Source organism: Triticum aestivum, chromosome 2B, assembly GCF_018294505.1.
Source record: "Triticum aestivum cultivar Chinese Spring chromosome 2B, IWGSC CS RefSeq v2.1, whole genome shotgun sequence".
NCBI classification, from domain to species: Eukaryota; Viridiplantae; Streptophyta; class Magnoliopsida; order Poales; family Poaceae; genus Triticum; species Triticum aestivum.
Window position 1 is genome coordinate 502,325,602 of NC_057798.1, and position 61,628 is coordinate 502,387,229.

Below are 61,628 nucleotides of genomic sequence, written 5' to 3' on the forward strand. Positions count from 1 at the left end.
TCATTGTTGGAGGAATCAAAGTGAATCTGGAGCACATATCTGAGCTTATCTCCTCTGGGGGAAACCAGGACAACCCCAGCACCGGAACCATTCAACATCTTAGAACCATCGAAAAACATGGTCCAATGCTCCGAGTGAACTTCAGTCGGCTGCTGTTGTTCAATCCACTCGGCGAGGAAATCTGCTATCGCCTGGGACTTAATGGCTTTCTTTGCCTCAAACTTGATATCAAGGGGAAGAAGTTCAATCGCCCATTTGGCCACTCGACCAGTTGCATCTCTGTTGTGCAAAATCTCTGATAGTGGAGCGTCGCTGACGACTGTGATTGAATGGTCAGAGAAATAATGAGCAACCTTCTTTGTGGTCATGTATATTCCATACACAAGCTTCTGATAATGAGGATATCTCTGCTTGGATGGAGTCAAGACTTCAGACAAATAATACACTGGGCGCTGAACTTTGAGAGCTTTTCCTTCTTCTTCCCGCTCGACCGTTAGCACAGTACTGACGACTTGTCCTGTGGCTGCGATGTAGAGCAACAGAGGCTCTTTGCTGATTGGAGCAGCAAGCACCGGCTGGGTGGAGAGCAGAGCTTTTAGCTCGGCAAACGCTGCATCAGCTTCTGGAGTCCACTCGAACTTGTCAGCCTTTTTCATCAGTCGGTAAAGAGGCAGTGCCTTTTCACCGAGTCGTGAGATGAATCGACTTAATGCGGCCAAGCATCCAGTAAGCTTCTGGACATCGTGCACTCGCACAGGGCGTTTCATTCGGAGAATAGTGCCAATCTTTTCTGGGTTGGCGTCGATTCCCCGTTCGGAAACGAGAAAACCGAGTAACTTGCCACCAGGAACTCCAAATGTGCACTTTGATGGATTGAGCTTGATATCATACCTTCTGAGGTTGGCAAATGTTTCAGCAAGGTCAGCGAGCAGGTCGGAACCTTTTCGTGACTTGACAACAATATCATCCATATAAGCTTCCACATTCCGACTGATTTGAGTGAGTAGACACTTCTGGATCATTCGCATAAATGTGGCTCCGGCATTCTTGAGACCGAATGGCATGGTGATATAGCAGAAGCACCCGAATGGAGTGATGAAAGCTGTTTTTACTTCATCGGGCCCATACAGACGGATCTGGTGGTACCCGGAGTAAGCATCTAAAAAAGACAACCTCTCGCATCCCGCGGTCGAGTCAACAATTTGATCTATGCGAGGGAGAGGAAAGTGATCTTTCGGGCAGGCCCGGTTGATGTGCTTGAAATCAATGCACATTCGGAGCGATTTGTCCTTCTTAGGAACCATGACGACATTAGCGAGCCACTCGGAGTGGAATATCTCTCGGATAAATCCTGCCGCCAACAGTCGAGCCACTTCTTCACCGATGGCCTTTCTCTTCTGGACGGCGGACCGCCGAAGATGTTCTTTGACTGGTTTTGCAGACTTGTCGACTCTTAGGCGATGCTCAGCCAGTCCCCTGGGAACACCTGGCATGTCAGCGGGCTTCCATGCAAAAATGTCCCAGTTCTCACGGAGGAACTGGATGAGCGCTTCTTCCTATTTTGGGTCGAGTGTTGTGGAGATGCGGGTCGGAGCTGCTTCAGGGTCGGTCGGGTGAATGTGAACAGGCTTTGTCTCACCGGACGACTGGAATGCAGATTCTGTGGCGGGCTTCTTGGATCGCAGCAAGTCACTCGGATCTGCGCTTTGCTTGTATTCTTCGAACTCGACCGCTGTCACTTGGGAATCGGCAATTTTGGAGCCCTTCTGAAAGCACTCTTCTGCCTTTTTCCTATCACCGGTGACAGTGATCACACCTTTGGGACCGGGCATCTTCAATTTGAGGTACACGTAACATGGTCGAGCCATGAACCGTGCATAGGCTGGCCTCCCCAAAATGGCATGATATGCACTTTGAAAATCCACGACCTCAAACGTCAACTTTTCTTTGCGAAAATGCTTTGAATCGCCAAACACTACGTCCAAAGCTATCTGGCCGAGTGACTCGGCCTTCTTCCCTGGTATAACTCCATGGAAGCTCATGTTACTAGTGCTCAGTCGGGACATCGGAATGCCCATACCTTTCAACGTGTCTGCATATAACAGATTCAGCCCACTTCCACCGTCCATCAGCACCTTTGTCAGTCGAGTGCCTTCGACAACTGGATCGACCACCAAAGCTTGCCTCCCAGGGGTGGCAATATGAGTCGGGTGATCAGATTGGTCGAATGTGATGGGCGTTTGAGACCACTTCAGATAACTTGCCTTTGCTGGGGCAACCATGTTAACCTCTCGGTTAATCACTTTCAGTCGACTTCTGCTTTCCACATCTGCGAAGATCATCAGAGTGGAGTTGATATGCGGGTATCCTCCCTCACTGTCCTCTTTGTCTTCGGCTTTGTCTGACTCCTTCTCCTTGTCCTTAGACTGTTTTCCCTGAAACTGCTGGATCAGGAGTCGACATTGGCGAGTGGTGTGCTTTGGGTAAATGATATTCCCCTCTTCATCTTTCTTCGTGTGGATGTGGCACGGCATATCCATCACGTCGTTCCCTTCTTTATCCTTCACCTTCTTGGGGTTCCAGGATCCTTTTGGTTTCCCCTTAGACTTTCCTTGAGTCACGGCCAGAGCCTCCCCAGGAGCTGCCGGTTCAGCCTTCCGCTTCTGTTTCCGACTGGTGTTTCCTTTTTCCGACTGACTCGGCTTGTGCTTGCCGCTTCGGAGTCGGTCTTCTTCTTCGCCGTTGGCGTACTTGGTAGCAATCTCCATCATCCGACTCAAGGTCATGTCACCGGTTCGACCAAATTTCAAACTCAGTTCTCTGTTCTTGACACCATCTTTGAAAGGCGCATACTGCCTGATGGTCAGAGACATTTTCCACAGTGTGGTGCAAAGTGATCCACCTCTGAATATACTCTCTGAGAGTCTCATTGGTTTTCTGCACGCAGACTTGCAACTCTGTCAATCCCGCTGGTCGCTTGCAAGTCCCTTCAAACGTTCTGACAAACACTCGGGACAGATCTTCCCAAGTGTAAATGCTGCTAGGAGGTAATTGAGTCAACCATGCCCTGGCAGAACCTTCCAACATGAGGGGCAAATGCTTCATGGCCACCTCGTCGTTCCCACCACCGATCTGAACTGCCACTCGGTAGTCTTCAAGCCAAGTTTCAGGCTTGGACTCACCAGTGAACTTGCTGACTCCTGTTGCCAGCCTGAAATTGGGGGGGATAACTGCGGCTCTGATAGCTCTGCTGAAACATTCAGGACCAGAAACATGTACTCGACTGCTCGTGGGCGCATCTCTGTCGAGTGCGCCTCGATGGGCTCTGTTCCGGTCGACCAACCCTTGCACGATAATGGATCGCGCGTCGAAGCCTGGCTCTCTATGGTCAACTGGAACCCTACGCCCTGTACTGTACTGACGCCTATCATCTGGCCGCCGAGGAGCGTAAGACCCACCCCTCGGAGGGGAATAGGGCACTCGACGCCTATCATCTCGGTCGAGTCTGTCGCCATATTGATCTCGCCGATTCTCACGCCCTTCGCGCCGCGGAGGCGATCTGGGGCTGTGAGCCGACTGAACCGTATTCACAGTGACAGATCGACTGTGAATTCTGTTGCGCGACTGAGACACGGCCGAATTCTGATCTCCTGCTGCCCGGAGCAGATCCCTGATCTGCAGCAAACCTCTGCCAGCCTCTGACTGCGAAGGCTGAATGGACTCTGCTATACGGGTCGCAGCTGCTAAATTCTGAATTGGGGTTCGATATACCTGAGTCGGCGGGAAGAGTTGACGTCGACTGGTGTCGGGAACTCGTTGCCGCGCGCGCTCGTCGAGTGCTCGCTGAAGGTTCTCCAGTCGAGTGCGCTCGGCCAAGTTGGCCAGACGCGCCTCCTCCAAGGCACGAGCCTCGGGGGTTTCTCCCGCGATGGGAATACGCAGGGGATCCTCGTTCCTGCGGCGAAGCTCTTCTCTTTGCAGAGAGTCGAGTGGCTCGGGCTGGTACTCTTCGTAGCCTCGAGCAGGGTCTCCGCCGTCGCCTGCTCCACCACCGCGGGCGAAGCCAGGAGGGCTGTGGGGCCCGTCGACCATCAAGATTTCCGCCGCTGGATCACTGCTTCCGCACTCGGATGCAGTCTCTCCGGAGCCAGTCGACTGATCGAACAAGCCGTAGAGAGATTCGTTGGGCTCGATTGCCGCAACTTGTGTAGTGGTCGACTGGCGAGCCATCGCGTGACTCACCCATCGCTGAAGCCTCGACCGGCCCGAGCGCTTGCGCTGGCGGGAGACCGGGAGGGTGGAAGACGGAGGAGCCGACCGGTACTGGGTCGATGGCTGCCGCAGCAGAACGCCGCGGACACATGCGCGAAAATGCGTCGCACCGCGGACGGGGAGCGCATCCACGTCGAGTGGAGCCTCCTGGAGCCATGCGGAGTCGTCGGCGATGAAGGTGAGTGCGCCGAGACGGATCTCTTGGCCCTCGACCAAAACTCCAGCAGACACCATGATGAAAATACTCGGAAGAATCGCAACTTCTCCGAAAAATCGCTAAAACACCTGCCCCACGGTGGGCGCCAACTGTCGTGGTTCTAAGCCTGACAGTAGAGTGGGGGGTAGGTATGGAGAGGCAAGGTCCTAGCTACGGAGAGGTTGTAAGCACAAAGGATGTACGAGTTCAGGCCCTTCTCGGAAGAAGTAACAGCCCTACGTCTCGGAGCCCGGAGGCGGTCGAGTGGATTATGAATGTATGGATTACAAGGTGCCGAACCCCTCTGCCTGTGGAGGAGGGTGGCTTATATAGAGTGCGCCAGGACCCCAGCCAGCCCACGTAGGAGAGGGTTTAAGGTGAGTTAAGTCTGGGGCGTTACTGGTAACGCCCCACATAAAGTGCCTTTACTATCATAAAGTCTACTTAATTACAGGCCGTTGCGGTGCAGAGTGCCTCTTGACCTCCTGATGGTCGAGTGAGTCTTTGTGGTCGAGTCCTTCGGGCCAGTCGAGTGAATCCTCGTTGGTCGACTGGAAGGCGACCTTTTCTAGGGATGTCCTAGGGTAAGTTACTTGGAACAGGTCCATGACCCTACCCTAGGTACACAACCCCATCATCGGCCTCCACGATCACAGGTAATCATGACCCGTTTTGCATGTAGGGACTAGTCACGTCGGACGGTTGCCGATGCGTCATGGGGAAGCGGATACGCCCATGTCCAATCAACCGCCACACGGCGTCCAAGGCTGCAGGCTGTTGGGGCCTGCGGCGCTTCGCACTTGCCCCTTCGCTTCTCTGCTAAGCCAAGTCCGGGCGCGCCTTGGGCCCGGGGGCTACTATCGGTGTTCTGGGAACGGGGGTCCCCAGACTTGCCTGCCTGCAGCCTGCGGCGTGGCTCAAGCAGTGGCCCAGTGCGGCCCACCTTCATCAGCTCAAGCTCAAGACCCTCACGAGGGGCCAAGCCTCGCGGGGCGGACGACAGGAAGCTTCCTCAGGAGCAGCCTCATCGGGCTGGCTCGCGAGGAGGCAGAGAGATCAAGGCAGGGGTACCTCGCGAGGTACCGTGACGCAAGCCATGACGATCGAGGCCAGGCGGGCACCAGGCAGACGCCGGCCTATGCAGTGTCCTTGTTTCCCCTTTGGTGCAAAGGGAGCAAGCACATGCCAAGGCATTAGGCAAAGGCTACCGTTTCGGTGCAACAAGACCAAGACCAGCAGAGCGGCAGGATGGAGGTCACCGTGGAGCCCAAGGCGGCGTCATCGTTAGAGTCTTTGGTAGTCGAAGACCAACTTTAGTCAGGATAAGTGTACTAGATGTTCCCCTTCAAAATGGCCAATTGTTGGCGCCCTTCCCGCTCAATATTTGGGAAGAGGACCAGAGCCTCTCTCTATATATATAGTACTATCCACCATAGTATAGAGGCATCTGGAATCGACCCCTCCAAAGGGACAACACCACCACAAGAACATCCCTCGCGAGGTTGGTCTTCCCTTGTACTGTTCATCATCAGCCCCTGAGGCAATCCACCACACCACAAACTAGAGTAGGGTATTACACCACAACAGTGGCCCGAACTAGTATAAACCTTGTGTCCCTTGTGTTGTTCATCGTGTAGCCTAGATTCCTTGCGAGGCTTCGAGATGTGAGCCGGTAGGGGAGAGATCTTCGTGTGCACCCCAGAGTTTGAACCTCAAGGGTCTGTCGGAACCCGAAATCTGACATTCGCTGGCTCTTCGAGGAAGATCCTGAACAGTGTCAGCTGGGAGGCATAAGACGGCCATCAAGCCATCCGGCGTAGATCCGACAGTACCAAAATAAAATAAAATCGTGTGACCCCAATTTAGTTTTCAGTCAACAGACGTGTGACCACTCTCGTACCTTACTGTTGATCTCTTAGTGTATTTCTTCATATCAAAGATATGTTTCATTCTTAAAATTATGCATTTTTTGCATCTTCAGCCACACCGTCTTCCTTCTCACCGCAGCTACTCCAACAAGGGAAGCATACACCAGAAGGGAGCTATAGTCTCCACTCAACAGTTCCCTGCATTGAATGCGTGTGCCCGACATGGACAACCACAACAATTGCAGGGCCATCGACAAGTCAGCACATGATGCTCACTCCTATGGATGGCGGCCAGATAGGTTGTACCCTCATCTTACTTGTGTGCAACATTTATGGCTTTGCTATTCATCTAAGCATGGAAAATAGATTATCACATTTCACTGTATATTCATGCTGATCTCTTATGGGTCTTGTTCAGGAGTTAACGTTGTTCCATAGTTCAGATAAGATACTTGTTCTTTAGGTAGCGTTGTTCCATAGTTATCATCCATTAGCCAATGCTATCCCACAGGCTGGTGATTATAGTATTATACCACTTCTAGTATTACCTATGTTGTTCTTTAATACTTTTGTGTGCCATCTAGTTAATCTCGAGTACAAACGATACATATTCTGTAGCTTTCATCTGTGTTCTCCCTTTAGTTTTTGAGACATGTTGTTGTAGTTAACCCCAGTCCTACTATTTATGTCATCTCCTACACGCACTCATTACATAAATCTAAGTACTAGTTGTCTTCCATGCATGTCAGATATAATTGCACACACTGATATATCCACAAGAACCTCACGGAGCAATGTAACGGCCAACAAACTTGACGTCAATGATACCCAATATGATGGAATATGTAAAGGCAGTTCTTTAGAAGACTTGCAGAAAGATGATGAATCCTATTCAACCCACAAGGTTCTTGCTCTAACTTGGCCCGTGATATGGGTACAACATGCACATAATGTCTTGGAGTGCATCTACTATGTTGCAATGCTATGTGCTTAGCCTGCTGATCATGCATGTAAATATGTCATGCCTTCTTGTTTTTCAGTACCTATCCCATTCATGATAATATGTTTTCAAATTCAAGTATTGTCGTTCTACTCTATCACAATGCCATTTGCTTAGTCTGGACATCATGCTTCTGAATATCTTATGCATTGTTATTCATCAGTATGTACTTCATATGTCTACCATACCATGTTTTTTTTACATTGAAGTGATGTTCCAGTGGTCTGTTGCAATGCCATCTTAGTTTCCAAATCATACACACATATGTTGCCTTAGTGTTTTTCTGTATGTATTCCTCTATCATACAATTTTACATTCAACTAGTGTTTTTTTACTCTGTTGTCCTGTCGTATCCCTAGCTCTTACATCATACTCCCTTCGTCCGGATTACATGTCGTAGAAATGGATAAAAATGGATGTATCTAGAACTGAAATACCCTAGACCCATCCATTTATTTTTGGATGGAGGGAATACATGTCAATATGTCATGCCTTTCTATTCTTCAGTACCTATTCCATCTCTCTGTTGTAGCATGTTTTATAATTGAAGCACCATTCTTCTATATAAGACATGCAAGGGGAAGACGACTATGTTAGAATCTGAAGGGTTACAAACAAGGTCTTTACAAAAGATCCAAGCGCCAGGAGATAGTAAACCAACTCCAGTGTTTATAGATACTGCTCCAGCACAGAGAAACCCAACTCCTACTGATAATAAGCAGATTGCAGTGGCCAAAGAACTAGTCCGCTCCAGTCCAGCAAAAATATGTCAACTCCATTCTAAGAAGCGTGTGTGTATCCTCGCGTCATGAAATTTTATAGCATTTTGATCATATTTTCTACATGTTTCTTACTCATCTCTCTTTTAGAAAATAAGCTTAAAGGATAGAAGACTTTATATACTGGGATCATATTCGAGGAAAGTATCTTGCGGTAATTCTTTGTGCTCCAATACTGATGTAAGTACATGTTGTATATCACTATATTTTTACATCAGCATGCATTTTGTTAATCGGCGTGAATCCAACCTTTATCTGATCTAAATTTAGTTGTAGCAAAATGTATAATTAAAGGCAACACTGTTGATTTTTGTAAGGAAAACTGCCTAGTAATTTTGCATACTGAGTTGCATGAGTGTACTATCTCATATCATGCACATTACTAAATTGTAGTGTTGTTCTGGTTGCCCATTCATTCATTGTGTCAATGTTTCTTTCGTATTACCTTACCTAGCTGATGATAGCGGTGCCATATTGTGTTAATTTGGTGTAGGCTGGTGTGGTCTGGTTGCCCAAACGTTCATTGTGTCAATGTTGCTTTCCTATTATCTGACCTGGCCAATGATAGCAATGTTAGTGTGTTAATTTGGTGCAGGCTGCTGAAGATAAGAAGACAAACTCTGAAAACAACAAGGAAACCCCATTGTTTCTTTTCAATAAATTTAGGCCAGGTAATATGGCAATAACTCTTGATTAATTTATTCGGTTCCCCTCCTAATTTATGTTATGATGCAGTGGTCGAGACACTCTCCACTATCAATAATACAAGCCTGCCAAACTTGTCATCTGAATCTGTTCAGTTTCCTCTACCTCGAATGCAACGGAAAAAATGTATATTTGTGAACCAATTACTGGTTGAAGAAATGATGAAAATCATGGAGGAATCATAGGTGCACATTCTTGTGCAACAACAACTGATCAATGTTTTCAGAGACAATGTAGCAAAGAAGGAAGAACTTGCTCACATGCTTATGGGCGTCATCCATGCTAAGGTTGCAGATTGTAAGGTTGTAGATCATTAGGTTCTGTTCATTTATTTGCACTGGCATCAATCTTTGATTGCCCAGTGGATGTAATTTCCTGTAATATAAGCTGGATGTGCAACGTTTTTCCATGTATGGCGTATGTTTGCTTAGCGCGCTTGCATTCCAGCTAACTGGTCGCTAGGAAGCTAAAAAAGCAGTGAAATTATTAGTTAGCACGAACAGTCATGGGCCCTATATGAAGGAAGAAGCCCACTGCCCTTAATGGGCTTCCCTAATGGGCTCGCAGGGGCCAAAATTCTCATAGGGCCTTTGATTGATCGGTTTTGCTCCTGTCCATAATTGCTCGTCGTAATGGGCTCAAATTATCTAATTGGGCCCACAAGCATGTTCGAACTTTAGTGGGCCCATTAAGTTAATGGGCTGTAACCAGGCCGAAAGCTCTATTGGGTCGCTGTAATTGTAACGAGCTGACAGTTAATGCTCGGCCCTATTACCTCCCGGGTCGTTAACAGGTCGACATTGAAGCGGGCAACAGGTGGGCCCATTTGATTTCACGGGCCGTTAACATGCTGATACTAAGGTCGGGCTACATATGGCCCAACTATACTGTGGGCCTTTAGCAGGCCAAAAGAGACAACGAGCTCGTACTGGACCATGAAGAGCATGGGCCGCTAAGAGGCCAAAAGTCAGATCGTACTGTATATGGCCCAACTGTGTTGTGGGCCTTTAGCAGGCCGAAAGAGAAACCGGGCTGGTATTGGACCATGAAGAGTATGGGCCATTAAAAGGCCAAAACTCAGGTCCGACTGCAAATGGCCCAACTCATTTATGGGCCGTTAACAGGCTGAAAGACACACCAGGCCGGAAATTGGCCCAACAACTAAATGGGTCACTAAAAGGCCGAAAGACATACATCCTGAAAATTGGCCCATCCCTTGAATGGGTCGTTAACATGCTGAAACCACATCGGGCCTATATTGAGCCCAAATATATAGCGAGCTATTAACGGGCTCGAACTGACGATGGGTGATACATCCATTTTGCATCATGCTTTTATGACAATATTTATTGCATTATGGGCTGCTATTTCACGTTATGTCACAATACTTATGGCTATTCTCTCTTATTTTACAAGGTTTATATGAAGAGGGAGAATGCCGGCAGCTGGAATTCTGGGCTGGAAAAGGAGCAAATATTGGAGGCCTATTCTACACAACCCAAAAGTCCTGAAACTCCACGGAATACCTTGAAATAAATAAAGAAAAATCGTCACCAAAGATGAAGGCCAGGGGGCCCACACCCTGCTCACGAGGGTGGGGGCGCGCCCTCCCTGGGCGCGCCCCCCTACCTCGTGGGCCCCCTGGTGGCTCTCCGACGCCCATCTTCTCCTATATGAAGTCTTTCGATGAGAAAAAAATAGAAGCAACCTTTCGGGACGAGACTCCGCCGCCACGAGGCGGAACCTTGGCGGAACCAATCTAGGGCTCTGCAGAGCTGTTCTGCCGGGGACACTTCCCTCCGGGAGGGGGAAATCATCACCATCATCATCACCAACGCTCCTCTCATCGGGAGAGGGCAATCTCCATCAACATCTTCACCAGCACCATCTCATCTCCAAACCCTAGTTCATCTCTTGTATCCAATTCTTGTCTCCAAGTCCGGGATTGGTGCTAGTAGGTTGCTAGTAGTGTTGATTACTCCTTGTAGTTGATGCTAGTTGGTTTATTTGGTGGAAGATCATATGTTCAGATCCTTTATGCACATTATTACCCCTCTGATTATGAACATGAATATGCTTTGTGAGTAATTACGTTTGTTCCTGAGGACAAGGGAGAAGTCTTGCTATTAGTAGTCATGTGAATTTGGTATTCGTTCGATATTTTGATGAGATGTATGTTGTCTAGCCTCTAGTGGTGTTATGTGAACGTCGACTACATAACACTTCACCATTATTTGGGCCTAGAGGAAGGCATTGGGAAGTAATAAGTAGATGATGGGTTGCTAGAGTGACAGAAGCTTAAACCCTAGTTTATGCGTTGCTTCGTAAGGGGCTGATTTGGATCCATATGTTTCATGCTATGGTTAGGTTTACCTTAATACTTTTGTTGTAGTTGCGGATGCTTGCAATAGAGGTTAATCATAAGTGGGATGCTTGTCCAAGTAAGGGCAGTACCCAAGCACCGGTCCACCCACATATCAAATTATCAAAGTACCGAACGCGAATCATATGAGCGTGATGAAAACTAGCTTGACGATATTCCCATGTGTCCTCGGGAGCGCTTTTCCTATTATAAGAGTTTGTCCAGGCTTGTCCTTTGCTACAAAAAGGATTGGGCCACCTTGCTGCACTTTATTTACTTTTGTTACTTGTTGCTCGTTACAATTTATCTTATCACAAAACTATCTGTTACCACTTATTTCAGTACTTGCAGAGAATACCTTGCTGAAAACCGCTTATCATTTCCTTCTGCTCCTCGTTGGGTTCGACACTCTTACTTATCGAAAGGACTACGATAGATCCCCTATACTTGTGGGTCATCAAGACTCTTTTCTGGCGCCGTTGCCGGGGAGTGAAGCGCCTTTGGTAGGTGGAATTTGGTAAGGAAAAATTTATTTAGTGTGCTGAAATTTTCTGTCACTTGTTACTATGGAAAGTAATTGTCTGAGGGGCTTGTTCGGGGTATCTTCACCCCGTCCAGTAGAGCAAAGAGTTGCTCCTCAACCTACTCAACCTACTGAACCTATTGAAAATGAAACTCCTTTTGAGATTCCTTCGGGTTTGATGGAAAAACTGCTAGCTAACACTTTTACAGGAGATGGAACAAAGCATCCTGATGAACATCTACGCTATGTGGATGATGTTTGTGGACTATTTAAGCTTGCAGGTATACCCGATGATGTTGTTAAGAAGAAGGCTTTCCCTTTATCTTTGAAGGGAGACGCATTGACATGGTATAGGCTATGTGATGATACGAGATCATGGAACTATAAAAGATTGAAATTGGAATTTCATCAAAAGTATTACCCTATGCATCTTGTTCATCGTGATCGCAATTATATATATAATTTTTGGCCTCGCGAAGGAGAAAGCATCGCTCAAGCTTGGGGGAGGCTTAAATCAATGTTATATTCATGCCCCAATCATGAGCTCGCAAGAGAAGTAATTATGCAAAGTTTTTATGCTCGGCTTTCTGATAACAATCGCACCATGCTCGATACTTCTTGTGCTGGCTCTTTTATGATGAAGACTATTGAATTCAGATGGAATTTATTGGATAGAATTAAACGCAACTCTGAAGATTGGGACCTCGACGAAGGTAAGGAGTCAGGTATGACACCTAAGTTTGATTGTGTTAAATCTTTTATGGATACCGATATTTTCCGTAAGTTTAGCACTAAATATGGACTTGACTCTGAGATAGTAGCTTCTTTCTGTGAATCTTTTGCTACTTATGTTGATCTCCCCAAGGAGAAGTGGTTTAAATATCATCCTCCCATAGAAGTAAAAGTAGCTGCACCTATTAAAGTTGAAGAAAAGATTGTCACTTATAATGATCCTATTGTTCCCACTTCTTATGTTGAGAAACCACCTTTCCCTGTTAGAATGAAGGATCATGCTAAAGCTTCAACTGTTGTTCGTAAAAGCAATATTAGAACTTATACACCTCCTGAGCAAGTCAAAGTAGAACCTAATATTGCTATTGTTAAAGATCTCTTGTCTGATAATATCGATGGGCATGTTATTCAATTCCAGGGTGAAACTGCTAGAATTGCTAAACCTTGTGATAAAGATAAACATAGACCTGTGGTAGGCGTGCCTGTTATTTCTGTTAAAATAGGAGATCATTGTTATCATGGCTTGTGTGATATGGGTGCTAGTGCTAGTGTTATACCCATTGACTTATACAAAGAAATTATGCATGATATTGCACCTGCTGAGTTAGAAGATATTGATGTTACAATTAAACTTGCCAATAGAGATACTATTTCTCCAGTGGGAATTGTTAGAGATGTTGAAGTCTTGTGTGGAAAAACAAAATATCCCGCTGAATTTCTTGTTCTTGGTTCTCCACAAGATAGCTTTTGTCCCATTATATTTGGTAGACCCTTCTTGAATACTGTTAATGCTAAGATAGACTGCAAAAAGAATGTTGTTACTATTGGCTTGGATGATATGGTTCATGAGTTTAATTTCTCTAAATTTAGTAAACAACATCGTGAGGAAGAATTGCCTAGTAAGGATGAAATTATTGGTCTTGCTTCTATTGCTGTACCTCCTAGTGATCCTTTAGAACAGTATTTGCTAGACCATGAAAATGATATGTTCATGAATGAAAGAAGGGAAATAGATGAAGTATTCTTTAAACAGGAACCTATTCTGCAACACAATTTGCCTGTTGAAATCCTAGGGGATCCTCCTCCACCCAAGGGTGATCCCGTGTTTGAGCTTAAACCGTTGCCTGATAATCTTAAATATGCTTATCTTGATGAAAAGAAAATATATCCTGTTATTATTAGTGCTAACCTTTCAGAGCATGAAGAAGAAAGATTATTGAAAACTCTGAAGAAGCACCGTGCCGCTATTGGATATACTGTGGATGATCTTAAGGGCATCAGTCCCACTCTATGTCAACATAAAATAAATTTGGAAGCTGACGCCAAACCAGTTTGTGATCCTCAACGACGTTTGAATCCTAAAATGAAAGAAGTGGTAAGAAAAGAAATACTCAAGCTTCTGGAGGCAGGTATAATTTATCCCGTTGCTGATAGTCAGTGGGTAAGTCCTGTCCATTGTGTCCCTAAGAAGGGAGGTATTACTGTTGTCCCTAATGATAAAGATGAATTGATTCCGCAAAGAATTATCACAGGTTATAGGATGGTAATTGATTTCCGCAAATTAGATAAAGCTACTAAGAAAGATCATTACCCCTTACCTTTTATTGATCAAATGCTAGAAAGATTATGCAAACATACACATTATTGCTTTCTAGATGGTTATTCTGGTTTCTCTCAAATACCTGTGTCAGCTAAAGATCAATCAAAGACTACTTTTACATGCCCTTTTGGTACTTTTGCTTATAGACATATGCCTTTTGGTTTATGTAATGCACCTATTACCTTTAAAAGACGCATGATGGCTATATTCTCTGACTTTTGCAAAAAGATTTGTGAGGTTTTCATGGACGACTTTTCCCTATATGGTTCCTCTTTTGATGATTGCTTGAGCAATCTTGCTCGAGTTTTGCAGAGATGTGAAGAAACTAATCTTGTCTTGAATTGGGAAAAGTGCCACTTTATGGTTAATGAAGGTATTGTCTTGGGGCACAAAGTTTCTGAAAGAGGTATTGAAGTTGATAAGGCCAAGGTTGATGCTATTGAAAAGATGCCATGTCCCAAGGACATCAAAGGTATAAGAAGTTTCCTTGGTCACGCCGGATTTTATAGGAGGTTCATTAAGGACTTCTCAAAAATCTCTCGGCCTCTGACTAATTTATTACAAAAAGATGTACCATTTGTCTTTGATGATGATTGTGTAGAAGCATTTGAAATACTTAAGAAAGCATTAGTCTCTGCACCTGTTGTTCAGCCACCTGATTGGAATTTACCCCTTAAAATTATGTGTGATGCTAGTGATTATGCTGTAGGTGCTGTTCTATGGCAAAGAGTTGATAAAAAATTAAATGTTATCCATTATGCTAGTAAGACTCTAGACAATGCTCAAAGAAACTATGCTACTACCGAAAAGGAACTTTTAGCAGTTGTATTTGCTTGTGATAAATTCAAACCCTATATGTTGATTCTAAAGTAACTATTCACACTGATCATGCTGCTATTAAATATCTTATGGAAAAGAAGGATGCAAAACCTAGACTCATTAGATGGTTTCTTCTGCTGCAAGAATTTGATTTACATATCGTTGATAGAAAAGGAGCTGAGAACCCCGTTGCAGATAACTTATCTAGGTTAGAGAATGTTCTTGATGACCCACTACCTATTGATGATAGCTTCCCTGATGAGCAATTAAATGTCATAAGCACTTCTCGTAGCACTCCATGGTATGCTGATTATGCTAATTATATTGTTGCTAAATTTATACCACCTAGCTTCACATACCAACAAAAGAAAAAGTTTTTCTATGACTTGCGACATTACTTTTGGGATGACCCACATCTTTATAAAGAAGGAGTAGATGGTGTCATTAGACGTTGTGTACCTGAGCATGAATAGGAACAGATCCTACGCAAGTGTCACTCCGAAGCTTATGGAGGACACCATGCTGGAGATAGAACTGCACATAAGGTATTGCAATCTGGTTTTTATTGGCCTACTCTCTTCAAGGATGCCCGTAAGTTTGTTTTGTCTTGCGATGAATGTCAAAGAATTGGTAATATTAGTAGACGTCAAGAAATGCCTATGAATTATTCACTTGTTATTGAACCATTTGATGTTTGGGGCTTTGATTATATGGGACCTTTTCCTGCCTCTAATGGATATACACATATTTTAGTTGCTGTTGATTACGTTACTAAGTGGGTAGAAGCTATTCCAACTAGTAGTGCTGATCATAACACTTCTATTAAAATGCTTAAGGAAGTTATTTTTCCGAGGTTTGGAGTCCCTAGATATTTAATGACTGATGGTGGTTCACACTTTATTCATGGTGCTTTCCGTAAGATGCTTGCTAAATATGACGTTAATCATAGGATTGCATCTCCTTATCACCCGCAGTCTAGTGGTCAAGTAGAGTTGAGCAATAGAGAGCTCAAATTAATTTTGCAAAAGACTGTTAATAGGTCTAGAAAGAATTGGTCCAAGAAACTTGATGATGCATTATGGGCCTATAGAACTGCATATAAAAATCCTATGGGTATGTCTCCGTATAAAATGGTTTATGGAAAAGCTTGTCACTTACCTCTCGAACTAGAACACAAGGCATACTGGGCTATTAAAGAGCTCAACTATGATTTCAAACTTGCCGGTGAGAAGAGGTTATTTGATATTAGCTCACTTGATGAATGGAGAACCCAAGCTTATGAAAATGCCAAGTTGTTTAAAGAAAAGGTTAAAAGATGTCATGACAAAAGGATACAAAAGCGTGAGTTTAATGTAGGTGATTATGTATTGCTATACAACTCTCGTTTAAGATTTTTTGCAGGAAAACTTCTCTCTAAATGGGAAGGTCCCTACGTTATCGAGGAGGTCTATCGTTCCGGTGCCATAAAAATCAACAACTTCGAAGGCACAAATCCGAAGGTGGTAAACGGTCAAAGGATCAAACACTATATCTCAGGTAATCCTATAAATGTTGAAACCAATATTATTGAAACCGTAACCCCGGAGGAATACATAAGGGACACTTTCCAGAACGTTCCAGACTCCGAAAAGGAATAGGTATGTGGTACGGTAAGTAAACCGACTCCAAAACAATTTTTAAGGCAATATTTCTCCATTTTGGAATATTTAGAAAAATAGAAAAATAAGTAGCAGTCCGGGGAGGACACGAGGCCTCCACGAGGGTGGAGGGCGCGCCCTACCCCCCAGGGCGCGCCCCCTACCTCATGAGCACCTCGTGTGCCCTCTGGACTCTGTTTCCTTGCACGATACGTATTTTGGTCGGTAAAAATTCATTATATATACTCCCGAAGATTTTGACTCCCGTATCACGCAAATATCCTTTGTTTTCGTTTCGAGCTGTTGCTGCTGTAGATTAAAGCAAGATGTCATCTCAAGATTCGGAGGGAGAAAGCTATGTGGCTGATTACCTTGCAGACCCTGAGGTCTACGGGGACTTGGACCATAGTGGCTGGACCACGGAAGAGGAAGAAGACTATGAGCCTAAGGAGAAGGAGGAAACAAGCTCAGACGAAGATGAAGTTCTGCTACCTCAACCGGGGGATGTGCATGTGGAGTTTAAAAAGTCAAGTCTACCTGATAGAGCGAAGAAGCCAAAGATCGAGTTTATCCCTTTTTGTCTCTTGCAGGAAAATAAGCAAGAACTATGCAAAAGAGTATTAAGTCTTGAGCGGGAGATCGAAGACCTAAAAGAGCAAAACATTATGCTCAAGCGTAAATTGAGGAAGAAGTCAACCTCATCATCAACAACACCACCTCCATCACCTCCGAGGAAATAATCACATGGGTATGGGCACCCCCCTTGGCAACTGCCAAGCTTGGGGGAGGTGCCCTGGTATCATATCACCATCACAACTCCTATCTTTACCGTATTTCTTAGTTCGATCCTATTAGTAGTATCTTGATTTAGTAGAATAAAGTCATGGCATGATCTAGTTTTGAGTTTTGCTTTATGATCCTTCTTTGTAATCGAGTCCGTGAGCTATATAATAAAGATTAGTGTTGAGTCAAGGGCTTGATTGTTTTACCATGATCTTGGGTGGTTAGAAGAAAAAGAATAAAAAGAATCAAAGAGTTCATATTGATCTTAGTGAAAGTGATGACTTCACATAGAGAGAGTATGATGATTAAAAGTTGTTGGGAGTTGGCAAATATAGCTTTGGTCATCGTTGCAATTAATAGGAAGTAATAAGGAAAGAGAGGTTTCACATATAGATATATTATCATTGACATCTTTTATGATTGGGAGCACTCATTAAAATATGACATGCTAAAGAGTTGAGGTTGGACAAGGAAGACAACATAATGAGTTATGTTTCCTTGCATCCGAGATAAAGTATGTTGTCATGGATCCTCTACCGTGTTGAGCTTGCCTTTCCCCCTCATGCTAGCCAAATTCTTAGCACCAAGTAGAAATACTACTTGTGCTTCCAAATACCCTTAAACCAGTTTTGCCATGAGAGTCCACCATATCTACCTATGGATTGAGTAAGATCCTTCAAGTAAGTTGTCATCGGTGCAAGCAATAAAAATTGCTCTCTAAATATGCATGACTTATTAGTGCAGAGAAATAAGCTTTGTACGAACTTGTTGTGGACGCAATAAAAGCGACGGACTGCATAATAAAGGTTCACATGCAAGGGGCAATATAAAGTGACATTCTTTTGCATTAAGATTTTGTGCATCAACCCTAAACGCGCATGACAACCTCTGCTTCCCTATGCGAAGGGCCTATCTTTTATTATTATCCTCTACCTTATACAAGAGTCACGGTGATCCTCACCTTTCCTTTTTCATTTTATCCTTTGACAAGCTCAGCATGTTGGAAAGAGTATGATATACATATCTAATTGGATGTGGGGGAGCATGAATTATTATTGTTGACATTACCCTTGAGGTAAAAGGTTGTGGGGCAAAACTATAAGCCCCTATCTTTCTCTGTGTCCGATTAAAACTCTGTAACCACAAGTATCGCGTGAGTGCTAGCAATTATGAAGGACTAAATGATAGTTGAGTATGTGGACTTGCTTTTGAGCTCTGACATAGACTCTTTCCGATGTTATGATAAATTGCAATTGCTTCAATGACTGAGATTATAATTGTTAGTGCCTAATAAGGTTTCTGATTCATGCTTTGGCTTTGTGAAAAGATCATCACTTGAACATGAGTAATCATATGACAAAATCTATATAAGTTGCTGTTATGAAATAATCATGATGCCTTCATGTCCGTATTTTATTGTTATCGACGCCTCTACCTCTAAACATGAGGACATATTTATTGTTATCGGCTTTCCGCTTGAGGACAAGCGAGGTCTAAGCTTGGGGGAGTTGATACGTCCATTTTAGATCATGCTTTTATGACAATATTTATTGCATTATGTGCTGCTATGTCACGTTATGTCACAATACTTATGGCTATTCTCTCTTATTTTACAAGGTTTACATGAAGAGGGAGAATGCCGGCAGTTCGAATTCTGGGCTGGAAAAGGAGCAAATATTGGAGGCCTATTCTACACAACTCCAAAAGTCCTGAAACTCCACGGAATACCTTGAAATAAATAAAGAAAAATCATCACCAAAGATGAAGGCCAGGGGGCCCACACCCTGCTCACTAGGGTGGGGGCGCGCCCCCCTGGGCGCGCCCCCCTAACTCGTGCGCCCCCTGGTGGCTCTCCGACGCCCATCTTCTCCTATATGAAGTCTTTCGATGAGAAAAAAAAGAAGCAACCTTTCGGGACGAGACTCCGCCGCCACGAGGCGGAACCTTGGCGGAACCAATCTAGGGCTCCTGCAGAGCTGTTCTGCCGGGGACACTTCCCTCCGGGAGGGGGAAATCATCACCATCGTCATCACCAACGCTCCTCTCATCGGGAGAGGGCAATCTCCATCAACATCTTCACCAGCACCATCTCATCTCCAAACCCTAGTTCATCTCTTGTATCCAATTCTTGTCTCCAAGTCCGGGATTGGTGCTAGTAGGTTGCTAGTAGTGTTGATTACTCCTTGTAGTTGATGCTAGTTGGTTTATTTGGTGGAAGATCATATGTTCAGATCCTTTATGCATATTATTACCCCTCTGATTATGAACATGAATATGCTTTGTGAGTAATTACGTTTGTTCCTGAGGACAAGGGAGAAGTCTTGCTATTAGTAGTCATGTGAATTTGGTATTCGTTCGATATTTTGATGAGATGTATGTTGTCTAGCCTCTAGTGGTGTTATGTGAACGTCGACTACATAACACTTCACCATTATTTGGGCCTAGAGGAAGGCATTGGGAAGTAATAAGTAGATGATGGGTTGCTAGAGTGACAGAAGCTTAAACCCTAGTTTATGCGTTGCTTCGTAAGGGGCTGATTTGGATCCATATGTTTCATGCTATGGTTAGGTTTACCTTAATACTTTTGTTGTAGTTGTGGATGCTTGCAATAGAGGTTAATCATAAGTGGGATGCTTGTCCAAGTAAGGGCAGTACCCAAGCACCGGTCCACCCACATATCAAATTATCAAAGTACCGAACGCGAATCATATGAGCGTGATGAAAACTAGCTTGACGATATTCCCATGTGTCCTCGGGAGCGCTTTTCCTATTATAAGAGTTTGTCCAGGCTTGTCCTTTGCTACAAAAAGGATTGGGCCACCTTGCTGCACTTTATTTACTTTTGTTACTTGTTGCTTGTTACAATTTATCTTATCACAAAACTATCTGTTACCACTTATTTCAGTACTTGCAGAGAATACCTTGCTGAAAACCGCTTATCATTTCCTTCTGCTCCTCGTTGGGTTCGACACTCTTACTTATCGAAAGGACTACGATAGATCCCCTATACTTGTGGGTCATCAATGGGCTGCAATGCTGTCAAATCGTTGACGGGCCGTTGACAGGCCGAATTGGCACATCTCGTATGGGCCATGGGCTTAAATGGACCTGACACAAGTAGGCCTTATATGGGCCAGCCTGCTAATTTTGACTAGACCGGTCTTTTTTACCTGAATGGGCCACTGTTGGGCCTTGCCACGTGCTGACGTAACATAGGCGCCTCCCGTACTATGAGTGGATGACATTTGTCCCAACACTGAGCCGACACGTGGATCCTCCGGCGAATGAGAATTTTATACGTGGAATTTCCCCATTGGTCGGGGTTGTTAACGGGTTATCGGATCCAAACCGGCACCCGATAGCTTAACGGCGACCCGTTACGGTGGATGCCACGTGTCGGTCACCCTTGACGAAAACACTTCCATGACGTGTCATTTATCGTCATGGAAGTGGACACTTCCGTGATGATAATTTTGGTATTGTCATGGAACACTTCTACGATAGCACATGTATGACTATCTTGATTCTGTCATAAAATCGTCATGGATGTACATGCATGACAGAAAACGTGACCTACTGTGACAAACACGTATCATCACGGAAGTGTATTTTTTTATAGTGGATGCATGGGTCATCTAATCTCCGAGGTATGGCCCGCTCCCTGTGAAATGGTACACAAACACACCCCACCACCACCGAGTTAAGAGGGTCACCTCCATTGTCCAACGATGATGGTCAGAGAGGAGATGCCGGTGCCACGAGAGGAGTGGAGGGAAGTGGAGGTCAGTGGTGATGGTCCGCATGAGGCGAAGGGGAGGAAAGAGACGCGATAAAAGCCATCCAAAAGGGAATATACTTGTTTGGTTTTAAGGGCGTGCACAACATGGCGCCTCCGTGCCAGGTCTGGATGAGGCAAACATCAGCTGGAGAGGAGAGCATCTTGTAGTGGAAATTTATAGTGGCAGGCTGGCAACTAGTTGCTATTGATTTGGATTCATGATGGCGAAGTAGGAGCACCTATAGTAGGTAGAATTATGTATAGGTTTAGTTAGCAGTAAAGTCGGTCCGGTCCATTCATTTTTCTTAGCAAAGCAGCCCATTTATTTAATGTCTGAAAACTCCGAAATTTCACACAAAACCGCAAGATCATCCTCGCACAAAAAAGACCATCATATTAATTTATTTGCCAACATATTTCACTCCTCTAAGTCTTTGTATCAACATTCAAGTATCTAATCATTGTCTTGCTTTGTGAGATAATTCTCTTTCTCAAAAATACCCTCATCTTCCTCATTGTATATCATATTGACCATTTGAAGTAAAATTGTGGAAACTCTCTTTGGTAACCGATTGTGTGTGACGATTGACTATAAACCGTATGAGCCCTTTTACTTTCCCCACCATGCTTCAAGGGGGCAATCTTTTTACGACAAAAGGTGTTCTGTTTTTATGTCATATGCTCTTTTGTATCCTTTTAGGTTAGTTATAATAATTGTTAAAAACATGCATCGAAAACTGTAGAAAGGCAAACATACTTTAGGAGTACCCCATGTAAACCTGGATGGAGCTTGTCGTCTTGATTTCTTTTTGAAAAACTCTGCTCATGGACTTTTTTTTGAACAACTACAAAACCATATGGATATTACTAAACTCCTACTCATATTTAACCTTGATGGAGTATCAAACCCATAGCACCCTCTACCGCCTTTTTCCAACGATGATAATGAGACTCCAATATCCCACCCTCGGTGGTGACGAGCTTCTCAAGTTTTCTGATTCATTATGGTCGTGTACACCTACAAACCAAAGCGGTGGCTAAGCGGATACACCTACAAACCAAAGCGGCGGCGGCTGCAGTAGCACCTCTGGACGTTTGGGCCCTCAGTTCTTTGGCTTCGGATCCGGTGACCGTACTTCGTCTCCGAGATGTTTGGCAGTGATGACTTCCTGTCCGCGTGATTCTTTAAGGTTCGCCGCAATTTGGCAGCGGGGTTGCCGGAGCGGCTGCGGTGGCGCGCCATCGGCCCATCCTGGAGGTTTGAGAAGTGTGAGATTCCAGGGACCTGATTGTAATTTCTTTCTTTTTCAGGGGTGTCTTGTACCGCTGGTCTCTGGTTAATAGATCTGAGGGTCTTTTCGCAAAAAAAGATACACCTACAAACCAAAGCAGGTGGTTAAGCCGATGCAACGAGAATATTCAATTCAATTCCACTACCAATGCAACCATCACCGCCGAACACGCCTCCCTCATTTCCTTGCTCATCCCGGACTCCCCTCCCAACCACACCCCCTACCCATGCGCGCGGTGACTTCACTTTTCTTCGCGCCACTCATGTGTCTTTCAGGCAAATGTTTTCTCATTTTAATTGTTAGCATACTTTGTACTGTTTGCAAAATTTACAGTTCAAAATCGTGCAATGAAGACTGAAAAGGGGTCGAACGAGGAAGGATTAAGTCTGAAGTATTCATAAACCTGCTCGGAGTACAACAAAAAACTCAAAGAGCCCTCGGTAACCCCGCCGGAACCCCAAACCCTTCTGCCCCCGCCCCCGCCCCCTACATTCCGATGGCGACGGCGGTGTCGGCGCCCGTCTCTACGGCGACGGTGCGGGTCTCCAATATCCCGCCCTCCGCCGTCGCTAAGGAGCTCCTAGCATTCTTCAATTCCGCCGTCGCCGCCGCCGGCGAAGCCTACGCCTGCGAGATCGCCGCCGCCCGACGCGGCTGGTTAAGTCGAGGCGATGGGAGCGTTCAGTTCGATTCCACCGCCACCGCAACCCTCGCCGTCGAACTCGCCTCCTCCGGTCGCCTACCCCGCTTCCTCGGCTCCCTCCTCTCCGTCTCCCCTGCCCCAGGGGACCTTCTCCCCCGCGCGCCGGACCTTTCTCTCCGCGTGGTCGACGCCCGCCTCCTTGTAGGCAACCGCGTCGCCGAGCGCGAATTGGAGGCGGCTGACTCTTGGGACGGCGTCCGCGTGGAGGTCATCCCAGCGAAGCGGCGGATAGACCTGTACCTGAATCACGATTCCCAGAGGTACAAGCTGGAGGTTTTCTTCGAGGACATCAGGAACTGCTACCGGTGCAGCTTCGATGGGGCCGACGCCATCTTGCTTCAGGTGAGCTGCTCAGGGTGTTTATTTTTTGAACGTTGAAGACTGTAGGAGTGGCTCCTACAGTCATATATTAATCAAAAAAGTATTTACATAGTGTAAAGGGTGTAGTCGGGCTTTTGCCCCAATCACAGGGACCCCATTGAGCAGTACCGAGGATTTCCCAGAACCAAAGATGCATTTGATCAATCCTAACCATTTCTCGTCAAAGCGCATGTGTCTCATGACCTCAATCATAGCCGGGTGTTCTATAGTGTCCAAGGCCTTGGAAAAGTCCAGTTTCAGAATAAACGCCCGTGATCCAGAGGCTTGACATTGGTATATATACTCGAACGCCCAAGCCAAGCAGTCCTGTATTGTTCTCCCTTTCAAAAATCCGTATTGGTTCCTGTGAATGACTTTTAGAATCCATTTCTGTAACCGATCAGCAAGCAGTTTGGTTATTAGCTTCGGACAACAGTTTAGCAGTGTGATGGGGCAAAATCATTTGCTGTCTGGGGTGAGTGGATCTTCAGAATGAGAATGATGAACCTGGTGTTTATGCTTTCCAGATTGAGTTCTCCTGCGTGGAAATAATTTCTGATTTGGAGGCGAAGATACCCCCAATCTTTCTTTAAACGCATTGAGCAGTATCCCTTTGTTGCCTGCATGGTTCTCAGCCTCAGTGCCATCGGGTAATTTCAGCATGGCGATGAAGTTATTTCGGTATCGCTCCGTGGCCATCCGGTGGAAAGTTTTCGTATTTTCCTCTGCGAAACGAATAACCCTGACAGTGCATCTTTTTCTCCAGTGTTGGTTCTGAAAGTTCAGACGCTGCAGTAGGTGAGCTTTTAGAATTCGCCTGAAGTTCGATTCCGGGGTTGTGAGTGTTCTCAGGTTTTTCAATTCATCCAGCTCGTTAACAGCCCATTCAGTGTTTTGGATCAGCACTTTGAGACGTGAGAGGCCTTCACTCCACTTCTTAAGGGTGTACCTTAGTCTTCTCATTTTCTGGCAAATCCTGGCTGCACTATTATGCAAATAACTTGGTTTGGACCAAGAAGTATTCACCACATCAAAGAAGCATCTTTGCTGCACCCAGTAAGATTCTAACCTGAAAATTTTGCTCGCGGGGATCGATGATTCTATACTGACCAAACAAGGCGTGTGGTCGGAGATTGGTTTGGCCATGGCAGTAACCTTGGTATTAGGATATACTGAAGTCCAATTGTTAGACGTGAAGAACCAGTCGAGTTGGTCACCATGTTGCTGTGATACTTCTGTTTTTCCTTTGTACATTATATATTAGTCAGACATTGCAGTTATAGGGCGAGGTACAAATTTGAAGACGGAAGCTCTAGATGTACTTCCTCCCTCAATACTTGCGTGAGCTGAAAAATTGGCAAGTTCTCGAGTCAGTAAACTAGAGTGAACCATCAGAGTGGTCTGGTGTGCAATTATGCGTTAGAGCCCATAAAGTAAGATGGATAGTGGTGCTACTTTTATTTCCACTCCTATAAATATCTCAGTTGGTGGTTACTAATTGGAGCGAAATGAATATGAAGCTTATCTGATGAATACACATCACCTTTACTTTTCTAAATTTACTGATTGTCATACTTCTTAGACTATAAGTTGGTGAGGCGCAACACTCTTTTAATTCTTTCTATAATTCTGAAGTTGGTAAAATATATATTATCTTGACTAATGTTAATTTAATATTTGTTTCAGCTCATGTATGCACCAAGGATATGCACAACAATTTCTGGGCCTGCAGTTTATTCAAGGTTCTCAGATGACCGCTTTCATGCATGCAAGGAGGATGCAAAATTTACCTGGGTCAGAGCACTAGATTTTACACCCAACCACTCTTTTGGGAAGTGTTCAACTCTTGCCCTCGTACTTGATGAAGGTGCACCGATGTCATTTATTCTCAACAGCTTACCTTTGTCAGGAGAATTAGGGAAATTGGTCATTTCTTCAATGGAATTTTTTGGCCCGTCGTCCAAAGTCGTTCCCCTTGTTGACTGCCCAAGTGGTTGTTCAGTGTCATATGAAGTTCTTTTTCGTCTCAATTCTCTCGTTCACATGGGGAAGATAGTTGCCAAGGATGTTAATGCTGATCTGTTTAAAGCACTTGAAGAAATACCACTTCATATTTCAAGGAGGATTTTTGAGAAAATGAGCAAGTTAGACTTCACATGCTATAAACCTTTGCAATTCATCCAGCAGGAGGCTCATAGCAGGAAGAGGAGCCATGATGCTTTGCTTTCCAGTAAGACTGAAGGTGAAGGAAAGTTAATTATGTGTTACAGAATTCACATCACTCCATCCAAAATATACTGCTTGGGACCTGAGGAAGAAGTTCCAAATTATGTGGTTAAGCATCACAAACAGCATGCTTCTGACTTTGCTAGAGTTACTTTTGTCGATGAAGACTGGAGTAAGCTTTTTCCAGATGCTATCTCTGCTAGAATTGGACGAGGGTTATTTTCTCAACCCTTGAAAACTGGCCTATATTATCGTATTTTATCCATCCTGAAAGAAGGATTTTCCATTGGTCCAAAGAAGTATGAATTCCTGGCCTTCTCAGCAAGTCAACTTCGTGGAAGTTCTGTCTGGATGTTTGCTTCTAATGATTCCCTGAAGGCCGAGGATATAAGAAGGTGGATGGGCAACTTTGAAGATATTCGTTCAGTATCTAAGTGTGCGGCTAGAATGGGCCAGCTGTTCAGCTCCTCCAGACAAACACTTGAAATCCTACCACGGGATGTAGAAGAGATTCCAGATATTGAAGTCACAACTGATGGCAGTAAATACATATTTTCTGATGGTATCGGGAAGATCTCTGAGAGACTTGCTAAAGAAATGGCTTGCCGAATTGGATTAGACTATACTAACCCTCCTTCAGCTTTTCAAATAAGGTATGGTGGCTACAAAGGAGTTGTTGCTGTCGACCCTGATTCCTTTCGCAATCTTTCTCTGCGACCTAGTATGAAGAAATTCGAATCAAAGAGCAGAATGTTTAACATTACAAGTAGCAGCAAATCCCAACCATGCTATATGAATCGTGAAATTATCTCTCTCCTTTCAACTTTGGGGATAAGAGATGAGATATTTGAGTTGATGCAACACGATGATATGCGTGAATTAGATGAAATGCTGACCAACAGAGAAGCTGCTCTCTCTGTTCTGGGGAAAATTGGTAGTGCAGAAACGAAGACAGCATCGAAAATTTTACTGCAAGGTTATGAACCGAGTTTAGAGCCTTACCTGTTGATGATTCTTAAGGCCCATCAGGATAATAGGCTGACTGACATAAGAACTAGATGTAAGATTCATGTTCCGAAAGGCCGTGTTCTTCTTGGTTGTTTGGATGAAACAGGTGAATTAGAATATGGTCAAGTGTACATCAGAATTACAAAGAACAGCAAAGAGCAGAAGGATAATCGTCAGCCATATTTTGCTGAAGATAATGGAAAAGAGAAAACAGCAGTTGTTGTTGGAAAAGTTGCAGTATCGAAAAATCCTTGTCTCCATCCTGGTGACATCAGAGTACTTGAAGCTGTCTATGACCATGGTTTGTACGCTAAGAACCTGGTTGATTGTGTTGTCGTCCCCCAAAGAGGAGAAAGGTAATGTCGTATGTTATACTGAAACTGAAAGACGATCATCTAGAGTTTATATTGCTCTGGCAATGCCTTCAGAGGAGCTCAAATCTCTATTGAAGTGTTTGTCAGCGTGTTTGTTTCCATGTTAGATTGATATCTCTTCATGTTACGTACTTGCATCTCTACCTATTGATGGATGTTGACAATGCTTGCTTTCTCCTTCATTAATCTTTGATGTTTAATAGGCCTCGTCCATATAGACTTTAATCTTTGATGTTAATCAGGCCTCATCCAAATGAATGCTCCGGGGGCGATTTGGACGGTGACCTCTATTTTATCACTTGGGATGAGAAACTGATTCCAGAGAAGGTTGATTCACCCATGGACTACACTGCAGCAAGGCCACGCATAATGGATCATGTTGTTACACTTGAGGTATATTCCTCACTGTTTATTCATTTTAATTTCTCTTACTAGGTTGTTGCTGCTAATTTTTACCGAAGATTGTTTTATTTGACTAATATCAATTTTTATACTTGCAACTGCAAATATAATCAAAATCTCAGTTTTTTACAATCTGTAGCATTTCAATAATACTAGAAGAAAATGTGTGCTTCGCCGCACCATTTTCCATTTTTATGCCATGCTTCCTGTTATAAATCATCAAAGAAGGAATTCTTTAAACAAAACTTCTGATGCAAACAAATCACAGGCTAATATCATTCATTTTGAACAACTTCTTCTTATTGCTTGCCTATTTGTTCATGGGCTCCCTGAGAACCTGACAAGATATATTAGCTAGGTTTTGAAGTTGACAAAATGGGAAGGAAAAACTGCAGTATAGGATAAAGATGATCTTGAATAAGATAGCCAGTAAAGAAACCAAAACATGTAAACAAGTTTGCGACCTGAACCAGTTGAGCTTCAGTGAGATGAGTGAAACCAATGGCATTGGCAACCTCCCAATAAATTCTGTCAGGCAGATCATCATTCACAGTATTAGTAGGAAGTTATCCAAAGTTACCTTTAGTATATGAGCGTATAATAATATAAAAATTCATAAGTGTCACAAGACCATCAAATAAACTTACATCTTCAAGCAAGCTCGATTCCTCGAGAGCATAATCACGCAATTCATGAAATATTATTCTTCCAAAACCAAAAGGACAGTGGCTATGTCTTGCACAGTGCACATACTTTCAGACACGCTATGGAAGCATATAGATAAAAGAAGGGTCGTTCCAAAAAGTAGAGATTTTATTATCGCCAATCATATAAACTTTCCGAGATGTCTCTTCCCCATGTCAGAGAAGGCACATCCACAAATGAAGATATATTTTTCATATCAACCTGCAAAAACAAATTAATATGCATCTCACAGTAGACTGCTTGCGTATGCGCAACTCACCATTGTAATGGAAGGTGTTATTACAAATTTAAAGTATAAACACCCAACCAAACTGCCGCCCTGCGGAGCACCGTGACCTAGAAGTCCTCACACCGGCATGTCAGCTTCCTGTCACACAATGGCAGCAACGAAGTGTATCCTGCACCCCATGGCCACCGCCTTGCAGGGACCGTTTTCCTGCCTGTGCTTCCCCCCTTATCAGTGTAACTGACACATAATTGCAAAAATTATAGCAAGAAACAAGATAAGGAGCTTATCTTTGAAGTTTGATTGATTAATTGGAGAGCACTGCATTACAGGTTGTTGAAGCACACAAAAAGAATAAGGTGTCTGTCACCTAGTCAGAAAACATAATATCCATAACAGGTGAAGTAAGTAGAGTTCTGATGGAGGGAAAGAGAGACTGACCCCTATAGTACTTATGTGATTAGTAGATAATCATACTAAACCAATATCACATCTTTCAAGTTTTCTAGTGCTTTACATCGAAAGGTATGTTATACTCCCTCCGTTCCAAAATAATTGTCTTTCTAGCCATCTCAAATGGACTACAACATACGGATGTATGTAGACATGTTTTAGAGTGCAGATTCACTCATTTTGCTCCGTATGTAGTCACTTGTTGAAATCTCTAGAAAGACAATTATTTCGGAACGGAGGGAGTATATGCTACTATAACCACCAAAGATTCATCAGAGTAGAAAGAACCTCCAGGAAGGAATGTCAGAGACAAACACACAACCAAAGAGATCTAACTGGAAGAGATAAGTACCATGTGCGGCACTTTGACTGAGGTGTGGAGATCTCTCACAGTCACATCTTGGAAAATAGCTGCCTGCATTTGTTTTGTTCAAAATAATAAATGAAATGAACAACTTGGTTGATTTGTTTCAATCAAATTAGTTAAGGGTCTCTATGGTTATTTCTAATCAATAGTAAATGCGTATGTGCAATGCACGTAAATATTAGGCAGTATATCAATTCCATAAAGATAATAGGTAAGATAACATTTTCTTGTTAGTTGTGTGATTAGTGCTGGCGGTGATATTTGGTATGTTATTTATTGCATGTTAAACATGTTGAGCGCTCACCATTGGAGCAATCTGGGTCATTGGATTGACCTTATTTGATGGCTGAGGTTAATTGGATCTGCCCCTTAGGGTCTTTTTATATTGGTATAGATATAGATAAAGCTCCTCACATCCCCTTGTTAAAAAGATTAAAATATATGAAAACATCAGTATGTAATCATCACAAGGACTGTAAACCGACAGAAGAGAATACAAATATGACCACATTTATTCAGACCTACAAAAGTGAACTGACATGCAGTATCCACCAGAAGTATGTCTCATCTACCCATATTACAGCAATTTTGATAAAGTAATTCTTAGCAATTGACAATTATGTTTGCGAAACAATAAAAACAGGGAATGAATTATGAATACGACATCAACACTGTTATATAAGGCTTTGATTGGTAGGGTGCACTCGTTGAGAGCAATAAATAGAGGAGATGATGTTTACCAGCAAGTTGCAATGCATTTCAGCCAATTTTTTTGATGTGAAACCTATACTCCCAACTCCAGTGCTTTTCTTTCCAAACCTGTAACAATTAGCATGATAGCTTCAATACTAAGCAAGTTTCTTATTATTCATCTATTTGCATACTGATAAGAGATAAGAAGGCTTCACATCTTTTACTTTCTCTCTTTCTTTCCATGTTTGTCTCTTTCTTGTCCCGGTGGTCTACTTTTTGACTGCTCTATAACTCTGTTAGGTCCGACGAAAAGTTATTTTGTTAAACCACAACATGACCACATGACAAATCCAGGACGTTATCAATAAGCAATAACGCCAGACTGAGCCATACACTTTCCAAATCTGTTGAAAAGTGCAGCCTATCTTCCAATTCTTTGTAGCCTGACAAGCATTCTAAGTGGTCACTGCTGAAAATTTTGTGATAATATTAGCCTATTTTGAAATTGCGTAACTGAACACATCAAGAACCTGATGGTGTGAATGTACTCAAAATGGAACACTCGCATTCTATACTGCACTGATGTCAAGTTTAATTAAGTTTACAGCTCATTTACTAATTTAGTTAGAGTGGCGAAATAAGGCAAGTGACCTGAAAATTCCAACACTAAGTCTGGCCGACAACTCCTTTCCAGCCTTTCTGTTTTCTCTATCCCTGCGTACTAAGTGCCTCAGGCCGATTTTGCCGCACCATGTGAGCCCGAGCTAGTGTCCATCTTCCACTGATGACCCCCAATAAATCTAACGACCAAAGGCCCATCGGCCGCTACATGAAGACATGCCAACAACCCTCGATGGATTGTTTGGAACCTATATGTAACTCCATTAAGAGCTATAGCAAACCATCAGATAAAGGATAGGAACTTCACCTTCAGGGATGAACACCTGATGTCGATGCGAATGAGGTAACCACACTACCAGGCTGTTCCTGTTGTTGTCAATGTGGTGGCTGGCCGGTTGGAGCAACACCGCCCCTGAAAGCCCCCACACGCAATCAATCCAGCGAAGCCACAAAGCTGCCCACTGCCTTTTCTCCTCCCCACGCTGTCCATGAAGAGGCGAAAAAAGAGGCGTGCGCCCCCCCCCCCCCCCCCCCCCCCCCCAAGCAGCAATCCAGGGCACATAGTCAAAGGTGGTTTAGATTGTGTCAACACCAGCTGACCAGTGGGAGCATAAATGATAAAAAAGCCAGATCGCTGAGGGCGTTATATTTCCTGGGAGCTTAGTAACTTTAGAGATTTATTATCTTGAGGCACCTCACATCTTTCTAAAACATTACTTTGGCAAAACTGGGTACATGCCTACATGGTAAGTGCACAACAGCCAGAGAGAACTGGCTACAAGCGTCGAACTCAGCCAGGATGGAATAACAGCCAACACAAAATTTTGAATGCTTTGAACCAAATATATGCTCGTCATGCACAGTTCTTTTCTTTTTTTTGAATTTTTCGCCATGCACAGTTAATAACGTTCTTTTCAAATGTGGGTACCTGTTTCAGAAAGAAAGACATTTTTGCCATCCTCTAATGAAAACAGTTTTGCATGATTCAGTTTTAAGTGGTCTTGGTTTTAAAATGCTCTTCAATGTATATATCTAACCTTGATAGGTTCACAACTATTTACCAATTAGCTCCAATAAGCAGTTCAAAGTTGTCTTTTCAACAAGCACATGTATTTTCCTTGCCTGACATGTTTATACCTGTACTCTTACAAAAACATCTGATGAACTGCAGGAAATTCAGAAGTACTTTGTGGATTACATGATAAATGACTCGCTCGGTGCAATCTCAACTGCTCACTTGGTCCACGCGGATCGTCATCCAATGAAAGCCCGGAGCCCTGAGTGCCTCCAGCTAGCTGCTTTGCATTCGATGGCGGTCGACTTCGCCAAGTCAGGAGCTCCAGCTGAAATGCCCCGGTCACTGAGACCAAAGGAGTACCCTGACTTCATGGAACGGTGGGACAAACCAACGTACATCTCCAACGGAGCTCTCGGCAAGCTCTACCGAGCGGCTGCGAGCCGTATGCAGAGCGCTCCTGCCCCCTCGTCCTCGGCTCAACCGAGGCCCGCTTTCGATCCTGACCTGGAGGTCCCTGGCTTCGAGGAATTCCTGGCATCCGCGGAGGAGTGCTATGACCTGTACGCGGAGAAGCTGAGCACCCTGATGAGCTACTATGGTGCGGAGCACGAGGACGAGATCCTGACGGGCAACATCCGGAACAGGCTCCTGTACCTGAAGAAGGACAACAAGAGGTACTTCGAGATGAAGGACCGCATCATCGACTCGGTGGATGGCCTGCACAAGGAGGTGCAGGGTTGGTTCAGGAGCCGCCCAAAGGCCGAGGCGTCGAGGAGGGCGTCGGCGTGGTACCGCGTGACTTATCACCCGGACCACCGCTGGCCGGGAAAGAAGCAGTTCTGGAGCTTCCCGTGGATCGTCTGCGACGAGCTGCTGAAGATCAAGGAGTCGAGTAAGCGGCGCAGGCAGCAGGTGGACGGCGCGGCGGCCTGAGTCGTCCGGCCAAAGTAATTAAGCGGGAGTTGGCAAGAAGATGTAATAAGTGGTATTCACAGGCAAGCTTGTCTGATGATTGCGCGGCTGCTATGTGTTTGTATGTATGTAATGTAAAACTCTGGGGCATGACTGCAGTGCAGACCATTCTGAGCTCAGCTGAGCTGAGCGGCAGAGCTGTGCCTACGTCGCTCGTATGGACGGAGAGATTTGCTGGATGTGTGTGACTGGAAATGAACCGTGCTTGGTCGGGCTTTGCGGGAGGTTAATCATGCTCCATCACTATCTCAACATAGCTTCAGCTTTGTGTGCAATTCTGTGCTGTTGGGTGCCTATACCTTTGGTGATGTTTAGAGCAACTCCAACGGTCCGACTCAAACGGACGGCGATTTCGTCTGTTTTTTGTCCGTTTGGGTTGGCCGCCCGCCCGGCGTCCGCCCTGTTTTCATATGGTCGGCAGCGTGCCCAATGCGCCGACCCATATGTGCAGGCGTGGCCGGCTGGCCGCCCAATTTTGCATTGCATTCAACATATTGTGAAATGAAAATTTAACAAACAAAATAGTCTCGCCCACATATGCTTCACATAGTTTTACGAATGAATAAAAGTAGATACATCTATTGGTTGCCAACCTGAGTTCACATATGCTCAACCAAATCATTTTGCAGTTGTAGTGGGTTTCCCAATCACGCATGTCTTCATAAAACTAAGTGAACTGCTCAAATGTTGTCGCTACTCCATGCTCAGGCACAACATTCTCACCCTGAAACTGAAAGCCTTGATCATACAGACGTTCCAGGCGCTCGTCTTCTACGGTCATATTGTGCATGATCACACAAGCAGTCATCACCTCCCATAGTTTCTGCGTGCTTCAAGTATTAGCAGGATACCGAACGATGCCCCATCAAGATAGCAAAACACCAAAGGCACGCTCGACATCCTTTCTAGCACTCTCTTGCTCTTGGGCAAATCTTTTCCTTTTCTCTCCAACAGGGTTGGGTATTGTCTTTACAATAATGGTCCACTGAGGATAGATACCGTCACCCAAATAGTACCCTTGGTCGTAGTTGTGGCCGTTGACAGTAAAGTTCACCGGTGGGTTGTTGCCTTCGGCAAGGCTAACAAACACCGGCGAGCGCTGAAGCACGTTGATATCATTGTGTGATCCAGCCATGCCAAAGAAATAGTGCCAGATCCAGAGATCTTGAGACACCACGGCCTCTAGTATGACAGTGCAAGCCCTGACATGTCCCTTATACTGCCATTGCCAAGCAGAAGGGCAGTTCTTCCACTCCCAGTGCATGCAGTCTATGCTGCCAAGCATCCCCGGGAAGCCCCTGTTAGCATTCATCGCCAACAGACGGGTTGTATCTGCAGCTGTCGGCTCTCTCAAGTACTCAGGGCCAAACACAGCAATCACAGCCTTGCAGAACTTATACAGGGACTCTAGGCATGTAGACTCGCTCATACTGACGTACTGGTCAATGAGATCACCGGGCACTCCGTATGCAAGCATTCGGATGGCGGCAGTGCATTTCTGATAAGAGGAGAAACCAATCTTGCCGACAACATCCTCTTTGCACTCGAAGTAGTCATCATAGCCGACCACTCCCTCTCTAATACGGTTGAAAACATGCCTACTCATACGGAACCGGCGGCGAAATTTGTGATGTTTGAACAACGGATTTGTTGTATCAAAGTAGTCCTTTCAGAGAAGGAAATGCCCGCTCTCTCGGTTACGATTCAACGCCGGAAGGTGGCCCGGAATGGAGCCACGGAACAACGGCCGCTGGTTGTTGAGGTGGTGATGGACCAACACGGCAGCCAATATCTCCTCCTCGTCGTCGGACGACGAATCGTCGGAGTCGCAAATGAAATTGTGAAAAAAGAACTCGTCGGCGGAGTCCATTTTCGTACCTTGGCAAACTGTCGAACAACTTGCGGGCGTCGAAGAAGGAGACGATCGGCGAGGGGAGACGCGGCGCCCACAGACCAGCTAGCTGCCCGCCCGGCGTCCGACGAGTGTGACGGCGTCCGACGAGCGTGCCGGTCGTATGTGGCGGGGGCGGCGAGGTGTCTTCTTGGTCGCGGGCGGCTGTGTAGTGGGGGAAGCGGCAGCGGGAACTAGTTTGCTCCCCGGCGGCGGCGGGCGACTGGGGACAGGGGCGGTTTGCTGGGCGGATGTGAAGGCGGCGGTAGCTGGAAGAGTCGCCGCAAAAATGGACGGCGGCGTCGGTGACGGAGAAGGCGGGGGGCGAGGGTTGCTTGTTGGCCGGGGGGAGGGAGGCCAATGTGCCACAGACCAGCGGGCCCGGGGACAGGAGTAGGCGACCGCGCGCGTCCGTCGCGTGTCCGCGTCGACGCAAATCAGGCTCAAAAATGGGTCGCCCGCAGACGAAAAACGAACACCCGTCCATTTGGGTCGGCGCGTTGGGCCGCCTTTTCGGTCCGCGCCGACCCAAACGAACGGCCGCGGACGAAATGGGTCGTCCCATTGGAGTTGCTCTTAGGAAATAAATAAATCTCCTAGAACCAATGACCTGTTTGGACATAAACTGTTGAACTATTCTAGACTTCCGGTACTTGTAGAACGATGGCTCTCAGACATTTCAACAGTTTCTCTTCTTCTAGACTAGAAGCAGCCGGTCAGTTGGTGCTAGTGCAGGATTAGGTAAGCCGTTACGTAAGGGACATCGTAAGCCCCCACATTGGACCCATGCTCACGCCATGGGTGGACCTTCGGAAAGTCCATGGTGTCCAGGCATCAATCACTTGATCCGTGCTCACACAACTACCTACTACTACCTGCCATTGCATCCTTCCGCAGATGTTTGTTTACCAGTGCAGTGCTGGTGTTCACGGTTTGAGCCGCGAGCCAACATGGAAACGGTGGAGCGAAACTCGACTCAAACGCCAAAAGCACCCGACCGTTCACCGTTACTTGGGCGGTGACCGCGGCGAACAAAGTGAGCCGAGCAGCGCGCCAGAGCGAAGCCAACAGCACACCACCCAGCTGCGGAGCTGCCCGTCCAAACCGGCAACCGCAGTCCAAGCCGCCGTCTCCTACCTGACCTGACAAAACTCCCGCCGCGTCCCATCCTCGCGAACCCACCCGCCACTCCCGGACGCACCGAGGCGACGCGATGCCGGGGCCCGGGGCGCACCTGCTGTACGCGCTGTCCGGCGGGGCGGCGCTCTCGCGGCTCGCCGGGGGGCGCTTCGGCCCGCACCACTGCGCCGTCTACGCCGCCAACGCCTTCCTCGGCCCGGACCTCGGCGCCTTCGCCGAGTGGCTCGCGTCCTTCCTCCCCGCCCCCGCCGCCGCCGCGGGGGACCTCGCCATGTCCGCCGTCCACCACCCCTTCTACTACCCGCTCCTCCTCGGCCTCCCGCTCGCATGCCTCTACGCGTGGCTCTCCCGCTGGCTGCTCCGCGCCGGCCTCCTCGACGCGCCCGCCGGGGTCGGTACAGCGAGCGAGCTCTTCACTCCATCTTCCCTTCTTCTCCTTACCCACCTTCCTTCCTTAGTTAATCAAATCAAATCTATGCTGGGAATCTATGTCATGGGCGAGAACAAACCTCGGGATTGTTATTCTAATCTAATCTAGTAATTACTTAATTCAGCAAAGGCGTCTGTTACCCGTCCCCCCGTTAGTACTCCACACCACAGTTCAATTTCCATACATACCATTTGTTGTCTTCCTCTGATTTAGCATAAATGCGAGCACCAACTAGCAAATGCTTACAGTAGTAGTAGAAATCTCGACCTACATTTGCAAAAATGGAAGCAGCATGCAGAAATAAGCAGTATTATTATAGAATAGAAAGGGGCTGTTTCTAGAGTGAGAGCTCAGGTGCCTCTAATCATCTGCCATTTGTCTGATTTGTTTAATGTCCCTTGTCTGTGCAGGTAGCATTAAGCAGAAGACAGTGCTTCTTGCTAATCGCAGCCGGCTCGCTCTCCCACTTCTTCTTGGATCACTTGTTTGAGGTCAGCAATGTTGTAACTGGATGGTGACAATTTGATTGTTTTCACCATGTCTCAAGTGTTGCATGCTTATTCAGATTAGATTCGTCTCATAGTATATTTTTACAGGAAAATGGCCATTCTACAATGTATACTTGGATACTGAGCACTGGTTGGTGGAAAGGCCGCGCTCCTATCAATCCAGATGCCGTGTTTGTTGTTGGCCTTCTTTGTGTTTGCCTCATCGGGGGATTTGTGTACCTTAACAGGTGATAATTCAGCATTATGTTCATTATTTTGTATATAAAATACTCCCTCTGTAAAGAAATATAAGAGCGTTTAGAACACTAAAGTAGTGATCTAAACGCTCTTATATTTCTTTACGGAGGGAGTATATAATAATAACTATTAAATATTTTCTAGTGTACAGAAAACATTGATTCTACCTGATGCTTTGGATTGTAAAGTCCTCACTAACATTGATTCTTCAAAACCATGAATCTCTCTATGAACTACTCCCTCCGTTCACAAATATAAGATGTTCTAACTTTGTTGTGAATCAAATGTATGTAGACACATTTTAGTGTTTGTTCATTCATTTCAGTCTGTATGGTCCATACTGAAATATCCAAAACATCTTATACTCCCTCCGTTCGGAATTACTTGTCGCAGAAATAGATGTATCTAGACGTATTTTAGTTCTAGATACATCCATTTCCGAGACAAGTAATTCCGAACGGAGGGAGTATTTGTGAATGGAGGGAGTACAAAGTAATGTTGCACTATGCATAACCCTGATTGCTTTGTTGGTCTATACTTGTTGACTCAAGTTGAGTTTCAAAATGTCACTGTATGTTACGAATCCCTTCTGTGCTTTGTCGAAAACAAATCCCTTCTGTGCTTCTCTAAATGTTCAAAATCTATATTTTGGCAGAGTGAAGCATGGAAAGTCAGTGACTGAAAAGTCAAATCAATCTTTCTTTCTCATCCTGGTGATAGCCACCCTGTACTGTATGTGGTGTGCCAGCCAGATATACCTGCGAAATCCCCCTCAACCCGCCATAGGTGAAGAGGCTGATCTTGGAGTGATAATATTTCTTGCAATTTACCTTTTTCTCCCGCATGGCTTGTGTGTCTTGTCGATGAACCAAAAAGATTACAATGAAGCACTGGATGGACTGCCAGTTTGATAATGTCTGATATGGTGGTATGTTTTGCTACTCATTTCTGCAGAATACCATTTTGGCAGCAGTCTTCTCCGCTTCATGTTGTAAATATTTTAATTTCCAATGGGCTAATTGCCAGGCATATATGTATAACCTTGTAAACCTTTAGGTTAGAAATAAGGTTTTATAGGGTTGAGGAAATAAAGAGGTCAGGAAAGTTCAGTACGATGTTGTTGTTGTGTTACTAAATATGTTGGTACTACTATCATTATTGTTGTTGTAAAAAAAGGAAAGCACATTTGCATGGACGAAAAATGTGAAGTCAAGTGTCAAATTCAGCGTGTTGACATTACCTCCATTAATTACTCATAGGCGTTAAATATTTATGAGTTTAGCTTAATTTCTAGTGTAAATCATTCACCACTGCATCAGATTGTTTTCACCTCAGCACAGCACAGTGCTTAAACATGGTCATGGGAACATTAAGACTTGCATAGTAGCTACAGGGGGGACTCTCTTCCCTCTAAAAAAAACTATGCAAAGGACTCGACCATACTGATGTTGTTGCGCTTATCATCGTCTCTCATGGAGATCTCTAGAGCCTTCTCCAGCCTTGACACTACTTGCTCCATGGATGGTCGCTGCTGCTTGTGGCCGGTGCATGACAGAGCAAGCTTCAGGCAGAGATTGAATGCGTCTACCGAGTATTCGCCCTTGAGCCTAGGATCGGCAAATTCCAACACATTTCCCTCTCTGATGAGCATAGAAGCCTGAGAGCAAAAGGTATGTATGTATATCAGCTTAAACACAGTTGATCGTTTCGTTCCAGAGATTGGTCTTACCATTTTGTCCAGTGACATTGGCTTGGCAGTGTTCATGATATTGATTGCTCGCTCTCCTGACAGGAGCTGCAGGAGCACCATACCAAAGCTGTATACATCCCCTGCAGCATTCACCCTGTGGTTGTGGCGGTACTCTGGGTCGACGTAGCCAAAAGTTCCTCTAACTTCAGAGCTCACGTGGGATACGCCTATGTCGATGACTCTTGACAGTCCAAAGTCTGCGAGCTTGGGCTCCATATCAACCCCAAGAAGTATATTTGTTGGCTACAATAACATGTATCAATTGGCATTACTTGAATTCGCAGGTGTACTTGAATCTTTCAGATAATGTAACCAACCTTGATGTCTCGGTGAACAATGCAGCCCTCAGGGAATATGTGAAGGAACCAAAGGCCGCAAGCACTGCCAAGTGCGATCTGAAGCCTCTGAGTCCATGACAGGCTCTTATCCTTCCCTGTCATCAAATTGTTGCTTTTAATCATAGAGAACATTACATAATAATCCTGTAGTCTCCTCAAATATGTACTTACCAAATAGCCATTCTGATAGGTTACCATTGACGCATAGCTCATACACAAGAAAACACTCTTCCTGCCCATCACAGTAACCTCTTAATGACACAAGGTTTGGATGCTTGACATGTGAGAGGCTTGTAACTTCCCTTACGAAGGTTTCTGCATGTTCATTCTTAATTATGTGCTTCACGGCAACAGGCCAGCCATTTGCAAGCATTCCTTTGTACACTTTCCCTGCAAATCACATCAGGAAGGTGCATCCAACTCTTAGAACAACAATAACCTACTGAATGTGGTTATTACCTTCTACTTCTCATGTTATATGTATATCACAGTTCTGCTCTCTGTGGTCCTATCTGGTTCATGTATAAATAAATTTATTCTGAATCGGCTAGTATTGTCATGTACCTGCAATTCCCTGCCCAATGATGTTTGAAAGGTGTAAGTTTTCAGTTGCAGCGTATATCTCTTTAACTGACATCTGCTTGCAGGTAACCTCCTCATACTCAACAGACGCTGTACCAACCTCTGCAATATAAAGATGAACAATTGCATAGCGTTATTACCAAGTAAAAGCTACCAGCACCTGCAATTCGATTACTGAGTTGTGAAATTACCAATATCCCTTTTTGACGATTTGATCTTGCGTGTTCTTCTCCTGATGTGGCAGTAAATGGCAACAAACCCAATGATCACCACCGCGACGAGGCACCCAAGCAGTACTTCATATCCTGCATACTCTCAGAAGGCAATGAATTTCAAGAAGGCACGGGTAGAAAGGAAGGGGAAAAGGCAGGTAAGATAGACATACCTGTATGCATCTAGCTGTGGAACGCCTGGGAAGAACACAAGGTTGCCTTTTCTTTCACTGTGAATGTTCCAACCGAAGCAAATTAATATCATGGCCACTCTCTAACCAGTCGTTATTAGCAATGATGAATAGCCATTGCCGGCCAAGGGCCAGAACGGAAGAAGCCAAAGCACGGAAAAATATTGGATCAAGGAATCGGGCCGGGTCTGGACCAGAAGACGGCATCAACTGAGTCACATGTTACGTCACTGGTTCAATTGCTTTACATAATCTAATCCATTTTGTCATATTCTTGTGACGTTTCTTGCTCTGTCATACCAAGTTAGTTAGTATCTTCGGCTGTGGAAAATATATTTTGAATATTTGGATTGCTTCTTTGCTAATGGGTCGTTGCGATGGCGGAGATCCAATATTGGTTCGGGCATAGCAGAGCCCCCATCCTTGGTCCCAACCTGAGAAGCAGACAAATGTGTCAACTCTATGCAAAGCGGAATTAGATACTATATGAGCTAAAACAATATTCTACTGTGACGGCTTCATATGAGCCAAACTATAAAACAATAAGGTTGCATCCACCAAAAGAGCAACAACTGGAGCAAGACATATGGCATTGGGGTATAATGCTTGGTAAACTACCACGTTCTCCCTGTTCTTTCCAAGTAACTTCTGTCCTTTGCGATCAGTTCGCTTTTACTACCGGTTAGTCTGTTCTTGTGTTGATTAATTCGTTGGGCATGTAGATGCTAAGATTATCAAGTCAAGTTTGCCAATTATAGTAGTAATAGAGGAACACTCCAAAAGCTACTGTAGAAATAAACAGAACCACTCCAAAAGCTCCAAGCTGTAAGAGTCCGCATGTTAGCACAATCGGCACTTAGTTTGCATGGATATCCTGCTTAGGTCCACAAAACAAAGAAGCCACTGTTTTGTAAGTTACGTGCAGGTTACATTAATTGCGGTTTCCAAGGATAAGACATGTCACGTGAGGTCATCAAATTCGCATAAACTAGACCCAAGTGAAGCACCATGCTGCTTGAGCTGTATTTATGCCCTTTAGATTTGATACCATGCTATTTTAACTTCAACAGTGTCTAAACCTTTACAGATCTGATAGCATGTTGCTTTGGTAGTATGTACCTTTGAAAGCATCTTATGAGAGATTAGTTACTCAGCAGTTCCTCTTCTTATGCATATGGAGTTAGATGCTCAAACAAACTGTGCTTTACAACTATTTGGCTTGAAAATGGATCCTGTGAAATGTTTCTAATTAATTGAGAAGCCTGAAATATCACTTCATGGGCTAGGCATAGGCAAAAATCAATACAATCAACTTGTTACCTAACTCAATCAGTTGCAATAAAGAATAACTCAATAGTTTGTAGAAAACAGATCAACAAACTGTCTTCCCTGTATATGAATGTCCTATTGTTTTCTTGTCCTTTTGCGTCAATCTCGTTATTTCTATTTCTACGTGAAAATAGAAGAACAAGATCCTTGCTTTGGTTTTCTTGTCTCAAATTTACTACGTAAAACTAGCATAGTAGTGCAGCATATATAAGTGGTTTAGATCTTTGTGCCTGATAGATGCTTTCTTGGAGTTATATATATATATTACTCCCTCCGTCCCAAAAAACATGTCGCAGCACCGTTTTTACAATTTAGCCCTCGTTGTTTTTCCGACAAAACCCGCGGTCCTCTCTCTCCTTCCTCACTCTTCTCCGACGCCGGCCGATTTGGTCGCGCCCGCCCCTGCCCACAGCCCCGCCGCCCGCCCCCGCCCACGGCTCCCCCTCCCACTCCCACCGCCCCACGCCACTCCCCCTCCCCGGCACCCCACGCCTCCGCCTCGTTTCCCTCCCCTCCGCCCGCCGCATCGTTCCCCTCTGCTACCACCCTTCAAGGTTCAATTTTTGGAGACCACTATCCGCATCTGTCCATCGGCGACCACGAAGCTCGCCCCCTCCATGGACGCCATCGACCCGAGCACTAGAAAGCACGGGTGCCCCTTCTCCACTCCACGGACGGCTACGTGCTCAAGGTGGAGGAGCTCACCGTGTTCAAAAAGGTGGAGGAGCTCACCGTCGAACTCGCCGGAGTGGCGCTCGCCGTCGGCCCCGCGCATCCAGGCCCGGCGCCGCCGCCGCCAAAGACCACCTCTTCAAGGTATCAGACGCGCCCACCATTCTTGCCATTTCAATTTCAGAGAGACCATATGCAGGGCATCAGATGCATATCTAATTTCGAATTCCTACTCTGTTTGTCAAACCACTTTCGGCTGTGTTTAGTTTCAGCTCTGTTTGTCTCTCGCAGGGGTCGCAGGACCACCCGGGCCTGGTACCATCGCCATGGAGGATATCCTGCAGTTCGCGGCGTCCATTGGTGGTGCAGGACACCCACGTCTTTGATCTGTTGGAGCCCAAGGAGCAGGAGGTCCTGGTGCTGGAGGATGCACATGGCAAGACCAATCTCAAGGGCCTCTCCAAGGTTTACTCTGCTCTAACAAATCAGCCTCTTTTCAAATTACACAGAGGATTGCAGAAAAGTTATGTTTGTTGTGTGTATCACAAATTCAGTTTTAGTTCCAGTGAAGTTTCTTGTCCTTTATGATTATTCTTATCAAAAACAAATTCAACTAACCAGATTGCAACTAACCAGCCTCTAGAGCATGTAGTTTCCCAATAATCTTATTTGGCACTTCTGTGGATCTGTTAATAAGCAGGCACCGAAATTTTGTAAGTTTAACAATATTGGATGGTACTGTGACTGGTGCCTAGAACCAGATACCTCTAGAGCATGTACTCCTATTTATTCTGATAGGCATTTTGTACTCCAAAGGTGAGGCCATGATCTGTGGTGTCTACTGAAGGCGTTTCAGTCAAAAACTTGCTTAAGCAAGAGCAGATTTACGAGCAAAAAACTCACTCCATATGTCTACTGTCTAGCACTTTGTGCATGAAATCTGCAACTTATTTATTCTCATGAACTTACTAAAATGGTTTTCCAAACAAATTTGCAGTAAAAGCCTTGGTGAGTAAAAGCCTTGGTGAGTAGTGGATCCTGCCAAATCAGAAGGATTTACCAACAAATTTCAGTACCATCACCAATTCATGATGAAATTGTAGTTTCACTTCACTGTACATAACCTTTATGCATTTTTGAAATACTCCATGGCAGTATCTAGTAACACTGTCAGTTACTGAATCTATATCTATAGTACTCCATGGCAAAGATTAGTGCATTTCTAAAATGGCAAAGATTATGGCACAAAGATTAGTTACATCACATAAAAATCTCAAATTCTTGCTCAAAATCTCAAATCTAAATTTGACGGAGTATTCGACAGCAGTCTCTGATTGCTGAAAGCATCTGTTGCAGATATTGTTTGGCTGGTGATATTGCTTACTGCAGCTAGAGTAGAAGAAGGAATAGGAGTAGCTGTAAATAAAAAAAAATGCGTGTCCATATTTAGGAGCAGTAACTTTGTTAGGAAGAAAGCTAGCTCTAAACAGAGTTACTCCATTTGATGCCCCTCCATTTGTCACATCACAGACTAAACTAGGTGATCATTTTCTTTTTAAATGCTAGGAAAAGGGGAGGTGTTCACCATATTATAGAGAGCAGAAAGATTGATGGCTAGGGAAACCCAAGAAGTAAAAGGAACATCACTGAAAGCAAATAGACCATGCAAATAACCAAAATTAATTCTAATTAATTCAAATACATCCAAATAACACAAATTAATTTAAATAATCCAAATTAATTCAAATAAATCCAAATAATTCAATTAATCCAAATAACCCAAATTAATTCAAATAATTAAGCCAAATAACCCAGATAATTCCAACAAATGAGGAAGAAGCAAGCATGTTCTGCTCTTCTACTGTTGGAGTAACTAGTAGACCAACAAAACTGAAACTAAGTTGTGGTCCATGTTCATTTTCAGTCAGATTTGTATCCACTGAGCACCATAAGCAGAAGTATTTTTCTGCTCCATCACACACAGTTTTACATCACCAGCATAAGCAGAATTATTTTTCTCCAATTGAAGTTTTACATCACCATCACACAGTTTTACTGTACCTTCTTCAGGGTGCAGAGTAGAGCAACAGCAGCACGGGCAGGGTCAAGGAGCAGCAGCACGGGCAGCTCAGTGGAGCAGCAGCAGCACGGGCAGGGTCAGTGGAGCAGCAGCAGTACGGGCAGGGTCAGCGGAGCAGCAGCAGCACGGGCAGGGTCAGTGGAGCAGCAGCAGTACGGGCAGGGTCAGCGGAGCAGCAGCAGCACGGGCAGAAACCACCGGCGACAGGGGAGAAGCAGCCGCACGGGTGCGTGGGCAGGGGAGAAGGAGCAGCACGGGTGCGCGGGCGTGGGAGATTGACGAGGTCGCGCTAGAGATTGAGGATCACGTGTGTGAGCTCCTGGTCCATCGGATCGTGGAGGCAGGCTCCGGCGACGCCGGTAGGGGATCACGGCGACGCACGCGCCGGAGCTCGAGGAGGACGCGCCGGAGCACGAGGAGGACGTGCGCGGGCTTGAGGAGGATGCGGGGGAGCTCGAGGAGGAACGCGCACGGCCTCGAGGAAGACGTAGTGGGAGATTCCGGCGACGCCTGCAGGTAATCGCAGCGGGAGGGTACCGCGGCGACGCAGGTCTGGGCTGCAGCGGTGGAGGAGGTTACTGTCGATGGCGGCGAGAGCATGTAATTGGCGACGGCGGAGGAGCTCAGCTGGGCTCGCCAGCCCCTGGCGAATCACGCAGCCGGGCGACGCCGGCCCCTGGCGACGCGCAGGCGACCGACGGAGGAAGAAGACGGGGCGGAGGGACTTGTTTGAAACGCTTTTGAAACCACGAGTTTTTTTTTGCAAAATTACCAGTGAACTACGCTCACGACATGTTTTTCGGGACGGAGGGAGTATAATGTAACCAGTCTACATCATACGCCTTTTTAGCCCAGGTATTAAGGACCTCTTGATCTGGGTCCACTCCTCTTTAAAAATGCTACCAGTGAATAGAATATCTGTTTTCTCTCTTTTTCTGATAAATGGAATGTCTTAATATCAAGATATCTGTTTTCTCTTCGCTGTAACTTTTATAACTCTTGTGACCCATGTAAATTCTATAACGCTTTAGCCAGTTGTGTCGCAAATCCTACAACCTTGTACCTCACCGCTGTACACCACAGTAGTTCTCCTGCTATCATTATATTTCACGTATCATGTCATGCTGACAATTTCTTTCGGACAGAACGACCATCAGGAGAGCCAAGGGCCAAGCCTGGACTGGAACCTCCAAGAAAGAACTAGCATTCACACTGATCAACTAGCAAGATGCATAGTCAGATTGCATTACAATCCTCCGATGAAGTGAAGCGAGATGTTCGATGGACAAAGACAACACACCCCAAAGTTGTTACGTCCTCTGCCTTTTATGATGCAACAGCACATCTACCGATCGTGCGCACACGCAATAGTGCTTTCAACAGGAGATGGCAGCATTATCATGCTTAGAGATTAAGGATGCGCCACTGCTGCTACAAAAACGAAGGTGAGCACTGCACATGTATACAGTATTACGGTATAAGCTGGTTTGACCACGTCAATCTCTTTTAATCTGCAAAAAGCCTTTTCTTTTAAGAATACGATATATTCTTGGAGGATTAGAGACTGATATTGTGGGCGCAGCTTTGTATGCTTCGTTTGTGACGCCTGAGAAAACAAAAACTTGCCTTTTCTTCTTCTTTCCCTTTTTCTAACTCTTGCCCACAGGTCACTGCTTGTCTGCTTGCCAGCTTCTTGGAGGCAGACAAGAGAAACAAGCCTAAAACAAAAATGTACCACATTTACTATGAAACTTATGGATTCATATTTCGTTATTACTTCAGCTACCATATATCGATTACTATATATACCTGCCACCTGCTAGGCTAGTAGCTACTCCCTCCGTCCCATAATATAAGAACGTTTTTTACACTAGTGTGTAGTATTAAAAACGTTCTTATATTTTGCGACAGACCGACAGAGGGAGTATTAGCTGTCAACTTTGTGAATTATGAGGGCTAGGTGTTTCCCAGTTTTTTATATCAGATTTTTCTTCCTTTCTGAAAGTTTTCACACATACATTAGACATACGGATCTACACACTGTGGTACCCCCCAAATGAAAATGATTTGAAACATAGGGTAGTATGGAAGACAATAGCTAATGGAGAGCATCCACGGATTGTTTGGCCAATTGTGTAGGAGCATACAAAAGCTAAACATGCATGGCTCCGAATGAAGAACTACAGTATTAGTATTCGATCGGATATCATGCACGATTGCACATACATGATTGCTTGGGGACAGCAAAATTAGAGGACCACAGCTTTGTAGTAGACCTCAAACAAAGGCCTAAAGCCCCCTTTAGGAAAACTTTCACTGAATCCTTTATGAAAATTTTCTACGGCGCCGCCTGCCACTTGTAACAACAGAGTAGCATATCTGGATTCCTATAGAATGGGCGGGCCACAAACATGACTGACGTCTTCCATGTTTTTCTCTCTCTTTATGTCTAGAGATGTTCTATGTTTTTCTTGTGTAGTTTTCAAGCTCTATAAACAGTTGTGAAGGTTTCCTCTGTTTTTGGTTCTTGTAGAAACTCAAGCTACATTGCATAACAATTTCCACGCTCTTGGACCGCAGTAAACATCAAGCTACATTGCATAACAATTTCCTCTGTTTTCGGACCCTACTTCCCCACCCTATGTGGGGTCCGCCAGGGTGACCCTTTCTCTCCGTTCCTTTTCAATATGGTGGTCGGGGCCCTGGCTACTATCCTTTATAAGGCCAAGGCTGCTGGTCATATCTGAGGGGTGGTACCTCATCTGATGGGAGGGGGAAGGGTCTCCCTCCTATAGTACGCGGATGACACCATCATCATGATCGAGGGTTCGGACTCCGACATTGCCAACCTTAAATTCCTTCTCCTCTGCTTTCAGCAGATGGCAGGCCTCACGATCAACTTCGACAAGAGCAAGGTGATGATCCTTGGCTACTCCCAGGAGGAATGCCAAGGTATGGCCGACCGACTGAACTGTAGACTGGGCTCCTTCCCCACCAATTATTTGGGGATCCCCATCAGCGACTCCAGGCTCACCGTGGTGGACCTCCGCCCCGCCGTAACCCGCTTGCAGCACTGAGTTGAACCTTGGAGGGGCAGGTGGCTATCTAAGGCCGCCCAGGTGATTCTCATCAACTCCTCCCTCTCCAGCCTCCTCTGGTTCCTGATGAGCTTCTATAGCCTGCATGAGACGCTGCATCAGGAGATAGCCAAATATACCAGTCCAGATTCTTCTGGGCCGGCGAGGAGGATAAGCAAGAAATAGACCTAGCAGCTAAAAGAGGGTATCCTGAGCGAAATATATGGTCAGTTGGCCGGACATCTGCAAACCTAAGGACCAAGGAGGCCTTGGGATCCTGTCCTCTAGGCGCATGAATATCGCCCTCCTGACCCGCTGGCTTTGGCGGATTGCCAACGGGGAGGGCGGCCTTTGGCTGGACATCATCCGATCCAAATACCTGCGTGGCCAGCCCCTTGCCTTCTGCCAGCACTCAGGCAGATCCCACTTCCGGCAGGTTGTGGTTCAGCTCATGCCATTCCTCCGCATCGGCACTTCCATCTTGGTGGGATCTGGTGCCTCGACCCTGTTTTGGTTCGACCGGTGGGTGGGGGACCTCCCCCTTGCCGCCCGTTTCCCCCAAGCTATTCTCCATTGCGGCTGACCCTCGGGTCTCTGCGGAGGTGGCCCTTATTGACTTAGGGCGCCTCGCGTTCCGTAGACCCTTTGGCCTCCTCGAGGTGGTTGCATGGGATGCTCTCCTTCAAACCATCGCTCTTCAGCCTCTCGACGTCGACAACGCGGATGACTCCGTCTCGTGGCGCCTCGAGACTTCGGGGCGCTTCTCAACCAAGTCCCTCTATCAAGCGATTGCTCCTTCCACGGTCCCTTAGCCGTTTAGTTTGATATGGTAGTGGATTCGAGGACGCTTGCCCTCTGGGGTTGAGGTGCGCAAGCGCAACGGGCCTGGTGAAGGCATGTGCCCCCTCTGTAACGTGGCGGAAGATGCTAACCACATCTTCTTCTCGTGCGTGACCGTCCCGTTCTTGTGGTCCTACTTCCGCGACGTTGTTGGTGGAACTTGGTGCAACACCAACTTCCCTGACTTGTTGGCGGAAATCCAAGCCTCTGCACCCGTCACCGCCACACTAGGTGGTTGTGTGTCGGGGTTCTCGCTTGGACGCTCTGGACCGTGTGCAACAGACTTGTCATCCAGCGTACCCCTCTTCGACGTGCGACTGACGCCATCTTAATGTGTGGTTTTTGCAGCTTCGGCGACCGCTTAGCCGCTTCCAAGACCGGAACGCCATCAACACCCTCATCTCCGACCTTCGAGCGATGGCCTTCCGCGTGGCGCCTCCGCTTCCGCCGCCTCCTCCGGAGCCAGACTAGGCCTCCGGCTCTCTTAGTTGTGCCGGGGTGCCGGCGCTTTTTCCTTTTTGGGCTTGTTGAGCCGTGCCCTCAACATTAACCATGGTACCTTGTTATGTGTGTGCGTGCGTCTGTGAACTTTCACGCCTTGCGCGTGAGTGTGGCTGAACTCGTGTTCCCTGTTTGTGGCTTGGGCGGTTGTGCTTTATATATAAAGCGGGGCGAAAGTCTTTTTCGGTAAAAAGTATCTCAACCTCGCTCACTCTGCTACTGGCTCCTCCTTGCCATCCGCTTCTTCTCAACCGCCGCCTCCTCTGTCGTCTCCAACTGCTCCTTCAAGGGCTTCAACATCCTAAGACGGATGGCTTGCACGATCATCCTTGCATTATCATCCGACTCCTCCATCTTCAAGGCTAGGACGATGTCTGCATAGACGGCGACAACGACGGCGTCCTGCGTCCCAGGCCTGGCCGCCTCCTGCACCACGCCTGCACCCTGCATGTCCGCCGCCACGCCTGCCGCCCTTCTTTTTGAGCGATGCCGCCTCATTTGCCTTCTGTTTGAGGTGGTGGGCTTGTCGTGTCACCGAGTTGATCTTTCGGGCAGCTTCCTTCGTCAGATCGTCCTCCACAACGTCGTCTCCTGCAACTTTTTGTACGGGTTCAGGTGGCGGCGACGGCGAAAAAGGGCAGGAATTAGGGTGAAGAGCGGCGGGATGGTAGAGGAGAGGGTTGAGAAAGGAGGTGGTGGTGGTGTGTGTGGGGGGGGGGGGGGGGGGGGGGGGTATTGCCATGGAAATACTGCGGCCAACTCCAAATGCGCGTGCTCCGCCTCAATTCTAGGTGTGTCGGGGGTGTCACGAGTCCAAAGTAGCTGGTGTCCAGACTCCCGTAAAGTTCTCCTAGTTTGCTTCCGGTTTGCGGAAAAACGGACACCCGAACTAATGCGCAGACAAATGCGATACACCATTGGATGGTTTGCTGCGTCCGGACAGACGGATGTGGGCGGTTTTGGGGTAGGCGTTGAAGATGCCCGTATTTACCACCGATATGATCAGGGAGTAGTTCCAACTTGTGGAGTTGTGGTGCACGGTGCTAATGATAATTAACGAAGAGACATGGGCAGAATGGCAGATTATACAAGAATGTTTACTGTTTACACACAGAGATTCCGAACGTACGTAGGTAGGTAGAATGGATCGAGCGATACGTATATTTTCTGTCTCGGAGGGATCGAACTCAAATCTACTTTTCCTAGCAAGGACAGTCTCAGTATTTCACCAACCACCATATCGTGCGCTGCAGATGGAGCATGTACGGCCGTGCTTTAGCATCTTTTCACATCCCGCAATCCGGGTCGTTCGATCTCGATCTCGATCTGGTTGCGGAAATCCGGCCGTCCGTTCTCGATTCCCCGATCGGGAGCCTTTAGTGGTCGAGGACCGGAAGAACCCAAACCACCAGACTAGGGCTAGCTCTCTCCTGCACACACACACACAAGCACGCACATAAGCCACCATGCCAAATGCCATGCAAGGCTTCTCCGGCCTATAAATAGAGGGTGGCCTCTTCTCACCTTCCTTGAGCACAAGCCAGACAGCCACTCTCCAACCACCACTGGTTAGCTACCTAGCTGATCATCACACATATATAGAACTTAACTAACAAGAGAGCTAGCCAGTATATGGGAAGGAGGTCGTCCTTCTTCTGCGCCATATTCAGCTTCTCGCGGAGGTCGAGGCGGTACGCCTACGTCGACGACGAGGATAGCGACTGGGAGCAGCCGCCGGCGCCGGGGCTGCGCAAGGTCAGGTCCAGCGACGAGGACTCCGGGTGGTGGGTCGGCGAGAGCGACGTCGACCAGAAGGCCGCCGACTTCATCGCCAGCTTCCGCCAGAGGAGCCTCGTCGCCTGAACCCATCCGCCCAGCTGCCGCCGCCGCCGCCTATATATGTACCTACGTGCCCAGCTAGGGCGTACGTCCAGGTTATCGCGTACGTACAGGGAATAAGATTGATCTGCCGGGAGCTGGCGCATACGCACGTGCCTAGCCAGCTTCCCGATGAGCTAGTATTTATGTAGACATATCAAGTGTGTTGATATGATCATATGTTATGTATCTTCCGTGTGCAGTACGTGTGCGTGAGTGCTATCTATGTTTTGTAAGTGTTCTGTCGAATAATGCAGCGCAAGAGATGACAAGGGATTTAATGAAATCATGCACGTTTCTATAGCACGGGCTGCTCGATCGTACATATATATGGACAATTTGAAATGCAGATGTGGTTCAGTTGGACAAGCGCTTGCATGTATGCGATCTCGATACATGAACTGCATGCGTTCACGCAAGAGAGCGGCACAATTGTTGGTTGCAGTCTGCAAATTAAGGTGTGTAATTTGTAGATTTGTCACTTTTTTTTTTGCGGTATTGTAGATTTGTCACTACAAGCATGTAACTACACTAATTGCCATCTTTCCAGTTAGTAGTAAATGTCCAAATGCACTCTTTGCAACAATAGATGCGCCAGTGTCCCAAGATTCTGTGATCAACCGGAGAAATATGAATTATCATCCATGTACATTATAGATTATTATTTTTTGCAAAAAGATCAAATCTATCATAATTGTTCACCGAAAGTACAAAGCATCTCAAACATAATAAAAATTACATTGAGATTCGGAGACAATCGAACGACCACTATTGCCGCCAGAACGAGCCACGCGCCGCTGTCGCCGCTCCTCTACCGGAGCCGGCATGACCTTGTCGATGTACACTATAGAATATCATGTTTCAGACGGTGGTGTGCATTTTCTACACATGGCAATGTTTTTTTTTAGAAAAGGAGGATGACCCCCGGCCTCTGCATCTGGAAGATGCATACGGCCACTTTATTGATTATTCTCGAGGACCATACAAAGTATTACACCAATGTGCCTGAATCCACCATCTTGGCAACATATGTCACTACTCCTATCCAATATGATGAAGGGGTGCTAGCCGGGCCACTACCCAGACCACTCACGTAAACCTAACATCAAAAGCCGGAAGCCGAAACACATTCGGAAGCCCCAGCCGAGCCACATACCGGGTCTGGGGCATAATCCGGTCAGACGCACTCGTGTGTCGTCGCCGCCATCTTCCACAGGTCCGTCTTCAGATCAAATTGAGGCTTCTACCATGTCTGGCCACTCCGCCATTGACGCCACCATGACGCCAAACAGCAGCCTCCTCCTGCGCGAGTCCATCTCCGTGCATCGGACGTCGAGCCTCCACAGCGCCATGCTGCCGACATCCGCCGCCATCAATGTGTGAGATGGAGCACCGCTCCACCATCCCCCCCAGCCTACACTTACTCCAAAAACGACGCCCCCAGGAGAACCGGAACGCGTCGGAGGAAAAGCGGAGGCTTGGGCGAAGAAGGGCACGCCGTCGGCAGCTGTCACCGACCCCAAATAGCGCCCGCCACCACCCAGCCCTCAAGGCGGCGCCTTCAAGAAGGTCGCGGCGCCAAAGACGCCGCCGCCGCCCACCGGAGTTAGGTTTTCACCCGAGAAGCTAGGTGGTGGGGAGTGGAAGGGCAGACCTTGACAGACGTCTCCATGAAGAAATCGGCGCCCGCGGGCGTCGTCGTCGTCGCGGCCAGCCGGAGCCGACCCGGGTTTCCCCCAATCTGGATCCCGACCACCAAAATCGCCCGCATCCCATAGGCAGGCCATCCAGCACACCCAGGGACCTTCGCAGGAGAAGTGCACCGAGCAGGGAAGAAGGCCAGCAGCCAGATCTGGCGCCGCCAGCCGCCAAGGCAGCCACGCGAGGCCCCAGGCCACCGGAGATCCGTCGGCCACCCGACCAGATCGCCGGCACCACGCCCACCCCACTGCCCGCCGCAGGAGACAGGGAGCCTCGCCATGGGCCGCCGCCCGGATCCAAGACCCTCCGATACAGATCGGAGCGGAGCCGGCCCCGCCGCCGCAGTCCCAGACCGCGCCCCAGGCATGGCCCGGCGCCAGCCTCGTGCGGCGGCGAGGAGAAGATGGAGAGAGGGAGGTTACGCCGGCAGGAGGGGAATCACCCCCCGTGGCGCCCGCTAGGGGCGGCGCGGGGGCGGGGGGAGGGAAAAGATGCACATCCCTAGTGCCTCACACACAGGGCAATGTGTGAATTCACATGTAAAATGGAGCAAATGGTGTGTACATATAGAAGAAGATCTAGCACGATGGCAAGTGCCATGTTTTTTGTTTTCTTTTTCCATATTACGATTATCTTATTAGAGAGACAGTTCTATTAAGATTATTTCACATTAAAATTTACATTAAAATTTACAATAAAATTATGTGTCTTAAGATGATTCTACATAAAGCAAAACTAGAATTAAATGCAATGGTGCAAATATATAGTTAAACCCACTCTTAAGATTCTCTTGTTCAAGAGACTTCTATTCTTTGGCCTTCCCCTCTTCTTTCTCCCGCATTAGTGATTATCCTACATGGTAAGACGAAGAGCCAGCTGCTATCATGCCTTCGTAGATGTCCTTTATGCTTGTGCGTTGTGGTGTTTGCCTCTCTAAGATTTTATTTGGTATTGGGGTGGATTATGATTATATTGTAGTCAACATCTGCCTATTGGGGTGTTTTCACCATATGTGTAGTCAGCATCTGCCTATTTCACCTATTTTTGCACAGCTCATTATAAACTAATAAGTGCATTAAAAATTTCAGTAACAAAAATTTGAGCATGATGCTTTTTGTCATTATTCTTTCTGCCGATTCAACAAATCTAGTGCCCAAATTATTCCGAGTTTTCTAAAAGAAAAGAAGAAAGGATAAATTTAGCTCACGCGTATGCGTGGTTTTTTTTGGAAGCATGCATGTGTTCATGTGTACAAATACCCATCTAATTTTTTGTACACATAATTCATGATTTACCCCACATTAGTTAATTTTTCAACGGACAAGTAAGCGCATGCACTCCACTTCCATTTCGAACATCGCTACTTGGGAGTAATTGATGTTAATTAAGCAGTTTGGCTAAACAAATTGATTAATCAGCACATGAGCTAGTTGGTAGCTAACTGCGTCGTTAACTAAGCATATTGATACTTGCACTGCCGATCGATCTAGGATTTGATGACGAGGGGACAGCACTTGAAACGGCGTCTACAGAGGAAGAATGAGCCCTTTTTTCAGCTGGGTCCGGAAAGCAACTCAACTAGAAGGCTAAAACTATTCCATCGGCCCGCCCAGAGATCTAGGTCTCTAGCAACTGAAAGTTACAAGTCAGTGCGTGCAACGCTTTCCTCTCGCTTTTCTCTTCTTGTCTCGACAATATTCTTCGTCATCTTACTTGTCTTCGCCTTTTCCTTATTCCCACCGATCTCATCTCTCCCCCCTTTTCATCATCAGTGTAATCGATGCGATACGAAACCGAAACCGTAGTCGCCTGGCTGCGCATGTGTGGGTCGGTATGTGAAACCGTAGCTATACACTTATGTGTGAATATTCGAGTAGATCTTCAGTGTTGTATCTGTCAATATACGCTGTATGCCCTTCCTCAGTTTTCTAGCAGAAATAATGCAGTGTGCTTATCTCGGATGCCAACATCATGTCATACCCTAATTCCATAGCACATTGCAACTTGGAGTGCAAAGGTGACATGGTACGCACCATCGCCTTCAATTTGTACGCGTCTCTTCAGCTAATTATTCCTGTAGCTAGTAGCTTCCAGAGTTACTCGCCAGCCCCAGGAGGACGGGGCGTCGACCCGTTGACTGGGCAGCTGAGGTTGCTGCCAGCCCACCCGAGTTCAAGTCCCGGTTTAGACGCGTGGTGCTCGCTGAGTTTCTCCTATAAATAAATGCCAACGAGGGTTAGCCCTTGGGTTGGTCTCTTTTTTTTTTATATACTCGCGAGCCCCAGCTCCTTGCACAAGAAATGCTTCAAGATATTAACATGAAGCATATCTGCAAACAACATAGTTGAAAACTGTTAACTACCAGATGACTCTCTTCTCTTAACTACTAGCCTTGTTAATTCCTGATGATGTGCCAACCAGCAGGAGTACGACTCGAGCAGTTCCGCAAAACAGCAGCGAGAAAAAACCGCCATGAGTGAAAGATAAGATGAAATTCAATGAGAGCTGCAGATGCCAAGAACAAAACAGCGAAAGCTACAAGTCAGTTGGAAAATCCCATCTTGATCCCTTTTTAGCCCGCGGTTTGATCCCGCGGACAAGCGTGTCGAAGCAGAACCAGAGTAGAACATGGTCACAGCAGCACAAGGAGCCCAGAAGAAGGCACGCCAAAAGCCAAACCACGCCCTTGATTCCTGTCTATTGACAGGTCGGCATCCACATACCAAAGCTCTCTCTGCCTTTTTTTTCTCTTGCTTGGGAAGAGCAGAAGAAACTTCCCCTCTGGTACTCAAAGCCTCCAAGGGTATATGTCCTGATTCTGCAGCCCTTGCATGGCTTTCCAATTATTAAGGTCATGTCAGCGTTGCGAGCTTGCGACGGGATGGATATGTGTCCCTGACAACAGGCTGCTTTCCTGGGTCAAGCAGACAGGGTCGTTCTCCGACCAACTGCCAGGGAATCCACTTGCTCCTGCGCCAAGCACCCTTCTTGCCCAATCCTCACTCCTGGAAACCCTGATGCTAAGTAAACTATCAGGGTTAGCATATAGCAAGCAAATGATGAAGAGAAAGGACTAACAACACACTGAAAATTGTCATATCTGAAAGCTAACAAATCTAAACAAGTTTACAGAGCAACAGCAGATGACAATGGCATAACCAGAAATGTGGCAAGGCGTAAAGATTGGCTGATCTGCTGAGCAATTATGTCTACTTGCAATCCTACACATTGTTGTGGATCCAACTGCGGTGGAACTCTTAGATGGTACAAAGTGAGCCAAATGGCGAATTCGTGTACAGCAGAATTGGTGTGACCCTATCTTGTAAACTAATGCAGACTATTCTATTGACATTATAAGCTATGGAACAAAAGCAGGTTTAAGTGCCTGTATCAAAATTACGGGGGTAAAACTGATCCAAGTCACTCGTAAAATTCATGGATCGTGTATTGCACATTCACATGCTAATCTATTTTCATCTGTAACAGTTTTCTGCTGCTTGACTCGCATCAAAATTCACCGAATAATGCACCAGCCCGCCGCCCCACTGAGTGCACAGTGCAGTCTCCTTCCCAGATAGAGTTGAATTGTATATTTTGCTGCCCCAGCAGGTCCCCTAGTTCATGCACGATTTTGATACCATGTCAGTTGATTCTTATCTCCTCTGCGGATCTGCAAAACACAAACAAAAGAAACAACAATTACATTGCAAGTTCAACAGAGCAGATATTTAATGTATTGTACACACAATACTAAAGATATTTTCACAGGACCACAGAATTTGTGATCAATCATATCAGACAACTATAGATATAGCAATTATTTAACTATGACATGTCGGCCGAGTTTTGTGATATTATTGATCCTAAAATCTGTAGTTATGTGATACTCCCTAGCGACACTTATTTTGGGATGGAGGGAGTATATAATTGACCCACAGGTCTCTACTTCTATGGGACTGTACTCTAGTTTTCGGATGGTCTGTACAATAAACCTGTAGTTTTGTGAAATTCACTAATTTCAATAGGATTCGATCAGATTGAATATCATGACTTCTTTTAAGGAAAGAGACTGAAATATTATTAGTCGCCCTATCAGTATAAAAGTTGCAGGAACATTTTTGATTTGTTGCACTCGCAATGTCTCGGTTGAGAGAATATTAGGATTGTGCAATTTCTTACAATATCTCAATAGTGAACAGGACTACGGTTCGGCATTTAGGATAAAAAAGAGATGTGAAAGCAGGTTGTGTTGCATGCACCAACTCTGTCGAAAGCTTTAGGTGTTGAGGTGAGAATCATAGTTCATACCATCCTCAGTGATAGGCTCAACCAGACCTACACCATGCACTTAGCATTGGACAGGATCTGAAAAACTTCTTACCTCAAGATGTCAACACAATACCTAACCTCTAACACACACAAAAATATCTCCTCAGGAAACGTGCCAGCCTTATTTCAAAATGAGAATCTCTAAATTTCAATACCATGACAGGTGTCATGAACAAACCAAATCAGTGAATAATCTACACATACTTCAATTAGTCCATTGTAATATTTGCCCGCATAAAGAAAGGATCATTGAAAGGATAAATTTATTGTTGATAAAATGTCGATATGTACAACCTGCTGATTAGTTCAAAAGTTGCATTTCCCAAGTAAGTATCAATAAATAGGTCCTTTGAAGTTGAGCATTCTAGATAAACGAAATAGCAGCTTCCATAGCCCTTTTTTTTATAACGGGACGTTGTATTGCTGCCAAATCCCTTGCTATTCCATTTTATTGTTTTGCTTACCATGACATACAGCAGAAGCAGGACACCAACATGAAACAAACTTTGAATTGGCATTGTGAATTTTGGCTCCTTTAGCATATATATCGTTTCAATTAGAAGGTCATCAGTTTCTCAAGCTACTTACAGGAATTTAAAAGGAAAAAATCGATGAACAAAATCATCAAAAGGGGCAAATTCGAGTATACCTTGAAAAACTCCAGTTAGCTTAACGTATGATAACCCATAAGTCCTTGAAAATCATCTGGATTTGATGGTTTATTTCCAGGTTTAGGTAACCATGGAAATAACTTGGTAAGACCTTCTCTTGCAGAATCAGGACCCTTTTGTCTACCATTGACCCCATACTTTTCCCTCTCAATAGCATCCATTATATCCTCCCGAGCCACAATATCCCCACCTTAACAGAACACAATCACCCTCAGAATCTTGCAATCATGTAACTTCTTAACTATAATACATTTCATCAACTTAACCATTTTAAAAGGCAACTCTCTTTCCAAAACGTGGGAAATATACAAAACAGAAATGCAGGTAAGATTATGATTTCTCAGTAATAATTTAGAACATGGTGGAGTCAAACTGATAAGAGAATGCACTAGCAGTTTACAAAGGAACCACAAACCTTGCCCTGTTCCACTGAAAATGGACCACAAAATTGCAGGTTTTACACTTTGGAACTCTAAGCATTTCTTAATAAAGCGATATTTAAATTTGCTTGCAACAAATATGATACTTTAAGCATAAGGAACCAATCAATTTGCTCTAAGTCTTATGTATCTGATGATATAAGATGAATTTAACTTACCTCTTCGAGCAGCTAGTAGAGCAGCCTCATTAACAATGTTTGCTAGATCTGCACCAACCAATCCTGGGGTCACATTAGCTACCAGATCACAAATTATTTCGGATTCCTCTTCTAAAGGAACTTTTCTGAGATGAACAGCCAAAATCTTTCTGCGGCCTTCCAAATCAGGCACACCAACAAAAACCTTTCTTGAGAAGCGACCAGGCCGACAAAGAGCAGAATCCAGAGCCTTAGGTCTATTAGTAGCAGCCATGACAATAACTTTCACGTCCGAGTCAAAACCATCCATTTCAGTAAGCAGCTGGACAAAGCAATAATATGTTCATCATTTAGTATGACTTCACAAAGAAAAGAAAATGTAGTAAGAGAGCTAAATCACACCTGATTTAGGGTTTGGTCCCTCTCATCATTAAAACTTCTACCTCTGCTTCCACCAACAGCATCAAGTTCGTCAATAAAAATGATTGACGGAGCAGCTTCTTTGGCTTCCTTGAATAATTCCCTTACACGGGCTGCTCCTCTTCCAACAAACATTTCGACAAATTCGCTAGCAGAAACAGAGAAGAATGGAATTCCAGCCTCTCCTGCAACTGCCTTCGCCAGCAAAGTTTTCCCGGTTCCAGGAGGGCCAGCAAGCAGAACACCCCTGGGTAATCTTGCTCCCAGCTTCTTGTAGTTCAGTGAACCACGCAAGCAGCTCACTATCTACATTAAGAAATTATAATAGTGTACAACAGTTTATGAGCCTTGTTGATATTCAGTCAATAGAAGTACATAACTAACTCATATGAAGAACCAAAAACAAGACATCAGCTAAAACAAATATAACTCCTAGCATCAACAAAGCCTAAGCAGTCAATACTACAGAATCCATAGATACAAGTACTAATTATTAACATAGTGAATTCCAGTTTTTTACCCTCTATTTTCACATTTTTTACACTAATTACTCCAGTTAGCTGATTCTCATCCGGGTTACCCCATTTAGTGGAAGTTTTTCTGGCTGTTACCCCTTTAAAAAATTTGAAGAGCAATGTAAAAGGTGTGTCCCAGCCGTCAGGTACACGTAATGTGCCATGTCACGGTTTTCCTCCTTTTTTTTGCACAAACAGGTCGAATGGCATAGTTGGACATGGTTTTTTTCTCTCGCAGTCGTCAGGTGTGCATATGCACCGCATCTTGCAGTTGGTTTTGCTAAACATTTGCAGGTGGGTGCGCGGGACGGGTCCGGCTCAGGGATACGAACTGGTTCAGGCACGGTAAAAAACACAAAGGAGGAAAACCACGACATAGCTTGCTATATGTACCTGACGGCCTAGCAGATCGCTCTCAAAATTTTGAATGGGGCAAAATTGGCAAAACTTTCGCTAAATGGGGTAATCCATATGAAAAAACTGTTAAACAAGATAATATCCCACGCGTTGCTGCGGGGATTTATGACCCTGTGCTTCAATTATTTGTTGCTAGAAAATAAAAATAAAAAATTGATGATGTGTAGGGCTTGTATGTGCTAAAAAATGGGATAACCTACTTAGATATATGGGATAGGATAGGATTGGGTACTTAGTGTCAAAATATGAGGTAAAAATTGGAATTCATCTTAGACGTCAGTGCCTATCACATATGTATTCATATTCCAGACATGCTCGCGGCGTTTGTCTTGAAACGGGGCTTTGTGAAATAAAAGGGAGCAAATATACAATTTCGTACAGGAACCACATTGTAGTCCAACAACAAGTTAATAAGGCAAGCAGGCTTAAGTGCCACTGTGTAGAACTTTGATCAGATCTTACTGTGCCATTTCTTATTTTGCAAGGTTCCTCCTCATACCCTTGGTATTTGCAATTTCAATAGAATGCCGCAAGTCGGGAAAAGTTTAGTTGGCAAGAATAATACCCTTTGTATTCGACATATGCAATCGCGAACTCCCAGCCGACCTAGATTTCTTAAAATCAGAATCGACAAGATTAGCAAGACCTTACTCTAAGATCCATGTGTGGGTAGGGCTTGTTATAGAGAATGGGTGCAAAATTTGTTAATTCCTTTCTTAAACTTGATTGATCGACATTTTGCTGACTTCCTGTGTCAATGGACTCTATGTCTATTGTCTACTGGTCTGCATATCATCGACATCACAGAAAACAATCATCATGAGTAAGAAGTAGAGAGTCATATATATTCACCTCGACAAGCTCCTCCTTGGCTTCATCCACGCCCTGGACATCGTCAAATCCTACCTGCTGCTTCCTGGGCCGGCGGCGCTTGTCCGCACTGCCCCCAGACGACATCTGCCTCTGTAAGAACCACATCATCGGCAGCAGTGAGAACCACAGCGTGAGCAGCGTGGTCAGCATGTCCACCAGCAGCCTCCCCGCCGGCCGTGGAGCAGACCGGTAGTCCACCCCGCCCTCCCGCATCAGGCCCAGCAGGAACCCCTCGTCGTGCGGCACCCTCCTCGCGTAGTACGGCCACTTCGGCACGGCGGCGCTCCTACCGGTCTCGCGCTCGTCGTCGCCGCTGCCGACGTCCTCGGCCTTGCTGAAGTAGATGCGGCGGGAGTCCTCCTCGAACGCGACGGCGGTCACCGCGCTCGCGCGCAGCCCCGCCAGGAGGTCCGCGTAGGCCACCTCCTGGGCCGGGTTTTTGGGCAGCGTGAGCCGCGCGGCGAGAAGGAGAGCCCCCAGGACGACCGACGCGACCGCAGGCGGCGGCACGCGACGGATGGCCCGCCGCAACGCCGCCACGGCGTCGCCCGCGAGCTCCCGCGGCGACAGCAGCCGCAGGAGACGCCACCGCAGCACGCGCAGCCGTGGCCTGAGCCGCAGGCGGCGCCGCAGGCTCTTGGGTTGGTCCGTGCGGAGCCCCAAATCGGCACCCTTGTCCTTCTCCACCTCGCCGACCTTGGCACGTACCGGGCTCCTCCGCCGCAGCCGCAGCCTCGTGCAGCGCCCGGCGTCAGGCACTCCGCCGCAGCAGCCATAACTCTTACTCTCAGCGAAGCAGCTCAGGGAAGAAGTGGGGTGCCTGAAGCAGACGTGGTGCCGCAGGAGAGAGGCGGCGGCAGCGGATAAGGGGGGAAGAGACGCCATTGGAGCCACGTACTCCCTCCTAGCTCAGTTCGTTACCGCCATTCGATCGGACAGAGGTCGCGCGGGATGCGCGCACGCGGTGTTCGAGGGAATTCCTCCCAGAAGAAGAAGTGGCGTGTTGCCGGCTTGGCCTGTTGATGATTCGTGGACGGAGAGGACCATAGCCGAACAGATTTTTTTTTATCCGGCAAATTGCTTTTTTTTAGGGGTCGTGGGCTTTCTACTTCCCGCTTGTTAGGATCCAGGAGGGTTCCAGGCCCTATGAGAATGTGCGTTATGCGCCGGTTGGCGCGACAGCGCTCAGTCGCCTCTCGCATGGGCTAACCCAAATACGTTGCTCATTATACGCTCGCTGAAGTCTGTAGACTGTACGTTTTAGGCCACGTTGGCTTCTGTTTTCTAGTCACTTGCCCCTTAAAAAAAACATGCCCCTAAAAAACCAAAACTCTCCCCTCAAAAAAAAAAAAAAACCAAAACTCTGCAAAAACCAGCAACTCCTACTTGTTTAAAAAAACGACTAACGGTTTTTTATAGATTTAAAAAAATTGTGAAATAAAAAGATCGTGAATTTGAGAAAAGTTCACAAATTTGAAAAGTTCATGAGTTTCAAACATGATAGAGAATTTGAAAAATTCATGAATTTTAAGAAACGTTCCTTTGGAAAAAAAATGGATTTGAAAGAAAACCTGGATTTGAGAAAATGGTCACAAATTGAAAAATGTTCGCTTGTTTGAAATAAATCCACGGTTTTCACAAGAATGTTCATGGATTTTGTGGAAAATGGTTAAAAACGTTCACAACTTAAAAATGTGTTTATGCAAATTAAATAGAAAGGAAAAAAGAGAAACAATGAACTAAATATACAGAAAATAAAAAAACACGCGGAATCTTCGAGAAGCTTGTGAAAAAATGAAGCCTAGTATGTCCTAGGTCCTTAAGTGGGTCAACTTGTTACTAAGACGCTTGCGGGTGGAGTGACTGCCACGTTCACAAAAGCCTAAAACTAGCGCTATGAGCGCCGAATTTCAATCTGTCTCATGAACGAAAGAATGGAATGAAAGGTTTGTGTTTGTGATTTTCCCAACCATGCACCGGTACCCTCCACCCCC

General features: G+C 45.8%; 6 protein-coding genes across 9 annotated transcripts; 4 read left to right on the forward strand and 2 right to left on the reverse strand.

The window, feature by feature from the left end:
* The first annotated feature begins 22,787 nt into the window (after window positions 1-22,787).
* Window positions 22,788-32,726, forward strand: LOC123045704 (probable RNA-dependent RNA polymerase 2). The gene is made up of 4 exons (XM_044468854.1): window positions 22,788-23,391; window positions 25,096-26,999; window positions 27,260-27,410; window positions 31,656-32,726. The coding sequence occupies exons 1-4, from the start codon at window positions 22,843-22,845 to the stop codon at window positions 32,433-32,435; spliced, it is 3,384 nt and encodes a 1,127-aa protein (XP_044324789.1). The 5' UTR covers window positions 22,788-22,842; the 3' UTR covers window positions 32,436-32,726.
* A 2,601-nt stretch (window positions 32,727-35,327) lies between these two features.
* On the forward strand, window positions 35,328-38,324 carry LOC123045706 (uncharacterized). 4 transcript variants are annotated; one of them, XM_044468859.1, is made up of 5 exons: window positions 35,328-35,896; window positions 36,346-36,426; window positions 36,532-36,671; window positions 37,337-37,467; window positions 37,636-37,796. In XM_044468859.1, the coding sequence occupies exons 1-5, from the start codon at window positions 35,579-35,581 to the stop codon at window positions 37,674-37,676; spliced, it is 711 nt and encodes a 236-aa protein (XP_044324794.1). In that variant the 5' UTR covers window positions 35,328-35,578; the 3' UTR covers window positions 37,677-37,796. The 4 variants fall into 4 exon arrangements, with proteins under 4 accessions (XP_044324794.1, XP_044324795.1, XP_044324793.1 ...); XM_044468860.1 differs by lacking the exon at window positions 37,636-37,796 and adding an exon at window positions 38,160-38,307 and having other exon boundaries at window positions 35,330-35,896; XM_044468858.1 differs by lacking the exon at window positions 37,636-37,796 and adding an exon at window positions 38,160-38,324 and having other exon boundaries at window positions 35,337-35,896; window positions 37,337-37,609.
* On the reverse strand, window positions 37,970-39,871 carry LOC123045705 (putative serine/threonine-protein kinase). Its single transcript, XM_044468855.1, has 7 exons — window positions 39,737-39,871; window positions 39,543-39,656; window positions 39,334-39,453; window positions 38,941-39,159; window positions 38,749-38,864; window positions 38,411-38,674; window positions 37,970-38,338 (listed from the first exon to the last, which is right to left on the reverse strand). The coding sequence occupies exons 1-7, from the start codon at window positions 39,744-39,746 to the stop codon at window positions 38,102-38,104; spliced, it is 1,080 nt and encodes a 359-aa protein (XP_044324790.1). The 5' UTR covers window positions 39,747-39,871; the 3' UTR covers window positions 37,970-38,101.
* A 1,057-nt stretch (window positions 39,872-40,928) lies between these two features.
* LOC123039267 (uncharacterized) lies at window positions 40,929-48,093 on the forward strand. Its single transcript, XM_044462499.1, has 4 exons — window positions 40,929-40,988; window positions 41,399-41,899; window positions 42,047-42,220; window positions 44,981-48,093. The coding sequence occupies exons 1-4, from the start codon at window positions 40,929-40,931 to the stop codon at window positions 45,101-45,103; spliced, it is 858 nt and encodes a 285-aa protein (XP_044318434.1). The 3' UTR covers window positions 45,104-48,093.
* Window positions 48,094-49,024: 931 nt separating this feature from the next.
* LOC123041501 (uncharacterized) lies at window positions 49,025-50,434 on the forward strand. Its single transcript, XM_044464099.1, has one exon. The coding sequence runs from the start codon at window positions 49,886-49,888 to the stop codon at window positions 50,114-50,116; it is 231 nt and encodes a 76-aa protein (XP_044320034.1). The 5' UTR covers window positions 49,025-49,885; the 3' UTR covers window positions 50,117-50,434.
* A 4,553-nt stretch (window positions 50,435-54,987) lies between these two features.
* Window positions 54,988-60,671, reverse strand: LOC123045707 (probable inactive ATP-dependent zinc metalloprotease FTSHI 3, chloroplastic). Its single transcript, XM_044468861.1, has 5 exons — window positions 59,614-60,671; window positions 57,812-58,135; window positions 57,431-57,731; window positions 56,811-57,022; window positions 54,988-55,502 (listed from the first exon to the last, which is right to left on the reverse strand). The coding sequence occupies exons 1-4, from the start codon at window positions 60,517-60,519 to the stop codon at window positions 56,826-56,828; spliced, it is 1,728 nt and encodes a 575-aa protein (XP_044324796.1). The 5' UTR covers window positions 60,520-60,671; the 3' UTR covers window positions 54,988-55,502; window positions 56,811-56,825.
* Between the last annotated feature and the right edge of the window lie 957 nt (window positions 60,672-61,628).

Coding starts and splice junctions, on each gene's coding strand:
- LOC123045705 (XM_044468855.1), bottom strand. Junction 39,454..39,542: donor ATCGTCAAAAAGGGATATTG/GTAATTTCACAA, acceptor TTTATATTGCAG/AGGTTGGTACAGCGTCTGTT. Junction 38,675..38,748: donor TTGTTCACCGAGACATCAAG/GTTGGTTACATT, acceptor ATGTTATTGTAG/CCAACAAATATACTTCTTGG.
- LOC123045706 (XM_044468858.1), top strand. CDS start 35,579: ATGCCGGGGCCCGGGGCGCACCTGCTGTACGCGCTGTCCGGCGGGGCG. Junction 35,897..36,345: donor TCCTCGACGCGCCCGCCGGG/GTCGGTACAGCG, acceptor TTGTCTGTGCAG/GTAGCATTAAGCAGAAGACA. Junction 36,427..36,531: donor TCTTGGATCACTTGTTTGAG/GTCAGCAATGTT, acceptor ATATTTTTACAG/GAAAATGGCCATTCTACAAT.
- LOC123045704 (XM_044468854.1), top strand. CDS start 22,843: ATGGCGACGGCGGTGTCGGCGCCCGTCTCTACGGCGACGGTGCGGGTC. Junction 27,000..27,259: donor GTCCCCCAAAGAGGAGAAAG/GTAATGTCGTAT, acceptor GATGTTAATCAG/GCCTCATCCAAATGAATGCT. Junction 27,411..31,655: donor ATCATGTTGTTACACTTGAG/GTATATTCCTCA, acceptor GATGAACTGCAG/GAAATTCAGAAGTACTTTGT.
- LOC123041501 (XM_044464099.1), top strand. CDS start 49,886: ATGGGAAGGAGGTCGTCCTTCTTCTGCGCCATATTCAGCTTCTCGCGG.
- LOC123045707 (XM_044468861.1), bottom strand. CDS start 60,519: ATGGCGTCTCTTCCCCCCTTATCCGCTGCCGCCGCCTCTCTCCTGCGG. Junction 57,732..57,811: donor GGGACCAAACCCTAAATCAG/GTGTGATTTAGC, acceptor TGCTTTGTCCAG/CTGCTTACTGAAATGGATGG. Junction 57,023..57,430: donor TCTACTAGCTGCTCGAAGAG/GTAAGTTAAATT, acceptor TGTTCTGTTAAG/GTGGGGATATTGTGGCTCGG.
- LOC123039267 (XM_044462499.1), top strand. CDS start 40,929: ATGGAGTTAGATGCTCAAACAAACTGTGCTTTACAACTATTTGGCTTG. Junction 40,989..41,398: donor TTGGCTTGAAAATGGATCCT/GTGAAATGTTTC, acceptor TTTACAATTTAG/CCCTCGTTGTTTTTCCGACA. Junction 42,221..44,980: donor ATCTCAAGGGCCTCTCCAAG/GTTTACTCTGCT, acceptor TCTTTCGGACAG/AACGACCATCAGGAGAGCCA.